Here is a 61112-nt window from a genome sequence, read left to right as displayed (position 1 = left end):
TCAGCCACAGATGAGCCTTTGGTGGTGGTGGTGGTTGTGTTATAGTGTTGGCAGGTATGTTTATAGTCAATACAGAACTGCCATACACCTTGTGCCAAGCCCCTACTAGTCCAGTCATTGTACCTCTGCATGAAAAACACAGGCCTAATTTCATCTTCTTGGAGGACAATACTCCAGCTCATTGAGGTCACATCATTAGGGAACGGCTGCTGGAGACTGAGGAACCTTAAGTGGAGTGACCTGCTCTTCCTCCAGACCTGAATCCCATAGAAATCCCATAGAAACAGTAACTCCACTTGTGAACAGCTTGAGACGTTGTTGTCAAGCTGTAATTGATGCTCAGGGCCAGATGACAAGTTATTGAGACAGTGACAGTTGGAGTATACCCACGGCTTTTGTTTCAATAAATTGTTTGGTATGAGGCAATCACCATTGGATGCTTATACTTAAATGCCCGACTTTAACGATAAAAGATCACTGTAGTTTTCCATAAATTTCTCCCGAAAGCCAAATATCCCTAACTTTTTGTGAGTATTGTATAATTGATATCTCTCTGCACAACAAAATTAGAGTATTTTATTTTGGGGACTAAATATTAGCAAATATATCAGTTTCGAAGTAGTGTATCACAATTTTGCTCTTGATAGCATATGCTTGGGATAGGACATCAATATCAGATCGGTGGGGGGTCTGACACTCGGGACCCCTACCGATCGCCTGCTGAACCGTGCGCCATCTGGTGGCCGGATATTGCAGCTCAGCTCCTATTCACTTCAGTAGGAGCACTGTGTACAGAGGATAGCCCCTCCATATTGAAGTAGTGGACAATAGAATTCTGTCAAGTCCATTTGTAAATAAGAAAAAAACGCGTGAATCTGAAAAATGTGGAATGTAGAATGCAAAAAAAAAGTCTTTACTATACAGCTTTCCAGCAAATGTGTCAATTGTTTCTGGTTATGAAGGCAACAAACGCTCAATACTGAATATCTTTGTATCGCTTGAACTAATATAGAATTAAAGGGTTGAACATTTTGATAAAAAAAAAATTGCATTGCTGCCTGAGAGATGTTCATTTTTCATTAACTGAGCAACGCCTGTAAATGATAAAATTCTAGTTACCAGTAGCCTCCACTAGGGAGAGCCTGGGAGCTCACTGAATATCATTGTCTCCCCCTGGTGGCGTCTGCTGGGGGTCCGAATTGGTGTTTTTAATTCGGGTGCAGGGTGTCCATGTCAGGATCCCTTCCACTTTTTGCTACCTTTTTTTTAAATAAATAATACGTTACAGACGGGTAATCTCAGTTATATACTTATTTATTAATATTAGCTGTATTGGAGGTGTATATACTTCCCACCAAACATCTTTTTACAGGCCATCCCTGCCCGCTGGTGAAAATGTAGGGTCTATAAGGATTTTGGGTAGGGTGGGGGTCACACAGGACAGCGGTGCGTATGAGGTAAAGCTCTTTGGCTCAGATTGTGCTTGCAGAGATGTCTCTTGATTCTGCTGTCTGGTCAAGTCCGTCTTGTCTTCAACTTTGGTAACACTTTTGGGTAACGAGAAGCAAGTTTCGAGGGGCTGATACAGGGATAGGAAATAGGGAGGTAGGTGAAACTATATCAAGAGCTTTGTTCCCGTTAAGCGCCATTACCGCTGCCACTACCATCCAGATCAAGTTGGATACTTCTCTTGCGCAAAGCTCTTCTCACCCGTCTTGTCTTCTCAACACTATGAGGGTCCTGAAAACATATCTCTGGATACCCCGATGACTCCTCCTGGGCGTGGTCTAGCTCTGCTGGGGTGGAGCCTTGCTGTGCAGCATCAGCGCCCTCTTCTGGTGGAGTGAAGCAGAAGCACTGCTCGGACATTGTTACAAATGAGTTCTTCCAGATGGTGTCGCACATTTTTTCTCCTGAGCCAAATTTCTGGAAGAGAATTTTAACAAGTTTGTTAGGGCACATTCACAGAACTTTATGACGGCCGGATTTTCTTTTAAAAATGAGTTTTCAAAATCCCAAATTCTTTGGTGTTGTGTATATATATATATATATATATATATATATATATATATATATATATACAGCTCTGGCCAAAATTAAGAGACCACTGCAAAATTTTCATTTTCTCAGACTTTTCTCTTTATAGGTATATTTTTGAGTAAAATGTACATTGTGGTTTTATTCTATAAACTACTGACACGATGTCTCCGAAATTCAAAGCTAAAAATGTTGTATTTATTTGCAGCAAATGAGAAATCGTCAAAATAATAAAAAAGAAACAGAGAAGCCGTGCTTTCAGACCTCAAATAATGCAAAGAAAACAAGTTCTTATTCATTTAGAAACAGCAATCCTCATGTTTTATCTCAGGGAGAGTTCAGAAATCAATATTTGGTGGAATAACCATGATTGTTAATCCCAGCTTTCATGCGTCTTGGCTGCTTTCCACCAGTCTTTCACGCTGCTTTTGGGTGACCTTACGCCACTCCTGGCACAATAATATAAGCAGTTCTTCTTTGTTTGACGGCTTGTGACGATCCATCTTCCTCTTGATTACATTCCAGAGGTTTTCAATGGGGTTCAGGTCTGGAGATTGGGCGGCCATGACAGGGTCTTGATGTGGTGCTCCTTCATCCACACATTGATTGACCTAGCTGTGTGGCATGGGGCATTGTCCTGCTGGAAAAACCAGTCCTCAGAGTTGGGGAACATTGCCTGAGCAAAAGGAAGCAAGTGTTTTCAAGGATAACCTTGTATGTGGCTTGATTCATACGTCCTTCGCAAAGATTAACCTGCCCAATTCCAGCCTTGCTGAAGCATCCCCAGATCATCACCGATCCTCCACCAAATTTCACAATGGGTGTAAGACACTGTGGCATGTGCCTCTCTAGGTCTCCGTCTAACCATTAGACAACCAGGTGTTGGGCAAAGCTGAAAATTAGACTCATCAGAGAAGATTACCTTACTCCAGTCCTTTATGGTACAATCCTTATGGTCTTCAGCACACTTCAGCCTGGCTCTCCTTTGCTTCTCATTGATGAAAGGCTTTTTTCTAGCTTTACATGACTTGAGGCCTCTAGGAGCCTGTTACCAACTGTTCTTGCCATGCACTTCACCTCAGCTGCCATTTGCCATTCCTTTTGTCAGTCACTTGATGTCATCCTGCGGTTGCTGAGTGACATTGGAATAAGATGACGGTCATCCCGGTCATTACATAAGATTTGGTTCAGGTGATCACCTAATCAGAAGTACATTACGTAGAATGAGGTGGACTGTGGTGGGAATTCAACTGACACTGGAATGGAATGGCTGTCAGACATGGAGAGATGGGGATTTTTAGAAAACTTGAGCAGTGGTCTCTTAATTATTGCCAGAGCTGTATATGTGTATATATATATATTTTTATTTTACAGATTTTCTGACAGCTCAAAATCTTCTACATGGACATAGGTAAAAATAGATTGCGCTGACTGCCTGCAGCCACCACTAGAGGGAGCATGGGAGCCTCTTATTGAGTTCACGGTGAGCTCCCTCTAGTGGTGGCTGGCGGCAAACAACTTATTTATCTAGGTCTAAATGGGTTTTCTCAACTCTGTTCCGTGTTATAAAAGCCCTATTGGAAAAGATGATTGTTTTGTGTTGTACCTAACGCCTAGGCCCTCATGGCAAACTGGGAGCAGTGTCTCCTATTCCGGTCAAATATGCAAGTACCTGAATAGCTGATCGGTCAGGGGGCCGGGCATCAGACCACATTAATCTGAGATGCGTTACCTTCTCAATATCAAAGTAGTGGCGATCCATTTAAAGGGAATCCATAGGATCCGTTCCCTACTGTCCAGAAGGTAAGGTGTGTGGTGACCTTCCATGATGGGATAGGAAGGGGTTTTGCCGAAAATTCCAACATAGTAAGAGGATCAGTGGTCCAGGTCACACCCCACTAAAGGATAAGTGCTAAAGGATAAGTGCCACTCACAGATGGGATTGCATCAGGATAATGGGATAATTTGGTCCTGTCATTCAGAGGGATCAGGATTATTGTAAAAATTCCTATGGATGTGATGAGCAAGCAACCTTCACACAAGCGTTCACAGCAGAATGCTGAGATGGGAAATCAGAGAGTGCGAGTGGAATAGGAATACATCTGTAGGTGAGGTACATGCACTCACCTGCTTGTATGTGATGCAGCCTTTGCTGCAATTTCTTTTAAGGTATGTAGTTTGTGAACATATTAAATCTTGTTTGCAAGCGTCAAACCTGTCAAGAGAATAGAGGTTATCCTACTTAAGAAGATGGTTACACAGTCATCTAATGTATCCTTAAAAGAATCTACTTATTCCATAAAAACAACTTTCAGGGTTTCTGAGAGATAACACTCCTCTACTCTATCATACTCCTGTGTTGTAAAGTAATATAACTTCTACAATACTGCCTCTGATGTACAAGAATATAACTACAAAAGTACTGCGCCTATGTACAAGAATATAACTACTATAATACTGCTCCTATGTACAAGAATATAACTACTATAATACTGTCCCTATGTACAAGAATATAACTACTATAATACTGCCCCTATGTACAAGAATATAACTACTATAATACTGCCCCTATGTACAAGAATATAACTACTATAATACTGCCCCCTATGTACAAGAATATAACTACTATAATACTGCCCCCTATGTATAAGAATATAACTACTATAATACTGCCCCCTATGTACAAGAATATAACTACTATAATACTGCCCCTATGTACAAGAATATAACTACTATAATACTGCTGCTATGTACAAGAATATAACTACTATAATACTGCCCACTATGTACAAGAATATAACTACTATAATACTGCCCACTATGTACAAGAATATAACTACTATAATACTGCTCCTATGTACAAGAATATAACTACTATAATACTGCTCCTATGTACAAGAATATAACTACTATAATACTGCTCCTATGTACAAGAATATAACTACTATAATACTGCTCCTATGTACAAGAATATAACTACTATAATACTGCCCCCTATGTATAAGAATATAACTACTATAATACTGCCCCCTATGTACAAGAATATAACTACTATAATACTGCCCCTATGTACAAGAATATAACTACTATAATACTGCTGCTATGTACAAGAATATAACTACTATAATACTGCCCACTATGTACAAGAATATAACTACTATAATACTGCTCCCTATGTACAAGAATATAACTACTATAATACTGCCCACTATGTACAAGAATATAACTACTATAATACTGCCCACTATGTACAAGAATATAACTACTATAATACTGCCCCCTATGTACAAGAATATAACTACTATAATACTGCCCACTATGTACAAGAATATAACTACTATAATACTGCCCCTATGTACAAGAATATAACTACTATAATACTGCTCCTATGTACAAGAATATAACTACTATAATACTGCTCCTATGTACAAGAATATAACTACTATAATACTGCTCCTATATACAAGAATATAACTACTATAATGCTGCCCCCTATGTACAAGTATATAACTACTATAATACTGCTCCCTATGTACAAGAATATAACTACTATAATACTGCTCCTATGTACAAGAATATAACTACTATAATACTGCCTCCTATGTACAAGAATATACCTACTATAATACTGCCTCTATGTACAAGAATATAACTACTATAATACTGCCCCCTATGTACAAGAATAAACCTGCAAACAAAGTACTGTCAGCCATGGAACTGAAACATACCCCATTAAGGACTTTATCACCTGCACAAGTACAGGAGTAATATATGGTCTGACATGCCCTTGCCAAAAGATGTATGTAGGGCGTACTAAAAGACCTATGAATGTCAGAATAAACGAACATCTAAGGAACATAAAAAATAAATATAAGGAACACCCGCTCTCCAAGCATTACATGGAAAAACATAATGGATGCATAAATGGGACCCAAATCACAGGTATCCAGATTGTACCAACACACTGGAGATCTGGTAATTTTATTAAAACTATGTCCAGAACAGAAAGTAAGTGGATATTTCAACTAAACACCCTTAAACCCAAAGGGTTAAACAGTGACATCGAACTGTTTGCATTTAATGACTGACAGACCTGTGTGTGTTCAGAAAACATACACATGACTGACAGGCAGTCATCAAGACCACTCCTGACTAGAGTATATAAGGGCACTGATGCTGGGTAGGACTATCCCTGAGGAAGAAAGACGAATCTTTCGAAACGCGTAGGACCCGCCCTATCCCAGCTCACTAGCGCTAAGAGACCGCTGCATCCTGTGTGTCACGTGTCAGCGCGTCACACAAGTCTCGCGTGCTTTCTGCAGGAAGCGCGCGCTCTCCCTATCCGAGATCACGCGAGGAGCGGAAGTCTCCGGCCGGGACTCCGCTCTCGCTCCGGATACAGTCACGGTACCTGCCGACAGGACGCCCCCGTCCCTGGGACAACTGTCTGACTCAGATCCACGCAGACCTCCCCAACTAACCAGGGCTATCTATACGTTAAGACTACCCCTACCAATATTTCTCCTATCTGGCACCGACCGGCTCTAGGACCTAGGGGAACCACCGTGCTACAAACTTCCCTGACAAGGTACAATTATCACACCACCAGGACGTATAGGGTCACCACTGTAATAGACCCACCGGACTTCCCTGGACTGCTACAGGTGACCTAATGGAACACACCTGCATCATCAGGTAGACTAAAAATACAACCTAGGACACCAGGTTTCCAGGAAGCCTAGGCCCCTGGACCTCTTCTTACCCGAAACTAATATCCGCCCGGATTACATCCTGTAGATTCTCCCACCATGGAATAAGAGTACCTACCTAACAGATAGTCCCTGATACTTATTTACCAATAAGAACAAGGACCCTACTACAGGTTCTTACACCTCTGGACCACACTAAGGACCATCTTCTATCAAAATAATACGTTACTCCTATTCTCTAGACACACTGACCTTGGTCAGAGACTTTATCACTTTTAACTGGTTTTAAACACCTTTTATCTATTTATTCAAATAAAGCTTAATTTATTTTATCCAATCTACGACTAGTCCTTAGTTACGCCCCCACGTTGGTAACTCCCCAATTTCCCTCTACCCACTACCCAAGTGCGAATTATACCCCTATTTGTATTGGTACTACCCCATTGACACATTGTGGTTTGTGTCCCTTGATTCGCTGCTTATCAGTGACCAGCCTACCAGCGCCTCCTACCTTTTATTTGGATAATTGGATCATGTCTTTTAACCACCTTAGAAGGCTGCTTAGCTGCTCGCCTACCTCACCCACTCTTTCCCCCCCCCTCTTTCTCTTCCTAATTTACTCATAGATACTTATCCCCAGGCACTATGGGGGACCTCTGGTACGACAGGAGGGAACGTATTGAGAATATTCAACTATTCTTCCACAACTCCCAAAAAAAACCATCCAAAATTAATCCGGAAATAATTAAAGCCGCAAGGGACTCACTAAAAACGTTAGAACAATTACTCCTAAAAGAGATGAGAGACTTGTGGGAAGTGGCCACTTTAGAACACTATCTAGCCCATGATATCATACCCTCTGGCCTAACAGTTTCAAAAGCCCTATCAGGGGACATCGGCGATCCCACCACCCTGTCTGAATGGGAAACTATGTTTAAAGATTTTTCAAAACAAGCAGTTCAGTTTATAATCAACAAAAGAAAAAGACAACTCATGGAAAATAAAAATAAGATCAATATTCTATTTAATGAAATTAAGCCTCAACAAAATCACCCTGATATTGTGAGCTTAAGCAACAGTATAAAAAATAGAATTAACCAGAAGGAACAGGAAATAATAACAAGAAAAAGGAATAAGTTCGGGAGAGATGCCGTACCTCTACCCGAACAACGTAGTGAGGATCGGAACTTCTTTGAAATCCTGGATGAAGTAGTGGGGAGTCCCACTAACTCCAGATCTTCATTAGATGAAATTTCCATCCATCCCACCTCTGATAATGGATCCCCCCCAGGATGTGACCAAAACTATGGTCAGACCTCAGACCACCCAAACCCCTCTCAACAAGAAATCCAGACCCCAATTACGGTACAGAACCATTTTCAATTATTAAGTAATATATCGGAAGAGCCCGAAAACCCTCCAATGGTTCCACTCACAGGGAACCCCCCTACTCCTGCTAACGAAACCTCACCTCCGCGAATACAACGAACACCACCTGGTACTTCCATTTCGTTCCCCTCGATAAGAAAACATACCAGTAAGGTTGATTTTTTTCAGAAGGCCACCAAAAAAAACGCAAAAGGGGATGCAGGGGAGGGAAACTCGCCCAAAAGAAAAAGAACAACTCAAAAAAAGTGACCAGCAATGACTCCATATTCAACTTAAGTAAATATAAACTAACAGCTAGCGACACCACCCTACTAAAAAAAGGCCTCAAATATGCACCCTCAACTAAATTCGACAAATTCCAGGCCTTCATAGGTATAAAGAAATTTATAAGAAAACTAGCACTAAAAAAATATTTTGTCAAAAGAGAAGGGGAAATTAGAACCACTACATTAACCAATTCACCAACTAACCCAGCAACTTTACATACCTCCTTAAAAAACAAATCAAACTTTCACCCTATCCAGGAACATTCAGAGGCCATTAATACATTTGAAAAAAATGTCACGGACGACATCCGCCGGCTCAGTGACAAGAAGTGCTTAAAATTCAGTACCAATCTCACTAAATCAGAAATAACTGCCATAAAGAATCTACAAAAAAATAAAGATATAGTCATCCGCCCGGCCGATAAGGGAGGCGGCATAGTTATTTTAGACCATGACTACTATCACAAAGAGTCACTTAGACTTCTGAGTGACTCACGCACATATCGAATTATCCCTTCAAACCCAACTACTATTTATCTACAGGAACTAAAAACATTAACCAGAAAGGGATTAGAGGCAGGTTTTCTCACTAAAAATGAATATGACTATGTGAATATTCCATACCCTAGACTAGCCGTATTTTACCATTTACCCAAAATACATAAAGACCAAAGAGAACCCCCAGGGAGACCAATTATTTCAGGGATACAATGTCTTACAGCCAATCTTTCTAGATTAGTAGACCACCACCTTCAAGACCTAATACCAGTATTACCATCTCATCTGAAGGATAGCAAGCATGCAATACAAATATTAAATAATATCACCTGGCAGAGTAACTATATCCTGGGGACCTTAGACATTACCTCTTTGTATACCAACATTCAACACCAAAAAGGATGTGAGTCCTCCCGCCACTTTTTACAACAAAAAATGTCCATAGAACAGAGCCAGTTCATCACAGAATGTATGACATTCATACTTACTCATAATTATTTTGCATATGAGGAGAACTACTACTCCCAGCAATGGGGCACTGCCATGGGAACCAGGTTCGCCCCCAGCTACGCTAATTTGTATGTGGGAGAGTGGGAATCTCTAACCATACACCCGGGGGGTACCCTACACCCAAACCTGGTCCTGTGGCGGAGATTTATTGACGACATATTATTCATATGGTCAGGCGATCATTCTTCCCTTGAGAAGTTCCTACAGGATATAAATAACAATAACTACTTCCTACAGTTCACATCTACCACCAGCACCAAAACCATTAACTTTTTGGATTTAAATATTTATATTGAAGACAATCATATCCGGACACGTACCTATTATAAACCCACAGACGCAAACGGATATATACCACTGGACAGTTGTCACCTACCAAACTGGCTACTCAATGTACCTCGTAGCCAGTACATACGAATACACAGAAATTGCTCGACAAATCCCGATTTCAGAAAAGAGGCTGATCAACTGACAAGAAAGTTCCTTGAGAAAGGTTATGATGCTAAATTTCTTAATGAAATAGTAGATTCCGTAGCTCAAATACCACGGGAAACCCTTTTGAACCCATCCAGAAAAACCAATAAAAAATCACAGTATGATAGGGAACAACTTAACATTCCGATCATCACACCATATTGTTCCAATATCCATCTATTCAGGAAAATTGTGGGGAAACATTGGCACATACTCAGGGATGACAAAATAATTGGAGATCAGATACATGTCAATCCCCAATTTATATATAAAAAGGCACGGAATTTAAGAAACATATTAGCACCAACAACAAATAATTTTTCAGTAAGCAATCAAATATGTACCCCCTTTAAACAAAAAATTAAAGGTTTTTTTCCATGTAAAAAATGTAAAATGTGCAGAATGGTTAAAACCTGCAAACAAAGTACTGTCAGCCATGGAACTGAAACATACCCCATTAAGGACTTTATCACCTGCACAAGTACAGGAGTAATATATGGTCTGACATGCCCTTGCCAAAAGATGTATGTAGGGCGTACTAAAAGACCTATGAATGTCAGAATAAACGAACATCTAAGGAACATAAAAAATAAATATAAGGAACACCCGCTCTCCAAGCATTACATGGAAAAACATAATGGATGCATAAATGGGACCCAAATCACAGGTATCCAGATTGTACCAACACACTGGAGATCTGGTAATTTTATTAAAACTATGTCCAGAACAGAAAGTAAGTGGATATTTCAACTAAACACCCTTAAACCCAAAGGGTTAAACAGTGACATCGAACTGTTTGCATTTAATGACTGACAGACCTGTGTGTGCTCAGAAAACATACACATGACTGACAGGCAGTCATCAAGACCACTCCTGACTAGAGTATATAAGGGCACTGATGCTGGGTAGGACTATCCCTGAGGAAGAAAGACGAATCTTTCGAAACGCGTAGGACCCGCCCTATCCCAGCTCACTAGCGCTAAGAGACCGCTGCATCCTGTGTGTCACGTGTCAGCGCGTCACACAAGTCTCGCGTGCTTTCTGCAGGAAGCGCGCGCTCTCCCTATCCGAGATCACGCGAGGAGCGGAAGTCTCCGGCCGGGACTCCGCTCTCGCTCCGGATACAGTCACGGTACCTGCCGACAGGACGCCCCCGTCCCTGGGACAACTGTCTGACTCAGATCCACGCAGACCTCCCCAACTAACCAGGCCTATCTATACGTTAAGACTACCCCTACCAATATTTCTCCTATCTGGCACCGACCGGCTCTAGGACCTAGGGGAACCACCGTGCTACAAACTTCCCTGACAAGGTACAATTATCACACCACCAGGACGTATAGGGTCACCACTGTAATAGACCCACCGGACTTCCCTGGACTGCTACAGGTGACCTAATGGAACACACCTGCATCATCAGGTAGACTAAAAATACAACCTAGGACACCAGGTTTCCAGGAAGCCTAGGCCCCTGGACCTCTTCTTACCCGAAACTAATATCCGCCCGGATTACATCCTGTAGATTCTCCCACCATGGAATAAGAGTACCTACCTAACAGATAGTCCCTGATACTTATTTACCAATAAGAACAAGGACCCTACTACAGGTTCTTACACCTCTGGACCACACTAAGGACCATCTTCTATCAAAATAATACGTTACTCCTATTCTCTAGACACACTGACCTTGGTCAGAGACTTTATCACTTTTAACTGGTTTTAAACACCTTTTATCTATTTATTCAAATAAAGCTTAATTTATTTTATCCAATCTACGACTAGTCCTTAGTTACGCCCCCACGTTGGTAACTCCCCAATTTCCCTCTACCCACTACCCAAGTGCGAATTATACCCCTATTTGTATTGGTACTACCCCATTGACACATTGTGGTTTGTGTCCCTAGATTCGCTGCTTATCAGTGACCAGCCTACCAGCGCCTCCTACCTTTTATTTGGATATATGTACAAGAATATAACTACTATAATACTGCTCCTATGTACAAGAATATAACTACTATAATACTACCCCTATGTACAAGAATATAACTACTATAATACTGCTCCTATGTACAAGAATATAACTACTATAATACTGCCCCTATGTACAAGAATATAACTACTATAATACTGCTCCTATGTACAAGAATATAACTACTATAATACTGCTCCTATGTACAAGAATATAACTACTATAATACTGCCCCCTATGTACAAGAATATAACTACTATAATACTGCCCCCTATGTACAAGAATATAACTACTATAATACTGCTCCTATGTACAAGAATATAACTACTATAATACTGCTCCTATGTACAAGAATATAACTACTATAATACTGCCCCCTATGTACAAGAATATAACTACTATAATACTGCCCCCTATGTACAAGAATATAACTACTATAATACTGCTCCTATGTACAAGAATATAACTACTATAATACTGCCCCTATGTACAAGAATATAACTACTATAATACTGCTCCTATGTACAAGAATATAACTACTATAATACTGTCCCCTATGTACAAGAATATAACTACTATAATACTGCCCCCTATGTACAAGAATATAGCTACTATAATACTGCCCCCTATGTACAAGAATATAACTACTATAATACTGCCCCTATGTACAAGAATATAACTACTATAATACTGCTCCCATGTACAAGAATATAACTACTATAATACTGCCCCCTATGTACAAGAATATAACTCCTATAATACTGCCCCTATGTACAAGAATATAACTACTATAATACTGCTCCTATGTACAAGAATATAACTACTATAATACTGCCCCTATGTACAAGAATATAACAACTATAATACTGCTCCTATGTACAAGAATATAACTACTATAATACTGCCCCCTATGTACAAGAATATAACTACTATAATACTGCCCCTATGTACAAGAATATAACTACTATAATACTGCTCCTATGTACAAGAATATAACTACTATAATACTGCCCCTATGTACAAGAATATAACTACTATAATACTGCCCCCTATGTACAAGAATATAACTACTATAATACTGCCCCTATGTACAAGAATATAACTACTATAATACTGCTCCTATGTACAAGAATATAACTACTATAATACTGCCCCCTATGTACAAGAATATAACTACTATAATACTGCCCCCTATGTACAAGAATATAACTACTATAATACTGCCCCTATGTACAAGAATATAACTACTATAATGCTGCCCCTATGTACAAGAATATAACTGCTATAATACTGCTCCTATGTACAAGAATATAACTACTATAATACTGCTCCAATGTACAAGAATATAACTGCTATAATACTGCCTCTATGTACAAGAATATAACTACTATAATACTGCTCCTATGTACAAGAATATAACTACTATAATACTGCCCCTTATGTACAAGAATATAACTACTATAATACTGACTCTATGTACAAGAATATAACTTCTATAATACTGCCCCCTATGTACAAGAATATAACTACTATAATACTGCCCCCTATGTACAAGAATATAACTACTATAATACTGACTCTATGTACAAGAATATAACTACTATAATACTGCCCCTATGTACAAGAATATAACTACTATAATACTGCTCCCTATGTACAAGAATATAACTACTATAATACTGTCCCCTATGTACAAGAATATAACTACTATAACACTGTGCCCTATGTACAAGAATATAACTACTATAATACTGCCCCCTATGTACAAGAATATAACTACTATAATACTGCCCCCTATGTACAAGAATATAACTACTATAATACTGCTCCTATGTACAAGAATATAACTACTATAATACTGCCCCCTATGTACAAGAATATAAGTACTATAATACGGCTCCTATGTACAAGAATATAACTACTATAATACTGCCCCTATGTACAAGAATATAACTACTATAATACTGCTCCTATGTACAAGAATATAACTACTATAATACTGCCCCCTATGTACAAGAATATAACTACTATAGCACTGTGCCCTATGTACAAGAATATAACTACTATAATACTGCCCCCTATGTACAAGAATATAACTACTATAATACTGCCCCCTATGTACAAGAATATAACTACTATAATACTGCTCCTATGTACAAGAATATAACTACTATAATACTGCCCCCTATGTACAAGAATATAACTACTATAATACGGCTCCTATGTACAAGAATATAACTACTATAATACTGCCCCTATGTACAAGAATATAACTACTATAATACTGCTCCTATGTACAAGAATATAACTACTATAATACTGCCCCCTATGTACAAGAATATAACTACTATAATACTGCCCCCTATGTACAGGAATATAACTACTATAATACTGCCCCCTATGTACAAGAATATAACTACTATAATACTGCCCCCTATGTACAAGAATATAACTACTGTAATACTGCCCCCTATGTAAAAGAATATAACTACTATAATACTGCTCCCTATGTACAAGAATATAACTACTATAATACTGCCCCCTATGTAAAAGAATATAACTACTATAATACTGCCCCCTATGTACAAGAATATAACTACTATAATACTGCCCCCTATGTACAAGAATATAACTACTATAATACTGCCCCCTATGTACAAGAATATAACTACTATTATACTGCTCCTATGTACAAGAATATATCTACTATATTACCTCCTATGTACAGGAATATAACTACTATAATACTGTCCCTCTGTACAAGAATATAACTACTATAATACTGCTCCTATGTACAAGAATATAACTACTATAATACTGCCCCCTATATACAAGAATATAACTACTATAATACTGCCCCTTATGTACAAGAATATAACTACTATAATACTGCTCCTATGTACAAGAATATAACTACTATAATACTGTCCCCTGTGTACAAGAATATAACTACTATAATACTGCCCCCTATGTGCAAGAATATAACTACTATAATACTGCCCCCTATGTACAAGAATATAACTACTATTATACTGCTCCTATGTACAAGAATATATCTACTATAATATTACCCCTTATGTACAGGAATATAACTACTATAATACTGTCCCTCTGTACAAGAATATAACTACTATAATACTGCTCCTATGTACAAGAATATAACTACTATAATACTGCCCCCTATATACAGGAATATAACTACTATAATACTGCCCCTTATGTACAAGAATATAACTACTATAATACTGCTCCTATGTACAAGAATATAACTACTATAATACTGTCCCCTGTGTAAAAGAATATAACTACTATAATACTGCCCCCCTATGTACAAGAATATAACTACTATAATACTGCTCCTATGTACAAGAATATAACTACTATAATACTGTCCCCTGTGTACAAGAATATAACTACTATAATACTGCCCCCCTATGTACAAGAATATAACTACTATAATACTGCCCCCTATGTACAAGAATATAACTACTATAATACTGCCCCCTATGTACAAGAATATAACTACTATTATACTGCTCCTATGTACAAGAATATATCTACTATAGTATTACCCCCTATGTACAGGAATATAACTACTATAATACTGCTCCTATATACAAGAATATAACTACTATAATACTGCCCCCTATGTACAAGAATATAACTACTATAATACTGCTCCTATGTACAAGAATATAACTACTATAATACTGCCCCCTATGTACAAGAATATAACTACTATAATACGGCTCCTATGTACAAGAATATAACTACTATAATACTGCCCCTATGTACAAGAATATAACTACTATAATACTGCTCCTATGTACAAGAATATAACTACTATAATACTGCCCCCTATGTACAAGAATATAACTACTATAGCACTGTGCCTTATGTACAAGAATATAACTACAATAATACTGCCCCCTATGTACAAGAATATAACTACTATAATACTGCCCCCTATGTACAAGAATATAACTACTATAATACTGCTCCTATGTACAAGAATATAACTACTATAATACTGCCCCCTATGTACAAGAATATAACTACTATAATACGGCTCCTATGTACAAGAATATAACTACTATAATACTGCCCCTATGTACAAGAATATAACTACTATAATACTGTCCCCTGTGTACAAGAATATAACTACTATAATACTGCCCCCTATGTGCAAGAATATAACTACTATAATACTGCCCCCTATGTACAAGAATATAACTACTATTATACTGCTCCTATGTACAAGAATATATCTACTATAATATTACCCCTTATGTACAGGAATATAACTACTATAATACTGTCCCTCTGTACAAGAATATAACTACTATAATACTGCTCCTATGTACAAGAATATAACTACTATAATACTGCCCCCTATATACAAGAATATAACTACTATAATACTGCCCCTTATGTACAAGAATATAACTACTATAATACTGCTCCTATGTACAAGAATATAACTACTATAATACTGTCCCCTGTGTAAAAGAATATAACTACTATAATACTGCCCCCCTATGTACAAGAATATAACTACTATAATACTGCTCCTATGTACAAGAATATAACTACTATAATACTGTCCCCTGTGTACAAGAATATAACTACTATAATACTGCCCCCCTATGTACAAGAATATAACTACTATAATACTGCCCCCTATGTACAAGAATATAACTACTATAATACTGCCCCCTATGTACAAGAATATAACTACTATTATACTGCTCCTATGTACAAGAATATATCTACTATAGTATTACCCCCTATGTACAGGAATATAACTACTATAATACTGCTCCTATATACAAGAATATAACTACTATAATACTGCCCCCTATGTACAAGAATATAACTACTATAATACTGCTCCTATGTACAAGAATATAACTACTATAATACTGCCCCCTATGTACAAGAATATAACTACTATAATACGGCTCCTATGTACAAGAATATAACTACTATAATACTGCCCCTATGTACAAGAATATAACTACTATAATACTGCTCCTATGTACAAGAATATAACTACTATAATACTGCCCCCTATGTACAAGAATATAACTACTATAGCACTGTGCCTTATGTACAAGAATATAACTACAATAATACTGCCCCCTATGTACAAGAATATAACTACTATAATACTGCCCCCTATGTACAAGAATATAACTACTATAATACTGCTCCTATGTACAAGAATATAACTACTATAATACTGCCCCCTATGTACAAGAATATAACTACTATAATACGGCTCCTATGTACAAGAATATAACTACTATAATACTGCCCCTATGTACAAGAATATAACTACTATAATACTGTCCCCTGTGTACAAGAATATAACTACTATAATACTGCCCCCTATGTGCAAGAATATAACTACTATAATACTGCCCCCTATGTACAAGAATATAACTACTATTATACTGCTCCTATGTACAAGAATATATCTACTATAATATTACCCCTTATGTACAGGAATATAACTACTATAATACTGTCCCTCTGTACAAGAATATAACTACTATAATACTGCTCCTATGTACAAGAATATAACTACTATAATACTGCCCCCTATATACAAGAATATAACTACTATAATACTGCCCCTTATGTACAAGAATATAACTACTATAATACTGCTCCTATGTACAAGAATATAACTACTATAATACTGTCCCCTGTGTAAAAGAATATAACTACTATAATACTGCCCCCCTATGTACAAGAATATAACTACTATAATACTGCTCCTATGTACAAGAATATAACTACTATAATACTGTCCCCTGTGTACAAGAATATAACTACTATAATACTGCCCCCCTATGTACAAGAATATAACTACTATAATACTGCCCCCTATGTACAAGAATATAACTACTATAATACTGCCCCCTATGTACAAGAATATAACTACTATTATACTGCTCCTATGTACAAGAATATATCTACTATAGTATTACCCCCTATGTACAGGAATATAACTACTATAATACTGCTCCTATATACAAGAATATAACTACTATAATACTGCCCCCTATGTACAAGAATATAACTACTATAATACTGCTCCTATGTACAAGAATATAACTACTATAATACAGCCCCCTATGTACAAGAATATAACTACTATAATACGGCTCCTATGTACAAGAATATAACTACTATAATACTGCCCCTATGTACAAGAATATAACTACTATAATACTGCTCCTATGTACAAGAATATAACTACTATAATACTGCCCCCTATGTACAAGAATATAACTACTATAGCACTGTGCCTTATGTACAAGAATATAACTACAATAATACTGCCCCCTATGTACAAGAATATAACTACTATAATACTGCCCCCTATGTACAAGAATATAACTACTATAATACTGCTCCTATGTACAAGAATATAACTACTATAATACTGCCCCCTATGTACAAGAATATAACTACTATAATACGGCTCCTATGTACAAGAATATAACTACTATAATACTGCCCCTATGTACAAGAATATAACTACTATAATACTGCTCCTATGTACAAGAATATAACTACTATAATACTGCCCCCTATGTACAAGAATATAACTACTATAATACTGCCCCCTATGTACAGGAATATAACTACTATAATACTGCCCCCTATGTACAAGAATATAACTACTATAATACTGCCCCCTATGTACAAGAATATAACTACTATAATACTGCCCACTATGTAAAAGAATATAACTACTATAATACTGCTCCCTATGTACAAGAATATAACTACTATAATACTGCCCCCTATGTAAAAGAATATAACTACTATAATACTGCCCCCTATGTACAAGAATATAACTACTATAATACTGCCCCCTATGTACAAGAATATAACTACTATAATACTGCCCCCTATGTACAAGAATATAACTACTATTATACTGCTCCAATGTACAAGAATATATCTACTATATTACCTCCTATGTACAGGAATATAACTACTATAATACTGTCCCTCTGTACAAGAATATAACTACTATAATACTGCTCCTATGTACAAGAATATAACTACTATAATACTGCCCCCTATATACAAGAATATAACTACTATAATACTGCCCCTTATGTACAAGAATATAACTACTATAATACTGCCCCCTATATACAAGAATATAACTACTATAATACTGCCCCTTATGTACAAGAATATAACTACTATAATACTGCTCCTATGTACAAGAATATAACTACTATAATACTGTCCCCTGTGTACAAGAATATAACTACTATAATACTGCCCCCTATGTGCAAGAATATAACTACTATAATACTGCCCCCTATGTACAAGAATATAACTACTATTATACTGCTCCTATGTACAAGAATATATCTACTATAATATTACCCCTTATGTACAGGAATATAACTACTATAATACTGTCCCTCTGTACAAGAATATAACTACTATAATACTGCTCCTATGTACAAGAATATAACTACTATAATACTGCCCCCTATATACAAGAATATAACTACTATAATACTGCCCCTTATGTACAAGAATATAACTACTATAATACTGCTCCTATGTACAAGAATATAACTACTATAATACTGTCCCCTGTGTACAAGAATATAACTACTATAATACTGCCCCCCTATGTACAAGAATATAACTACTATAATACTGCTCCTATGTACAAGAATATAACTACTATAATACTGTCCCCTGTGTACAAGAATATAACTACTATAATACTGCCCCCCTATGTACAAGAATATAACTACTATAATACTGCCCCCTATGTACAAGAATATAACTACTATAATACTGCCCCCTATGTACAAGAATATAACTACTATTATACTGCTCCTATGTACAAGAATATATCTACTATAGTATTACCCCCTATGTACAGGAATATAACTACTATAATACTGCTCCTATATACAAGAATATAACTATTATAATACTGCCCCCTATGTACAAGAATATAACTACTATAATACTGCTCCTATGTACAAGAATATAACTACTATAATACTGCCCCCTATGTACAAGAATATAACTACTATAGCACTGTGCCCTATGTACAAGAATATAACTACTATAATACTGCCCCCTATGTACAAGAATATAACTACTATAATACTGCCCCCTATGTACAAGAATATAACTACTATAATACTGCTCCTATGTACAAGAATATAACTACTATAATACTGCCCCCTATGTACAAGAATATAACTACTATAATACGGCTCCTATGTACAAGAATATAACTACTATAATACTGCCCCCTATGTACAAGAATATAACTACTATAATACTGCCCCCTATGTACAGGAATATAACTACTATAATACTGCCCCCTATGTACAAGAATATAACTACTATAATACTGCCCCCTATGTACAAGAATATAACTACTATAATACTGCCCCCTATGTAAAAGAATATAACTACTATAATACTGCTCCCTATGTACAAGAATATAACTACTATAATACTGCCCCCTATGTAAAAGAATATAACTACTATAATACTGTCCCCTGTGTACAAGAATATAACTACTATAATACTGCCCCCTATGTGCAAGAATATAACTACTATAATACTGCCCCCTATGTACAAGAATATAACTACTATTATACTGCTCCTATGTACAAGAATATATCTACTATAATATTACCCCTTATGTACAGGAATATAACTACTATAATACTGTCCCTCTGTACAAGAATATAACTACTATAATACTGCTCCTATGTACAAGAATATAACTACTATAATACTGCCCCCTATATACAAGAATATAACTACTATAATACTGCCCCTTATGTACAAGAATATAACTACTATAATACTGCTCCTATGTACAAGAATATAACTACTATAATACTGTCCCCTGTGTAAAAGAATATAACTACTATAATACTGCCCCCCTATGTACAAGAATATAACTACTATAATACTGCTCCTATGTACAAGAATATAACTACTATAATACTGTCCCCTGTGTACAAGAATATAACTACTATAATACTGCCCCCCTATGTACAAGAATATAACTACTATAATACTGCCCCCTACGTACAAGAATATAACTACTATAATACTGCCCCCTATGTACAAGAATATAACTACTATTATACTGCTCCTATGTACAAGAATATATCTACTATAGTATTACCCCCTATGTACAGGAATATAACTACTATAATACTGCTCCTATATACAAGAATATAACTACTATAATACTGCCCCCTATGTACAAGAATATAACTACTATAATACTGCTCCTATGTACAAGAATATAACTACTATAATACTGCCCCCTATGTACAAGAATATAACTACTATAATACGGCTCCTATGTACAAGAATATAACTACTATAATACTGCCCCTATGTACAAGAATATAACTACTATAATACTGCTCCTATGTACAAGAATATAACTACTATAATACTGCCCCCTATGTACAAGAATATAACTACTATAGCACTGTGCCTTATGTACAAGAATATAACTACAATAATACTGCCCCCTATGTACAAGAATATAACTACTATAATACTGCCCCCTATGTACAAGAATATAACTACTATAATACTGCTCCTATGTACAAGAATATAACTACTATAATACTGCCCCCTATGTACAAGAATATAACTACTATAATACGGCTCCTATGTACAAGAATATAACTACTATAATACTGCCCCTATGTACAAGAATATAACTACTATAATACTGCTCCTATGTACAAGAATATAACTACTATAATACTGCCCCCTATGTACAAGAATATAACTACTATAATACTGCCCCCTATATACAGGAATATAACTACTATAATACTGCCCCCTATGTACAAGAATATAACTACTATAATACTGCCCCCTATGTACAAGAATATAACTACTATAATACTGCCCCCTATGTAAAAGAATATAACTACTATAATACTGCTCCCTATGTACAAGAATATAACTACTATAATACTGCCCCCTATGTAAAAGAATATAACTACTATAATACTGCCCCCTATGTACAAGAATATAACTACTATAATACTGCCCCCTATGTACAAGAATATAACTACTATAATACTGCCCCCTATGTACAAGAATATAACTACTATTATACTGCTCCTATGTACAAGAATATATCTACTATATTACCTCCTATGTACAGGAATATAACTACTATAATACTGTCCCTCTGTACAAGAATATAACTACTATAATACTGCTCCTATGTACAAGAATATAACTACTATAATACTGCCCCCTATATACAAGAATATAACTACTATAATACTGCCCCTTATGTACAAGAATATAACTACTATAATACTGCCCCCTATATACAAGAATATAACTACTATAATACTGCCCCTTATGTACAAGAATATAACTACTATAATACTGCTCCTATGTACAAGAATATAACTACTATAATACTGTCCCCTGTGTACAAGAATATAACTACTATAATACTGCCCCCTATGTGCAAGAATATAACTACTATAATACTGCCCCCTATGTACAAGAATATAACTACTATTATACTGCTCCTATGTACAAGAATATATCTACTATAATATTACCCCTTATGTACAGGAATATAACTACTATAATACTGTCCCTCTGTACAAGAATATAACTACTATAATACTGCTCCTATGTACAAGAATATAACTACTATAATACTGCCCCCTATATACAAGAATATAACTACTATAATACTGCCCCTTATGTACAAGAATATAACTACTATAATACTGCTCCTATGTACAAGAATATAACTACTATAATACTGTCCCCTGTGTACAAGAATATAACTACTATAATACTGCCCCCCTATGTACAAGAATATAACTACTATAATACTGCTCCTATGTACAAGAATATAACTACTATAATACTGTCCCCTGTGTACAAGAATATAACTACTATAATACTGCCCCCCTATGTACAAGAATATAACTACTATAATACTGCCCCCTATGTACAAGAATATAACTACTATAATACTGCCCCCTATGTACAAGAATATAACTACTATTATACTGCTCCTATGTACAAGAATATATCTACTATAGTATTACCCCCTATGTACAGGAATATAACTACTATAATACTGCTCCTATATACAAGAATATAACTACTATAATACTGCCCCCTATGTACAAGAATATAACTACTATAATACTGCTCCTATGTACAAGAATATAACTACTATAATACTGTCCCTCTGTACAAGAATATAACTACTATAATACTGCTCCTATGTACAAGAATATAACTACTATAATACTGCTCCTATGTGCAAGAATATAACTACTATAATATTGCCCCTATGTACAAGAATATAACTACTATAATACTGCTCCTATGTACAAGAATATAACTACTATAATACTGCTCCAATGTACAAGAATATAACTACTATAATACTGCCCCCTATGTACAAGAATATAACTACTATAATACTGCCTCCTATGTACAAGAATATAACTACTATAATACTGCTCCAATGTACAAGAATATAACTACTATAATACTGTCTCCTATGTACAAGAATATAACTACTATAATACTGTCCCCTGTGTACAAGAATATAACTACTATAATACTGCCCCCCTATGTACAAGAATATAACTACTATAATACTGCCCCTATGTACAAGAATATAACTACTATAATACTTCCCCCTATGTACAAGAATATAACTACTATTATACTGCTCCTATGTACAAGAATATATCTACTATAATACTGCTCCCTATGTACAAGAATATAACTACTATAATACTGCTCCCTATGTACAAGAATATAACTACTATAATACTGCCCCCTATGTACAATAATATAACTACTATAATACTGCCCCTATGTACAAGAATATAACTACTATAATACTGCTCCTATGTACAAGAATATAACTACTATAATATTACCCCCTATGTACAGGAATATAACTTGTGTAATACTGCTCCTATGTACAAGAATATAACTACTATAATATTACCCCCTATGTACAAGAATATAACTACTATAATACTGCCCCCTATGTACAAGAATATAACTACTATTATACTGCTCCTATGTACAAGAATATATCTACTATAATATTACCCCCTATGTACAGGAATATAACTACTATAATACAGCTCCTATGTACAATAATATAACTACTATAATACTGTCCCTCTGTACAAGAATATAACTACTATAATACTCTCCCTCTGTACAAGAATATAACTACTATATTATTACCCCCTATGTACAAGAATATAACTACTATAATACTGCCCCCTATGTACAAGAATATAACTACTATTATACTGCTCCTATGTACAAGAATATAACTACTATAATACTGTCCCTCTGTACAAGAATATAACTACTATAATACTGTCCCTCTGTACAAGAATATAACTACTATAATACTGCTCCTATGTACAAGAATATAACTACTATAATACTGCTCCTATGTACAAGAATATAACTACTATAATACTGCCCCTATGTACAAGAATATAACTACTATAATACTGCTCCCTATATACAAGAATATAACTACTATAATACTGCCCCCTATGTACAAGAATATAACTACTATAATACTGCTCCTATGTACAAGAATATAACTACTATAATACTGCTCCTATGTACAAGAATATAACTACTATAATACTGCTCCTATGTACAAGAATATAACTACTATAATACTGCCCCTATGTACAAGAATATAACTACTATAATACTGCCCCTATGTACAAGAATATAACTACTATAATACTGCCCCTATGTACAAGAATATAACTACTATAATACTGCTCCTATGTACAAGAATATAACTACTATAATACCGCTCCTATGTACAAGAATATAACTACTATAATACTGCTCCAATGTAGAAGAATATAACTACTATAATACAGCCCCCTATGTACAAGAATATAACTACTATAATACTGCCTCCTATGTACAAGAATATAACTACTATAATACTGCTCCAATGTACAAGAATATAACTACTACAATACTGTCTCCTATGTACAAGAATATAACTACTATAATACTGTCCCCTGTGTACAAGAATATAACTACTATAATACTGCTCCTATGTACAAGAATATAACTACTATAATACTGCTCCTATGTACAAGAATATAACTACTATAATACTGCTCCAATGTACAAGAATATAACTACTATAATACTGCCCCCTATGTACAAGAATATAACTACTATAATACTGCCTCCTATGTACAAGAATATAACTACTATAATACTGCTCCAATGTACAAGAATATAACTACTATAATACTGTCTCCTATGTACAAGAATATAACTACTATAATACTGTCCCCTGTGTACAAGAATATAACTACTATAATACTGCCCCCCTATGTACAAGAATATAACTACTATAATACTGCCCCTATGTACAAGAATATAACTACTATAATACTTCCCCCTATGTACAAGAATATAACTACTATTATACTGCTCCTATGTACAAGAATATATCTACTATAATACTGCTCCCTATGTACAAGAATATAACTACTATAATACTGCTCCCTATGTACAAGAATATAACTACTATAATACTGCCCCCTATGTACAATAATATAACTACTATAATACTGCCCCTATGTACAAGAATATAACTACTATAATACTGCTCCTATGTACAAGAATATAACTACTATAATATTACCCCCTATGTACAGGAATATAACTTGTGTAATACTGCTCCTATGTACAAGAATATAACTACTATAATATTACCCCCTATGTACAAGAATATAACTACTATAATACTGCCCCCTATGTACAAGAATATAACTACTATTATACTGCTCCTATGTACAAGAATATATCTACTATAATATTACCCCCTATGTACAGGAATATAACTACTATAATACAGCTCCTATGTACAATAATATAACTACTATAATACTGTCCCTCTGTACAAGAATATAACTACTATAATACTCTCCCTCTGTACAAGAATATAACTACTATATTATTACCCCCTATGTACAAGAATATAACTACTATAATACTGCCCCCTATGTACAAGAATATAACTACTATTATACTGCTCCTATGTACAAGAATATAACTACTATAATACTGTCCCTCTGTACAAGAATATAACTACTATAATACTGTCCCTCTGTACAAGAATATAACTACTATAATACTGCTCCTATGTACAAGAATATAACTACTATAATACTGCTCCTATGTACAAGAATATAACTACTATAATACTGCCCCTATGTACAAGAATATAACTACTATAATACTGCTCCCTATATACAAGAATATAACTACTATAATACTGCCCCCTATGTACAAGAATATAACTACTATAATACTGCTCCTATGTACAAGAATATAACTACTATAATACTGCTCCTATGTACAAGAATATAACTACTATAATACTGCTCCTATGTACAAGAATATAACTACTATAATACTGCCCCTATGTACAAGAATATAACTACTATAATACTGCCCCTATGTACAAGAATATAACTACTATAATACTGCCCCTATGTACAAGAATATAACTACTATAATACTGCTCCTATGTACAAGAATATAACTACTATAATACCGCTCCTATGTACAAGAATATAACTACTATAATACTGCTCCAATGTAGAAGAATATAACTACTATAATACAGCCCCCTATGTACAAGAATATAACTACTATAATACTGCCTCCTATGTACAAGAATATAACTACTATAATACTGCTCCAATGTACAAGAATATAACTACTACAATACTGTCTCCTATGTACAAGAATATAACTACTATAATACTGTCCCCTGTGTACAAGAATATAACTACTATAATACTGCTCCTATGTACAAGAATATAACTACTATAATACTGCCCCTATGTAGAAGAATATAACTACTATAATACTGCCCCTATATACAAGAATATAACTATTATAATGCTCCTGTGTACAAGAATATAACTACTATAATACTGCCCCCTATGTACAAGAATATAACTACTATAATACTGCTCCTATGTACAAGAATATAACTACTATAATACTGCCCCCTATGTACAAGAATATAACTACTATAATACTGCCCCCTATGTACAAGAATATAACTACTATAATACTGCCCCCTATGTACAAGAATATAACTACTATAATACTGTCCCCTATGTACAAGAATATAACTACTATAATACTGCCTCCTATGTACAAGAATATAACTACTATAATACTGCTCCCTATGTACAAGAATATAACTACTATAATACTGTCCCCTATGTACAAGAATATAACTACTATAATACTGCCTCCTATGTACAAGAATATAACTACTATAATACTGCCCCCTATGTACAAGAATATAACTACTATAATACTGCCCCTATGTACAAGAATATAACTACTATAATACTGCCCCCTATATACAAGAATATAACTACTATAATACTGCTCCCTATGTACAAGAATATAACTACTATAATACTGCCCCTATGTACAGGAATATAATTACTATAATACTGCTCCTATGTACAAGAATATAACTACTATAATACTGCCCCTATGTACAAGAATATAACTACTATTATACTGCTCCTATGTACAAGAATATATCTACTATAATACTGCTCCCTATGTACAAGAATATAACTACTATAATACTGCCCCCTATGTATAAGAATATAACTACTGTAGTCCTGGCTAGGCTATGTGAGAGGAGTGTGTAGAAGGTTTTTATCACATATGGGTAGACACTGTAGTCTTACCATTCACTGCAGAATTTGTCACATAGGGGGAGCACGTGGATTCCAGCAACAGAGCCAGGGAGAATCCACCTTGAGATGCCCGGGGAGCAGAGATACATACATTGGACTCTGCTGACGTATTCCTCACACCTGAGAGACATAACCAGTCAGTAACATAGTAAATGATGCCACTAGTCATAAGAAACGGCAAGAATGTATCGTTACCTGGGACTGTGGGATCCACACCCGGCCCACGGGAAGGGGACAGAGGAAGCAGCATCTATGAGATCCTGAGAACAGCATGAATCTGAGAGGAAGAATAGACAATGGTCACTATGGAGATATTTAGAGCTGGTGGAGCCCTAGGTTCTCTGTAGTGTTGATGCTCATGGCGGGAAAAAAGGTAAGTCAATAAAAAAAAATGCAGAAGATGAATCGGGGACAATGATTTTAGCAAGACTGGTCAACGTGAAAATAGCAAGGTAAGGGTGTTGCCTTAGAGAACCGTGAGGGCTGAGGATGAAGGACCGACATCGATATCCTCTTCTAACGTCTTAAAAATGCTTGAAATCCTTTGGAGTTCTCTCTGATTCCTGGACTGTACTCCCTTGAAGGGTTATTATCCCCACAGTGTCCATCACAGCTCAGCGGCTTAAAATCTTCTAATAATTCAAGTTGTCAAACGCAATCAATTTTCAAAAGTGCCTGAAAACCTATGTGCTAGAGACTTTTGCCTACCTAGGTACCTCCTGTAGTTCTCTTAACTGAGTGCTGAGCTCTGTATAACCCCACCCACACCCCTGATTGGCAGATTTCTGTGTACACTGTGCATAGGCAGAAGACTGTCAATCGGTGGGGGCGGGGCTGGACTACCTGGTAGCAGGTTTACTAGTCCTCTAATGATAATCTCCTGCTGATAAAACACTGATTTTATCAAAACTACAGCAAGCAGCCAAATAAATGACACATCGCAGGAATCAGGGTCTCTGCCCCTGCTCTTACATTAGGTAACAAAAAGCTGGTGACAGATCACCTTTAATCTAAATGAAGTTGTCAGGGCCCCTCCAGCCGCACTTTAGACTACTATGTGCAAACTGAGTCTTTTTGCTGAGGTTTCGATGCAGAAACTGAGCGGAAATTCAACATTGAGGAGTTTTGAGATTTGAAGAGTTTCTGCTCCAAAAACTCAGTGTGCACATAGTAAAATGGAGATCAGTAGAGCCTAAGGAGGGAACACAAAACTTTTAAAGCAAAATTGCATTATTTCCAATTCAATCCCCGTGATGCTGTTCTTCTTTATCCTGTTACCATCAGTTGGATATAACTAGTTCTATATTGGCCCCTTCTTGGCTTATTAAATCCATTCATCTTACATGGAAGAATAGATAGCAGCTCTTAGGGATAAAGCTCTACAGATGATGTATAGGGCTCATAAAGGTTTTCACAGGTAATTTCTGACAACTGCACATGACAGGATAATGGAGATCTGCAGTTATCACCCAGTGCAAGCAACTAAGGAGCTAAGAGCCCCAGCAAACTCCTGCAGATCTCTGGAAGATGGTCCTTCTACATGTCCACATCATCTTCCAAGAAGGTAGAAGACCACACAGCAAATTTACAGTTATATAAAAAAGTTTGGGCACCCCTATTAATCTTAAGCTTAATGTTTTATAAAAATTGGTGTTTTTGCAACAGCTATTTCAGTTTGATATATGTAATAACTGTTGGACACAGTAATGTTTCTGCCTTGAAATGAGGTTTATTGTACTAACAGAAAATGTGCAATCTGCATTGAAACAAAATTTGACAGGTGCATAAGTATGGGCACCCTTATCATTTTCATGTTTTAAATACTCCTACCTACTTTTTACTGACTTACTAAAGCCCTTTTTTTGGTTTTGTAACCTCATTGAGCTTTGAACTTCATAGCCAGGTGTATGCAATCATGAGAAAAGCTACTTAAAGTGGCCACTTGCAAGTTGTTCTCCTGTTTGAATCTCCTCTGAAGAGTGGCATCATGGGCTCCTCAAAACAACTGTCAAATGATCTGAAAACAAAGATTATTCAACATAGTTGTTCAGGGGAAGGATACAAAAAGCTGTCTCAGAGATTTAACCTGTCAGTTTCCACTGTGAGGAACATAGTAAGGAAATGGAAGAACACAGGGACAGTTCTTGTTAAGGCCAGAAGTGGCAGGCCAAGAAAAACATCAGAAAGGCAGAGAAGAAGAATGGTGAGATCAGTCAAGGACAATCCTCAGACCACCTCCAGAGAGCTGCAGCATCAACTTGCTGCAGATGGTGTCACTGTGCATCGGTCAACCATACAACGCACTTTGCACAAGGAAAAGCTGTATGGGAGAGTGATGCGAATGAAGCCGTTTCTGCAAGCACGCCACAAACAGAGTCGGCTGAGGTATGCAAAAGCACATTTGGAGAAGCCAATTTCTTTTAGGAAGAAGGTCCTGTGGACTGATGAAACCAAGATTGAGTTGTTTGGTCATACAAAAAGGCGTTATGCATGGCAGCAAAAAAACACAGCATTCCAAGAAAAACACTTGCTACCCACAGTAAAATTTGGTGGAGGTTCCATCATGCTTTGGGGCTGTGTGGCCAATGCCGGCACCGGGAATCTTGTTAAAGTTGAGGGACGCATGGATTCCACTCAGTATCAGCAGATTCTTGACAATAATGTTCAAGAATCAGTGATAAAGTTGAAGTTACGCAGGGGATGGATCTTTCAGGAAGACAATGATCCAAAACACCGCTCCAAATCTACTCAGTCATTCATGCAGAGGAACAATTACAATGTTCTGGAATGGCCATCCCAGTCCCCAGACCTGAATATCATTGAACATCTGTGGGATCATTTGAAGAGTGCTGTCCATGCTCGGCGACCATCAAACTTAACTGAACTGGAATTGTTTTGTAAAGAGGAATGGTCAAAAATACCTTCATCCAGGATCCAGGAACTCATTAAAAGCTACAGGAAGCGACTAGAGGCTGTTATTTTTGCAAAAGGAGGATCTACTAAATATTAATGTCACTTTTCTGGTGAGGTGCCCATACTTATGCACCTGTCACATTTTGTTTGAATGCAGATTGCACATTTTCTGTTAGTACAATAAACCTCATTTCAAGGCAGAAACATTACTGTGTCCAACAGTTATTACATATATCAAACTGAAATAGCTGCTGCAAAAACACCAATTTTTATAAAAGATTAAGATTAATAGGGGTGCCCAAACTTTTTCATATAACTGTATATAGATCAAGGTAATTATTCTGGACACACAAGATCTTAATCAATGGGAAAGACATAAATCATGCAAATAGCAAAAGACTGACCGTCACTTCCAAACAGAAAACAGGTGTGTACAGGTGCTAACTAAGAGTAGACATCTCCATATATAACTACTAACAAATAAAGTAGAACTCTGTAGTCTTTGATATTTGTATATATAAAGCTTTTTGACTGAGCTCTCCACCCATCAGCCTAAGCCAGTTTTAATCACAGCAGGATCCTACCTACGCATATGTTACACGCACTTCGCTAGGTTCAGATAGGGGCGAGGCAGGTTAAATGAATTCTTTGGAATCCTGGGGGAACCGTTACTCAGGGCGACCATAGACCATGTGCTGCAGCTTCTCTCAGGCACACAGGGGTATTGACCCTCAGGCACAGACACGTAGGTTGTTTCACTTGCTGACCAGGCACACTTGACAAGTGTCCTCATAAACGGTAGAACAGTAGCATTTAATAAGAAGCTGCACAGCCAGTGCAAGTTAAGTCTTATGAGCAACAGGCTCCAGTGACAAACAGTACAGTTTCCTTAGCAGCACAGCAGTTCACAGTCTTCCCAGTAGCACAGGACAGCACAGTTCTATTGCAAAGGCACATTAATGAACACAGCATTCTTTACAGCACAGTGAGATGGAGGAGGGGGAAGGGTTTGCTGAGGGAGATGATCCCTGTGACACCATTTCTTACAGTCCTTATCTTTCTGCTTGACAATACTCTGCACTGATAGTTCAGGAACTCTGTCTGACCTGTGCTTAGCTTCACTCCTGACTTAAATCCTTTTCACTTGCAGGGGCGCTTCTGTGAGATACAGAACACACACACCACCTTTCTCTTTGGCTCCAGCCAGACAGTAAACAACTTCCCCACAATCCCCCTGGGGCTCAGCTAAAACACTCCCCTTCTCCTGTGACTGTGTTAACCCCTCTAGTTGCTGGATGCTTCTGGAGCACAACACTTCCTGTCTCCTGTGCTTGTGTTACTTCTAATGGTGGCTGAATGCTTTTAAAGCAACAGCACTAGTTTTGAATGTCATACATATAAATGTAGGATATCAGCCCAGAAGAGGAATCACATTAGGATAGGTTCCCAGCAAAGAGGATTGCCTTGTGGTGGCTTCTGGGCATACACGAATTGGCCAATTTATGCGCCAAGTATATTTGTTTTTTCCTATTTTCTAGAGCAGTATATTTCTTGTTTACGGGCTATAGTGCTGCTTTATTTATAAATCCTGCAAAGGCCTGAATAGTGCAGGAGGATGACCAGTAACAAGACTGGTGGAAGCACTTATAAAAGTGAACAAGACCTGGAGGAGCTTAAAGGGAATCTGTCAACAGGTTTTTGCTATGTAATCTGAGAGCAGCATGATGTAGGGGCTGAGACCCCGAATCCAGCGGTGTGTCACTTACTACCTTGTGTGTTGCTGTTTTAATAAAATCTGAGTTTTATTGGCAGGAGATTATCACTAGAGGACTAGGTGTCTCGTGCCTCCTGGTCCAGCCACACCCCCACCACTAATTGGCAGCTTTCTGCCTATGCACAGTGTACACCGAAAGAGGCCAATCAGTAGTGTAGGCTGAGTTGTACAGAGATCTTCAGCAGAAAAAACTGTGAGTGTATCAAAAAGACATCATGCAGATCAGCTAGTGACTCATCACTGGAATCAGGGTCTCAGCCCCTACATCGTGCTGCTCTTAGATTACATAGCAAAAGCCTGGTGACAGATTCCCTTTAAAGGTCAAACAGATAAAATATTCTGGGAGGCTTCTATAAAACCATTAAGGTGGTCACGCTTGAGTAGACATCCCCTCTAAATATTGAGCATTTGTTCAGGATGTTGATGAGAATTCAGGGTCACCAGTAATGTGACTTTTGAAATGTCTTCACTAATTAATGGCTGCACGTCACCGTGTGCTGTACGACGGGAAGCAGCGTTGTCACTTAAGGACGTGCATCATGTCAATAATCCAAAGGCTCTCATCAATATATCTCTCCATGGCCCATCTGAAAGCAGCTCCAGGACTGCATACACGGGAAATGTCAGTGTAGGCTTCAGACTGTAAGAAATTAGAGTAGGGGGTCACCAAGTGATCTCCCACTGAATGCCCCGTACTCCTGCTGCAATTATTAGGGGAGAAACTTGTCCAATTTGGTCAAACCAGGTAGAAGCATTGCCCCCCCCGCAGCCCATAGGTCGCAGTTGTACTCACGGCTTGAGTACTGCTGGCACTTGGTCAGTCCGGGCTCGGGGCTGGCGGTCAACTTCTGCTTCTTGTGTTCTAAACAAACGTCTGGAGATCCTGTGGACTGGGAGAATATAAGAACAGAGGAGACGAGGCAGAGGAACAATGGAGACATTCTTTCCTGAGGGAAGATAAAGTGAATAGCAAAAATTGATACATTAACACCATAGACTGAGTAACAATATATCTGCAGTAATGTGTTATCATGACCAGGATACTCGTCCTATTACTACCCCTACAACCACTGATAAGGCTGAGCTTTGTATGACACCATTAATACCCTAAAAACTTGTATGACAGTAATCCGGCTCCTGTGCCTATTTTTCCCCTTTCGTCCCTTTCACCAGTTTGGACAATAACACAATATCAAGCTCATTAGGACCAAGATGAGTTTAACGGTTTTTCTTATTTCCACAACGCGTTTCAGTGCTGGACCTGCGTCTTTTACAAGTGGAGAAGACAATCGCAATTGGAATTAGAAGATGCACTTGGTTTTTTCACTTGTAAAAGACGCTAGTGCAGCACTGAAACGCGTTGTGGAAATAAAGGGCATTCAATTGATCTTAGTCCTCAGGAGCCTGATACCGTGTTATCAACTATCCTGGAGGAGACAAGGCAGCAGCTGATATCTTCAGGTCTCCTTACGAGTGGTGCCTGCGCACAACCTGCTGAGGAGAGCACCTTCCTTTTAGTTTCCTTGTACCTAAACATGTATCACCCGATGGTCTTGTGCACTTTTCTTCTCCTGCATAATTTTCTTCCATTATTACCCGTTAACATTTAATATATGTAAACATGCTCCTTAAGCCACGATCACAGTATTTGGTCAGAATTTTACATCAGTATTTGTAAGCCAAAACGAGGAGTGGTGAAAAATGCAGAAATGGTGACGAGTTTCTATTATACTTTTCCTCTGATTGTTCCTCACCTGGTTTTGGCACAAATAATTATGTAAAACACTGACCAAACACTGGCCCCTGAGCATCTTTGAGTATCTTGTGAAATCTAACTATAATAAAAAATAGCCTCTTATTATAATTGTGTATTAACAGTAACCAGGCTCCTGATCCTCTTATTACCCTGTACCCTCTTATTACAGTAACCCGGCTCCTGATCCTCTTATTACCCTGTAACTTCTTATTACAGTAACCCGGCTCCTGATCCTCTTATTACCCTGTAACCTCTTATTACAGTAACCCAGCTCCTGATCCTCTTATTACCCTGTAACCTCTTATTACAGTAACCCGGCTCCTAATCCTCTTATTACCCCTGTAACCTCTTATTACAGTAACCCGGCTCCTGATCCTCTTATTACCCTGTAACCTCTTATTACAGTAACCCAGCTCCTGATCCTCTTATTACCCTGTAACCTCTTATTACAGTAACCCGGCTCCTGATCCTCTTATTACCCTGTAACCTCTTATTACAGTAACCCGGCTCCTGATCCTCTTATTACCCTGTAACCACTTATTACAGTAACCCGGCTCCTAATCCTCTTATTACCCCTGTAACCTCTTATTACAGTAACCCGGCTCCTGATCCTCTTATTACCCTGTAACCTCTTATTACAGTAACCCAGCTCCTGATCCTCTTATTACCCTGTAACCTCTTATTACAGTAACCCGGCTCCTAATCCTCTTATTACCCCTGTAACCTCTTATTACAGTAACCAGGCTCCTGATCCTCTTATTACCCTGTAACCTCTTATTACAGTAACCCAGCTCCTGATCCTCTTATTACCCTGTAACCTCTTATTACAGTAACCCGGCTCCTAATCCTCTTATTACCCCTGTAACCTCTTATTACAGTAACCCGGCTCCTGATCCTCTTATTACCCTGTAACCTCTTATTACAGTAACCCAGCTCCTGATACTCTTATTACCCTGTAACCTCTTATTACAGTAACTCGGCTCCTGATCCTCTTATTACCCCTGTAACCTCTTCTTACAGTAACCCGGCTCCTGATCCTCTTATTACCCTGTAACCTCTTATTACAGTAACCCGGCTCCTGATCCTCTTATTACCCTGTAACCTCTTATTACAGTAACCAGGCTCCTGATCCTCTTATTACCCTGTAACCTCTTATTACAGTAACCCAGCTCCTGATCCTCTTATTACCCTGTAACCTCTTATTACAGTAACCCGGCTCCTAATCCTCTTATTACCCCTGTAACCTCTTATTACAGTAACCAGGCTCCTGATCCTCTTATTACCCTGTAACCTCTTATTACAGTAACCCAGCTCCTGATCCTCTTATTACCCTGTAACCTCTTATTACAGTAACCCGGCTCCTAATCCTCTTATTACCCCTGTAACCTCTTATTACAGTAACCCGGCTCCTGATCCTCTTATTACCCTGTAACCTCTTATTACAGTAACCCAGCTCCTGATCCTCTTATTACACTGTAACCTCTTATTACAGTAACCCGGCTCCTAATCCTCTTATTACCCTGTAACCTCTTATTACAGTAACCCGGCTCCTAATCCTCTTATTACCCCTGTAACCTCTTATTACAGTAACCAGGCTCCTGATCCTCTTATTACCCTGTAACCTCTTATTACAGTAACCCAGCTCCTGATCCTCTTATTACCCTGTAACCTCTTATTACAGTAACCCGGCTCCTAATCCTCTTATTACCCCTGTAACCTCTTATTACAGTAACCCGGCTCCTGATCCTCTTATTACCCTGTAACCTCTTATTACAGTAACCCAGCTCCTGATCCTCTTATTACCCCTGTAACCTATTATTACAGTAACCCGGCTCCTGATCCTCTTATTACCCTGTAACCTCTTATTACAGTAACCCGGCTCCTAATCCTCTTATTACCCCTGTAACCTCTTATTACAGTAACCAGGCTCCTGATCCTCTTATTACCCTGTAACCTCTTATTACAGTAACCCAGCTCCTGATCCTCTTATTACCCTGTAACCTCTTATTACAGTAACCCGGCTCCTAATCCTCTTATTACCCCTGTAACCTCTTATTACAGTAACTCGGCTCCTGATCCTCTTATTACCCTGTAACCTCTTATTACAGTAACCCAGCTCCTGATCCTCTTATTACCCTGTAACCTCTTATTACAGTAACCCGGCTCCTAATCCTCTTATTACCCCTGTAACCTATTATTACAGTAACCCGGCTCCTGATCCTCTTATTACCCTGTAACCTCTTATTACAGTAACCCGGCTCCTGATCCTCTTATTACCCTGTAACCTCTTATTACAGTAACCCGGCTCCTGATCCTCTTATTACCCTGTAACCTCTTATTACAGTAACCCAGCTCCTGATCCTCTTATTACCCTGTAACCTCTTATTACAGTAACCCGGCTCCTAATCCTCTTATTACCCCTGTAACCTCTTATTACAGTAACCCGGCTCCTGATCCTCTTATTACCCTGTAACCTCTTATTACAGTAACCCAGCTCCTGATCCTCTTATTACCCTGTAACCTCTTATTACAGTAACCCGGCTCCTAATCCTCTTATTACCCCTGTAACCTATTATTACAGTAACCCGGCTCCTGATCCTCTTATTACCCTGTAACCTCTTATTACAGTAACCCGGCTCCTGATCCTCTTATTACCCTGTAACCTCTTATTACAGTAACCCGGCTCCTGATCCTCTTATTATTCTGTAACCTCTTATTACAGTAACCCGGCTCCTCATCCTCTTATTACCCCTGTAACCTCTAACTACAGTAACTCGGTACCTCAGCCTCTTATTACCCTGTAACGTCTTATCACAGTAACCCGGCTCCTGATCCTCTGATTACCCTGTAACCTCTTATTACAGTAACCCGGCTCCTGATCCTCTTATTACCCCTGTATCCTATAATTACAGTAACCCGGCTCCTCAGCCTCTTATTACCCTGTAACCTCTTATTACAGTAACCCGGCTCCTGATCCTGTTATTACCCCTGTAACCTCTTATTACAGTAACCCGGCTCCTGACCCTGTTATTACCCCTGTAACCTCTTATTACAGTAATCCGGCTCCTGATCCTTTTATTACCCTGTAACCTCTATTTACAATAACACAGCTCCTAATTCTCTTATTACCTTGTAACCTTTTATTACAGTAACCCGGCTCCTGATCCACTTATTACCCTGTAACGTCTTATTACAGTAACCCGGCTCCTGATCCTCTTATTACTGTGTAATCTCTTATTACAGTAACCCGGCTCCTGATCCTCTCATTACTCTGTAACCTCTTATTACAGTAACCCGACTCCTGATCCTGTTATTACCCCTGTAACCTATTATTACAGTAACCCGGCTCCTGATCCTCTTATTACTCTGTAACCTCTTATTACAGTAACCCGGCTCCTGATCCTCTTATTACCCCTGTAACCTGTCATTACAGTAACCCTGCTCCTGATCCTGTTATTACCCTTGTAACCTCTTATTACAGTAACCCGGCTCCTGATCCTCTTATTACCCCTGTAACCTGTTACTACAGTAACCCGGCTCCTGATCCTCTTATTACTCCTGTAACCTCTTATTACAGTATCCCGGCTCCTGATCCTCTTATTACTCTGTAACCTCTTATTACAGTAACCCGGCTCCTGATCCTCTTATTACTCTGTAACCTCTAATTACAGTAACCCGGTTCACAGCCTCTTATTACCCTGTAACCTCTTATCACAGTAACCCGGCTCCTGATCCTCTGATTACCCTGTAACCTCTTATTACAGTAATCCGGCTCCTGATCCTGTTATTACCCCTGTAACCTCTTATTACAGTAACCCGGCTCCTGATCCTCTTATTACCCCTGTAACCTCTTATTACAGTAACCCGGCTCCTGATCCTCTTATTACCCCTGTAACCTCTAAATACAGTAACCCGGCTCCTGATCCTCTTATTACCCCTGTAACCTCTTAGTACAGTAACCTGGCTCCTGATCCTCTTATTACCCCTGTAACCTCTTATTACAGTAACCTGGCTCCTGATTCTCTTATTACCCCTGTAACCTCTTAGTACAGTAACCCGGCTCCTGATCCTTTTATTACCCTGTAACCTCTAATTACAATAACACAGCTCCTAATTCTCTTATTACCTTGTAACCTTTTATTACAGTAACCCGGCTCCTGATCCACTTATTACCCTGTAAAGTCTTATTACAGTAACCCGGCTCCTGATCCTCTTATTACTGTGTAATCTCTTATTACAGTAACCCGGCTCCTGATCCTCTTATTACTCTGTAACCTCTTATTACAGTAACCCAGCTCCTAATTCTGTTATTACCCCTGTAACCTATTATTACAGTAACCTGGCTCCTGATCCTCTTATTACTCTGTAACCTCTTATTACAGTAACCCGGCTCCTGATCCTCTTATTACCCCTGTAACCTGTTATTACAGTAACCCGGCTCCTGATCCTGTTATTACCCTTGTAACCTCTTATTACAGTAACCCGGCTCCTGATCCTCTTATTACCCCTGCAACCTGTTACTACAGTAACCCGGCTCCTGATCCTCTTATTACTCCTGTAACCTCTTATTACAGTATCCCGGCTCCTGATCCTCTTATTACCCCTGTAACCTCTTATTACAGTAACCCGGCTCCTGATCCTCTTATTACCCCTGTAACCTCTTATTACAGTAACCCGGCTCCTGATCCTCTTATTACTCTGTAACCTCTTATTACAGTAACCCGGCTCCTGATCCTCTTATTACTCTGTAACCTCTAATTACAGTAACCCGGTTCACAGCCTCTTATTACCCTGTAACCTCTTATCACAGTAACCCGGCTCCTGATCCTCTGATTACCCTGTAACCTCTTATTACAGTAATCCGGCTCCTGATCCTGTTATTACCCCTGTAACCTCTTATTACAGTAACCCGGCTCCTGATCCTCTTATTACCCCTGTAACCTCTTATTACAGTAACCCGGCTCCTGATCCTCTTATTACCCCTGTAACCTCTAATTACAGTAACCCGGCTCCTGATCCTCTTATTACCCGTGTAATCTCTTAGTACAGTAACCTGGCTCCTGATCCTCTTATTACCCCTGTAACCTCTTTTTACAGTAACCTGGCTCCTGATTCTCTTATTACCCCTGTAACCTCTTAGTACAGTAACCTGGCTCCTGATCCTCTTATTACCCCTGTAACCTCTTATTAGAGTAACTCGGCTCCTGATCCTCTTATTACCCTGTAACCTCTTATTACAGTAATCCGGCTCCTGATCCTGTTATTACCCCTGTAACCTCTTATTACAGTAACCCGGCTCCTGATCCTCTTATTACCCCTGTAACCTCTTATTACAGTAACCCGGCTCCTGATCCTCTTATTACCCCTGTAACCTCTAATTACAGTAACCCGGCTCCTGATCCTCTTATTACCCCTGTAACCTCTTAGTACAGTAACCTGGCTCCTGATCCTCTTATTACCCCTGTAACCTCTTAGTACAGTAACCCGGCTCCTGATCCTCTTATTACCCCTGTAACCTCTTAGTACAGTAACCTGGCTCCTGATCCTCTTATTACTCTGTAACCTCTTATTACAGTAACCCAGCTCCTAATTCTGTTATTACCCCTGTAACCTATTATTACAGTAACCTGGCTCCTGATCCTCTTATTACTCTGTAACCTCTTATTACAGTAACCCGGCTCCTGATCCTCTTATTACCCCTGTAACCTGTTATTACAGTAACCCGGCTCCTGATCCTGTTATTACCCTTGTAACCTCTTATTACAGTAACCCGGCTCCTGATCCTCTTATTACCCCTGCAACCTGTTACTACAGTAACCCGGCTCCTGATCCTCTTATTACTCCTGTAACCTCTTATTACAGTATCCCGGCTCCTGATCCTCTTATTACTCTGTAACCTCTTATTACAGTAACCCGGCTCCTGATCCTCTTATTACTCTGTAACCTCTAATTACAGTAACCCGGTTCACAGCCTCTTATTACCCTGTAACCTCTTATCACAGTAACCCGGCTCCTGATCCTCTGATTACCCTGTAACCTCTTATTACAGTAATCCGGCTCCTGATCCTGTTATTACCCCTGTAACCTCTTATTACAGTAACCCGGCTCCTGATCCTCTTATTACCCCTGTAACCTCTTATTACAGTAACCCGGCTCCTGATCCTCTTATTACCCCTGTAACCTCTAATTACAGTAACCCGGCTCCTGATCCTCTTATTACCCGTGTAATCTCTTAGTACAGTAACCTGGCTCCTGATCCTCTTATTACCCCTGTAACCTCTTTTTACAGTAACCTGGCTCCTGATTCTCTTATTACCCCTGTAACCTCTTAGTACAGTAACCTGGCTCCTGATCCTCTTATTACCCCTGTAACCTCTTATTAGAGTAACTCGGCTCCTGATCCTCTTATTACCCTGTAACCTCTTATTACAGTAATCCGGCTCCTGATCCTGTTATTACCCCTGTAACCTCTTATTACAGTAACCCGGCTCCTGATCCTCTTATTACCCCTGTAACCTCTTATTACAGTAACCCGGCTCCTGATCCTCTTATTACCCCTGTAACCTCTAATTACAGTAACCCGGCTCCTGATCCTCTTATTACCCCTGTAACCTCTTAGTACAGTAACCTGGCTCCTGATCCTCTTATTACCCCTGTAACCTCTTATTACAGTAACCTGGCTCCTGATTCTCTTATTACCCCTGTAACCTCTTAGTACAGTAACCTGGCTCCTGATCCTCTTATTACCCTGTAACCTCTTATTAGAGTAACCCGGCTCCTGATCCTCTTATTACCCCTGTAACTTATTTTAATGGTGCCCCAGCTCCTGATCTTCCATGTATCATCTTATTACAGTAATCCACGTCTCCTTAACCTTTTTCCTTGTAGTAGCCCAGCTCCCGATCCTATATTTGCACTTATAAAGTGTTTTTTACATCAACTCTCTTCCGGTTAAACTATACCTTATATTTCCATAGCGTTATCACTCCTGTAACCTGGTATAATAGTGACCCGGCTCTGGAAGGTCTTGCGAAGTGTCACTGTGCGTAATTCCCTGAGTCACATATGACATCACTAATGCCGAACTCCGTCGATATCATCCCCTCAGGCTGTAAACACTTTGTCCTACAGATTAACCCTGGGATTTATTTATACACAACCTTCCTGCCCTGCGCACATTGCACAGTACCTGTCCTTCAGTTGCACCCAATATGAGTCAAAACACCCGCATATGGCGGTGAATTGATGATTTGGGTATCATGGTATAGCAGTATGTCAGTCAATCACCTGTTGCTCTGATCCCCCCATATGCAGTTACTGATCTTCCTGCATATTCAGAATATTCTTATATGCTGCCCACTGACTACTTTCTAGAATCCCTATTCTACAGATATTTTTGTCAGCACTCCCATCATCCCCAGTACCGTTCTGTACCCGGCTCTCACCTTGATGCTGTGTTGCTGGGCTGCAGGCTGGTACCTGGCGCAGTCACTGTTCTGTGTCTTCCCTATGCAGTGATTCTGCCTCCTGTATCTAAAGATTTCCTGCAACCTCCCCCCTCCCTACATCATATCCCCTTATCTCCTCCTCCTCCTCCCCTACTGCCACTTGATGTCACCTGCTCCACAGGGACTCGTCTATCCATGTCTCTTGTCAGAGGATCGCCCAAATATTCAATATTCTCCACATGCACTGTATATATATATATTGCTCAAAAAAAATTATGGGAACACAAATCACACATGGGATTTTGATGAAAAAAATAATTAAGATATATATATATTTTCTTATATAAATTGTGTTCTTCAATAGTAGCAAAGAAAAAAACACAAAGTGATCTGGGGTTTATGTTGGTATACATGCTACATATAAATGCATGTTCACACTGGCCATTAAACAAATAAAACCTAAAAGAAGCAAAAATGAGAATATCCCCTGATGTAATTAAATAAGCAAAAAGCATAGGGCACTTAGTAACCGCCTCGATTAGTGTCACCTTGTCGCTGGTGGGGCGGCTTTTATGCTTTTTTTTATCAATAGCAGTTTACTAAGAACCCTATGTTATTTAAATGCAACTTTGCTTTTTACTTATTTAGAGCAGGGTGTATGCTCATTTTGTTTCTTTTAGGTTTTGTTAATTAGTAGCAGTCAATGGAAACCAAAATTGTCAACCAATTGAGGTCTGGATTCAAAATTAGCCCTAAATTCAAAGTAAAAACTTGAAATCACAGGCGGATCCAATTAGCTTATATTTCATGACGGCATCTTATAATCTGACCAGTAGTGATGTGTGGCCCCACACGGACAATGTCTGGGCATGCTCCCGATGAGATGACACATGGTGTCCTGGGGGATCTCCTCCCAGACCTGGATCTGGTCATCAGTGATCTTCTGGACAGTCTCTGGCGCTACTTTGTGATGTTGGATGCACTGGTTCTCAATTAGATTCAGGTCAAGGGATTGTGAGGACCAGTTACTGGCATCACGGCCTTCATCATCTAGGAACTGTCTACCCTCTATTGTCATATGATGCCAGGCATTGTCCTGCACCAGGAGAAACCCAGGGCACACTGCACCAGGAGAAGCCCAGGGCACACTGCACCAGGAGAAGCCCAGGGCACACTGCACCAGGGTGAGGGTTGAGAATGGCTCTGAGAATTTCACCCTGGTACTTAATGAGGACCTGTCACTTGCTCCAAAAAATTAAGGGGGACTATTTTTTTAAACAATGTGCCTAAGAACTAATATCAGGCATCTGTCTGTTGTGCCCAGTACCCATCTTCATTGGCATACAGCGGACACAGACTGCTCCTGCCGGTGATTTGGCAGCTTTTGTTGACGTCACGTTGACAGAGCAGTGGCTTTTCATCTACTCTGCTCTGTTGACGAGGCGCAACTTCCAACATCATGCTGATTGACAGCCAGCTCCCTGCTGCCTAACTGCTGGAAGCCGGTGGTCAATCATCATGACGTCAGCAGTCACAGAACAACTCGTAAGAGGAAGAGCTGTTCTGTTGACGTGGAGCAGCTGAATGGCCGGCAGGAATGGTCAGTCACCACTATGTGCCGGCGCCGGGTACAACAGGCAGGTCGTTACCTCTATTAGCAATGACCTGCCTGTTAGTTTTTAGGCCCATAGTATAAGAAAAAAATGTCCTGGACAACTTCTTTAACTACCTTGTAAAAATCCCTGTGCTTCTCTGATTTTACCGCTCTTTTCCATTTAGCGCCACGTTGCTCCATTGCAGATATATTCACATTTGTTGCTTCTGGAGTGCAGTATGTGAAATCTCTGCTTGCAGACCTACTGGGTGTTTTTTCAGAGTCTTTTCTGGGGATGTGTGCTTTCACCCTCTATCCCTTACACTGCCAATCACAGCTTGGAAGTCAATCTAGCAGTCTCAGAAGCTGCCAAGCTGTGATTGTCAGTGTCTTGGTGAGAGGTGTGAAAGCTCACAACCCCAGAGAAGACTCTGAGGAAACATCTAGTTGGACTGCTAGTAGAAATCAACAAATGTGAATACCTCTACAATGGAGCAACACAGCCCAAAACAGAAAAGGGAAGCAGAATCAGGAGATTTTTACAAGATTTTAAACTCAATTTTTTTTGGGAAGTGACAATTCCTCTTTAACAGCAGTCAGACTATTGGCTATTACTCGCAGGCTCTGTTTTGGGGTCTATATTAGTTTAGTGTGGCTCTAGTCTGGCGTCCGTATTAGTTTACTGGGGCTGTAAGGAGGTGGACATGCTGCCCATTTTCCCCTTTGAAGACACATTGGTTGTTGTCATGTGTATTGTGACAAGTGTTCTTAGTGACGGTGTTGTACTTTGCTTTGTTAGGGTTAATGATTGGAACTAGCCCAGAGTGGGAGGGGCTAAACTGAAGGGACAGAGACAGTTTCCTGTCAGGAGAACAGATAGGGCCCAGCCTGCAGCAGAAGCAGACCTATGGTCTTATAAGTAAGCAGAGTTGCATGACGTATGTGTCCCTGAAGTGAGAGGAAACTGAGGAAAAGGATAGCAAGAACCAGAAAGGAGGCAAGAGAAGGTGACAGAAGGTGTAAGTGATTCTCTAGAAATGGGATCTGGGGTGGGAAACCTAGCAACGCATTACCGAGCTTACAAGTCCAGACGGTAACTACACGTAATAGAGCAAGGTACGTGAGACGAAGAGAGTGCCCCGGGTGATAGTTCAAAGGCATCGGCCAGCAGAGAAGCTGAGTAACAGCAATAGTGGCCAAGTAGCTCCCCTAAGTGGAAAAGGTGTCACGGGTGTATCAAGTGTGAGAGACAGTCGCTCTGGATCCGGCTGTAAAGGGTCTCTGCGCTTGTCATTGCAGATGCCTTCTTGATACTCTCATCTCTGTAGTGTAGTGGTATCCTTTTTCCTTTACGACCCAGCAGTGGCCTCCTCTGTCTGCTGCTAATTGACATACCCTTGCTTAAAGACTCTCAGTGTCTCCAGAGACTCGCCGGTGATAGTTCTATGCTCCTCTGTCCATGCCTGGAGTACTAGTAGTTGGCTAGTTTCTTCTTGGACTTCCCTTGGAGGACAGTTGGCGTTATCTCTCTGGTGTCTTCTCAAGTTAAGTGTATCCCGTTTGTTTGTTTACCTTGTTGTTTTTAGTTACAGTGGGGCCTGACTAGTTTACACCCCGTCCCCTCCCTACCTAGGGCCTAGCTCTAGGGACATTTAGGGATTAGGTTTCCTGCTCGGCGATAGGTGCAGACCCTATATAGAGACAGGGTAGTCAGGGTGATATTAGATCTGCCTAGGGGTCTCCACTCCCCCCTTTTTTCTAGTGGTTGGGCTCCCATCCCCCTCTTCCCGTTGTTGTACACTTGTTCCCTCCAACACCTTGCGTGACATTATCACCGGCCATACATAAAAAAAAAACTGACACATGTTGTTTTTTTTTGTATATTTTTTGGTGTGTTTTTTTTTTCCTTTTCCCTCTCCCTTGGTTCATGGATCCCGTTTCTGTGCTGGCAGAGCAGCTGCACAGGCTGTCTCTGGAGGTGACTGACCTTCACTCTGAGGTTCAGCAGCAACGGTAGCGGCTGCAGACTCCTAATGTTTGAAACTCTGCGGGTAGACCTGTCCAGCCTGATCCCAAAATTGCCCTCCCGGACCGGTTTTCAGGAGGTAGGGACAAGTTTTTTGTATTCAAAGAAGCTTGAAAATTATATTTTAAACTTTGTCCTTACTCCTCAGGAGATGAGGAGCAGCGAGTGGGGATTGTGATCTCACTGTTGCAAGGAGATCCTCAATCCTTGGCTTTCCCTTTGCCACGGGGTTCTGTTTTTCTCCAGTCAGTGGAGGGGTTTTTCTGGGCTCTGGCCCTCATCTATGACGATCCTGACCAAATCTCCTTGGCTGAGTCCAGGCTGCATTGCGTTCAGCAGGGGAATTGGTCAGTGAAGACATATAGCTCCGAATTCCGTAGATGGGCAACAATGGAATGACCCGGTTCTTACAAACCAATTTTGTCAGGGCCTTACTGAAAGGTTGAAAGATGCCTTGGCAGTGTATGAAACCTCAGAGTCCTCGGAGGCTGCCATGTCATTAGCTATACATGTTCATAGTCGCCTTCGGGATAGGTGGGTGAGACCACCTTCTCCGGAGCCCTCTTTTAGGGGTAATGCCCCTTTGCTGGAGGGGCGGTCTGGCGGTGAACCAGTACTTGTGGAGTTGGATGAGCCCATGCAGTTTGGGGGTGCCTCTGCATCATATGTTTCCCCTGAAATCTGGAAGAAAAAGGGTGTGTTTTTTTTTGTGGAAAAAAGGGACCCTTTTATTGGAGCCTGTCCCTCAATTCCTAAGCAAAAAGAAAACCGATTAACCCTTGGTAGTCTGGAGTTGGATAATCAGGGGGTGTGTTTGTTGCCAACCTGCAGCTCCCGCTTTGTCCTGACAGCAGAAGTGGTGCTAGAGAGCAGGACTGAGAACATTTCTGTGTTTGTAGACAGTGGAGCTGGAGTCAGCATGGTGGATGCTGAGCTTGTGAGAACTCATGGACTTGCTTGCTGTACTTTAGATAAACCCATTCCTATTTATGCCATCGATGCAGCGCCACTTGGACAGAGAGCTCTGACTCAGATTGTACATAATGTGAGACTGAGGGTGGGATCTTTTCATTATGAGATAATTCCTTGTTATATTCTGGAGGGCCTTCCCACTCCAATTGTATTGGTTATACCCTGGTTGGTGAAATATAATCCATTAGTGGATTGGCAATCCGAGAGATTGTTGAATGGGGAGATTACTGCCATGAGAACTGCTTAAACATTTCCCTTTCTGCAGTCTCTTTGGAGACCTTACCTGCCTTCTTGTCTGGTTTTGAGGATGTTTTTTCTGAGAGGGGGTGTCAGGATTTGCCTCCTCATCGTGCATATGGCTGTCCTATTAACCTGACCCCCGGAGCTAATCTACCAAAGCACAGACTGTACAATCTTTCTGGTCCTGAGAGACAAGCCATGAAGGATTTCATTGCGGAGAGTCTGGAGAAGGGACATATCAGACCCTCATCTACGCCCGTGGTGGCAGGGTTTTTCTTTGTGAAGAAAAAAGATGGTGGTCTCCGTCCCTTTTTAGATTTCTGGGAATTGAATCAAATTACCATCCGAGATCCATAACCATGGCATACAAAGCCATCTGCAACCTGTCTCCTCCATACATCTGTGACCTAGTCTCCCGGTACATACCTGCACGCAACCTCCGATCCTCACAAGATCTCCTCTTCCCACAATCGCATACAAGATTTCCCCCTACTCTGGAACTCTTTACCCCAACATATCAGACTCTCTCCTACCTTGGAAACCTTCAAAAGGAACCTGAAGACCCACCTCTTCCGACAAGCCTACAACCTGCAGTAACCACCGCTCCACCATACCGCTGCACGACCAGCTCTGCCCTCTCCTACAGTATCCTCACCCATCCCTTGTAGACTGTGAGCCCTCGCGGGCAGGGACCTCTCTTCTCCTGTGCCAGTCGCTGACTTTTATTATTTAAGATTATTGTACTTGTTTTTTATTATGTATACCCGTTTTCACATGTAAAGCACCATAGAAAAAATGGCGCTATAAAAATAACAATACTATGATGGTCCAACTCACAGCGCCCTATATAGTGTAATGGCCCCCACAGCCCCCCAAAAATAAAAAAATCCCTATACTCACATAATCCAGACACCTCATCCTCCGCAGCAACTGTCTCTTCTATCCATTCTCACAGTGGATGCTGACGGCGTGATGCAGTGACCGCTGATGTCTCCTGCTCGGTGCTGGCCTCCGGCAGGTTGCAAACAGACGGGACGCCCATGGCCTGCTGGGGTAAGTGATGGAGCCAGTGACTTTGTGCTCCGTCACAACTTTTAACAATATGGGCGTCTTGAGGATGCAGATTCTGATAACAATGTAGCAGACATGGTGGCCCACGACCAGACAGGCCCTTCTGCCATTTGCCAGAATTGCCAGATGGCCATTCCGGCCCTACTTCTGAACTCTGAAATTTCGAATTCAAATACACAGTCTCAAAAACATGCAGATCATGAATGCTGAGTCTGTTGGTTTTCTAAGAATCTACTGCACCAACTGGTAAATTGATTGATATGTGGTAATATAATTTGTACCAAAAACAGTGATTAATCTGGTTAGTCATATTGGACTGCTATTATTTTGAACACTACTGTAGCATGCCGGGGTGTGAAAGACGAGTACCTCGCCCACGGCTATCGTCCCGCGCCATGTAATAGGGCTCTGGTCTCTGGTCTGCATTCGTCTTGTGAGGCTCTGCTCTGGGGTCTGTATTAGTGTAGTGGGGCTCTGGTCTGGGGTCTCTATTACTGTAGTGGGGCTCTGGTCTGAGGTCTGTATTCGTTCTGTGAGGCTCTGGTCTGGGGTCTGTATTAGTGTAGTGGAGCTCTGGTCTGGGGTCTCTATTACTATAGTGGGGCTCTGGTCTGGGGTCTGTATTAGTGTAGTGGGGCTCTGGTCTGGGGTCTTTAATAGCCTAGTGGGGCTCTGGTCTGGGGTCTGTATTAGTGTAGTTGGGCTCTGGTCTGGGGTCTGTAGTAGTGTAGTGGGGCTCTGATCTGGGGTCTGTATTAGTGTAGTGGGGCTCTAGCCTGGGGTCTGTATTAGTGTAGTGGGGCTCTGGTCTGGGGTCTGTATTAGTGTAGTGGGGCTCTGGTCTGGGATCTGTATTAGTGTAGTGGGGCTCTGGTCTAGGGGCTGTATAAGTGTAGTGGGGCTCTGGTCTGGGGTCTCTAATAGCGTAGTGGGGCTCTAGTGTGGGGTCTGTATTAGTGGAGTGGGGCTCTGGTCTGGGGTCTGTATTAGTGTAGTGGGGCCCTGGTCTGGGGTCTGTATTAGTGTAGTGGGGCCCTGGTCTGGGGTCTGTATTAGTGTAGTGGGGCTCTGGTCTGCGGTCTGTATTAGTGTAGTGGGGCTCTGGTTTGGGGTCTGTATTAGTGTAGGGGGGTTCTGGTTTGGGGTCTGTATTAGTGTAGTGGGGCTCTGGTCTGGGGTCTGTATTAGTGTATTCGGGCTCTGGCCTGGGTTCTGTCATAGTGTAGTGGAGCTCTGGCCTGGAGTCTCTACTTGTGTAGTGGGGCTCTGGTCTGGGGTCTGTATTACTGTAGTGGGGCTCTGGTCTGGGGTCTGTATTAGTGTAGTGGGGCTCTAAGCTGGGGTCTGTATAAGTGTAGTGGGGCTCTAAGCTGGGGTCTGTGTTAGTGTAGTGGGGCTCTGGTCAGGGGTCTGTATTAGTGTAGTGGGGCCCTGGTCTGGGGTCTGTATTAGTGTAGTGGGGCTCTGGTCTGGGGTCTGTATTAGTGTAGTGGGGCTCTGGTCTGGGGTCTGTATTAGTGTACTGGAGCTCTGGTCTGGGGTCTGTATTAGTGTAGTGGAGCTCTAGCCTGGGGTCTGTATTAGTGTAGTGGGGCTCTGGTCTGGGGTCTGTATTAGTGTAGTGGGGCTCTGGTCTGGGGTCTGTATTAGTGTAGTGGGGATCTGGTCTGGGGTCTGTATTAGTGTAGTGGGGCTCTAGCCTGGGGTCTGTAGTAGTGTAGTGGGGCCCTGGTCTGGGGTCTGTATTAGTGTAGTGGGGCCCTGGTCTGGGGTCTGTGTTAGTGTAGTGGGGCTCTGGTCTGTGGTCTGTATTAGTGTAGTGGGGCTCTGGTTTGGGGTCTGTATTAGTGTAGGAGGGTTCTGGTTTGGGGTCTGTATTAGTGTAGTGGGGATCTGGTCTGGGGTCTGTATTAGTGTAGTGGGGCTCTGGCCTGGGGTCTGTATTAGTGTAGTGGAGCTCTGGCCTGGAGTCTCTATTTGTGTAGTGGGGCTCTAGTCTGGGGTCTTTATTAGTGGAGTGGGGCTCTGGTCTGGGGTCTGTATTACTGTAGTGGGGCTCTGGTCTGGGGTCTGTATTAGTGTAGTGGGGCTCTAATCTGGGGTCTGTATTAGTGTACTGGAGCTCTGGTCTGGGGTCTGTATTAGTGTAGTGGAGCTCTAGCCTGGGGTCTGTATTAGTGGAGTGGGGCTCTGGTCTGGGGTCTGCATTAGTGGAGTGGAGCTCTAGCCTGGGGTCTGCATTAGTGTAGTGGAGCTCTAGCCTGGGGTCTGTAGTAGTGTAGTGGGGCTCTGGTCTGGGGTCTGTATTAGTGTAGTGGGGCTCTGGTCTGGGGTCTGTATTAGTGTAGTGGGGCTCTAGCCTGGGAGACGTATTAGTGTAGTGGGGCTCTGGTCTGGGGTCTTTAAAAGTGTATTGGGGCTCTCGTCTGGGGTCTGTATTAGTGTAGGGGGGTTCTGGTTGGGGTCTGTATTAGTGTAGTGGGGCTCTGGTCTGGGGTCTGTATTAGTGTAGTGGGGCTCTGGCCTGGGGTCTGTGTTAGTATAGTGAGGCTCTGGTCTGGGGTCTCTAATAGTGTAGTGGGGCTCTGGTCTGGGGTCTGTGTTAGTATAGTGGGGCTCTGGTCTGGGGTCTGTAGTAGTGGAGTGGGGCTCTGGTCTGGGATCTGTATTAGTGTAGTGGGGCTCTGGTCTGGGGTCGGTAGTAGTGTAGTGGAGCTCTGGTCTGGGGTCTCTATTACTATAGTGGGGCTCTGGTCTGGGGTCTGTATTAGTGTAGTGGGGCTCTGGTCTGGGGTCTGTGTTAGTATAGTGGGGCTCTGGTCTGGGATCTTTAATAGCCTAGTGGGGCTCTGGTCTGGGGTCTGTATTAGTGTAGTTTGGCTCTGGTCTGGGGTCTGTAGTAGTGTAGTGGTGCTCTGATCTGGGGTCTGTATTAATGTAGTGGGGCTCTAGCCTGGGGTCTGCATTAGTGTAGTGGGGCTCTGGTCTGCGGTCTGTATTAGTGTAGTTGGGCTCTGGTCTGGGGTCTGTATTAGTGTAGTGGGGCTCTGGTCTGGGGTCTGTATTAGTGTAGTGGGGCTCTGGTCTAGGGTCTGTATTAGTGTAGTGTGGCTCTGGTCTAGGGTCTGTGTTAGTGTAGTGGGGCTCTGGCCTGGGGTCTGTGTTAGTGTAGTGAGGCTCTGGTCTGGGGTCTCTAATAGTGTAGTGGGGCTCTGGTCTGGGATCGGTGTTAGTATAGTGGGGCTCTGGTCTGGGGTCTGTAGTAGTGGAGTGGGGCTCTGGTCTGGGATCTGTATTAGTGTAGTGGGGCTCTGGTCTGGGGTCGGTAGTAGTGTAGTGGAGCTCTGGTCTGGGGTCTGCATTAGTGTAGCGGAGCTCTGGTCTGGGGTCTCTATTACTATAGTGGGGCTCTGGTCTGGGGTCTGTATTAGTGTAGTGGGGCTCTGGTCTGGGGTCTGTGTTAGTATAGTGGGGCTCTGGTCTGGGGTCTTTAATAGCCTAGTGGGGCTCTGGTCTGGGGTCTGTATTAGTGTAGTTGGGCTCTGGTCTGGGGTCTGTAGTAGTGTAGTGGGGCTCTGATCTGGGGTCTGTATTAATGTAGTGGGGCTCTAGCCTGGGGTCTGTATTAGTGTAGTGGGGCTCTGGTCTGGGGTCTGTATTAGTGTAGTGGGGCTCTGGTCTGGGGTCTGTATTAGTGTAGTGGGGCTCTGGTCTAGGGTCTGTATTAGTGTAGTGGGGCTCTGGCCTGGGGTCTGTGTTAGTGTAGTGAGGCTCTGGTCTGGGGTCTCTAATAGTGTAGTGGGGCTCTGGTCTGGGATCGGTGTTAGTATAGTGGGGCTCTGGTCTGGGGTCGGTAGTAGTGTAGTGGAGCTCTGTTCTGGGGTCTGCATTAGTGTAGCGGAGCTCTGGTCTGGGGTCTCTATTACTATAGTGGGGCTCTGGTCTGGGGTCTGTATTAGTGTAGTGGGGCTCTGGTCTGGGGTCTGTGTTAGTATAGTGGGGCTCTGGTCTGGGGTCTTTAATAGCCTAGTGGGGCTCTGGTCTGGGGTCTGTATTAGTGTAGTTGGGCTCTGGTCTGGGGTCTGTAGTAGTGTAGTGGGGCTCTGATCTGGGGTCTGTATTAATGTAGTGGGGCTCTAGCCTGGGGTCTGTATTAGTGTAGTGGGGCTCTGGTCTGGGGTCTGTATTAGTGTAGTGGGGCTCTGGTCTGGGGTCTGTATTAGTGTAGTGGGGCTCTGGTCTAGGGTCTGTATTAGTGTAGTGGGGCTCTGGTCTGGGTCTGTATTAGTGTATTGGGGCTCTGGTCTGGGGGCTGTATAAGTGTAGTGGGGCTCTGGTCTGGGGTCTCTAATAGCGTAGTGGGGCTCTAGTATGGGGTCTGTATTAGTGGAGTGGGGCTCTGGTTTGGGGTCTGTATTAGTGTAGGGGGGTTCTGGTCTGGGGTCTCTAATAGTGTAGTGGGGCTCTGGTCTGGGGTCTGTATTAGTGTAGTGGGGCTCTGGTCTGGGGTCTGTATTAGTGTAGTGGGGCTCTGGTCTGGGATCTGTATTAGTGTAGTGGGGCTCTGGTCTGGGGTCTGTATTAGTGTAGTGGGGCTCTGGTCTGGGGTCTCTAATAGTGTAGTGGGGCTCTGGTCTGGGGTCTCTAATAGTGTAGTGGGGCTCTGGTCTGGGGTCTGTGTTAGTATAGTGGGGCTCTGGTCTGGGGTCTGTAGTAGTGGAGTGGGGCTCTGGTCTGGGATCTGTATTAGTGTAGTGGGGCTCTGGTCTGGGGTCGGTAGTAGTGTAGTGGAGCTCTGGTCTGGGGTCTGTATTAGTGTAGTTGGGCTCTGGTCTGGGGTCTGTAGTAGTGTAGTGGGGCTCTGATCTGGGGTCTGTATTAATGTAGTGGGGCTGTAGCCTGGGGTCTGTATTAGTGTAGTGGGGCTCTGGTCTGGGGTCTGTATTAGTGTAGTGGGGCTCTGGTCTGGGGTCTGTATTAGTGTAGTGGGGCTCTGGTCTAGGGTCTGTATTAGTGTAGTGGGGCTCTGGTCTGGGTCTGTATTAGTGTATTGGGGCTCTGGTCTGGGGGCTGTATAAGTGTAGTGGGGCTCTGGTCTGGGGTCTCTAATAGCGTAGTGGGGCTCTAGTATGGGGTCTGTATTAGTGGAGTTGGGCTCTGGTCTGGGGTCTGTATTAGTGTAGTGGGGCCCTGGTCTGGGGTCTGTATTAGTGTAGTGGGGCCCTGGTCTGGGGTCTGTGTTAGTGTAGTGGGGCTCTGGTTTGGGGTCTGTATTAGTGTAGGGGGGTTCTGGTTTGGGGTCTGTATTAGTGTAGTGGGGCTCTGGTCTGGGGTCTGTATTAGTGTAGTGGGGCTCTGGTTTGGGGTCTGTATTAGTGTAGGGGGGTTCTGGTTTGGGGTCTGTATTAGTGTAGTGGGGCTCTGGTCTGGGTCTGTATTAGTGTAGTGGGGCTCTGGCCTGGGGTCTGTATTAGTGTAGTGGGGCTCTAAGCTGTGGTCTGTATTAGTGTACTGGAGCTCTGGTCTAGGGTCTGTATTAGTGGAGTGGGGCTCTGGTCTGGGGTCTGTATTAGTGTAGTGGGGCTCTGGTCTGGGGTCTGTATTAGTGTAGTGGGGATCTGGTCTGGGGTCTGTATTAGTGTAGTGGGGATCTGGTCTGGGGTCTGTATTAGTGTAGTGGGGCTCTAGCCTGGGGTCTGTAGTATTGTAGTGGGGCCCTGGTCTGGGGTCTGTATTAGTGTAGTGGGGCCCTGGTCTGGGGTCTGTATTAGTGTAGTGGGGATCTGCTCTGGGGTCTGTATTAGTGTAGTGGGGCTCTAGCCTTGGGTCTGTAGTATTGTAGTGGGGCCCTGGTCTGGGGTCTGTGTTAGTGTAGTGGGGCTCTGGTCTGCGGTCTGTATTAGTGTAGTGGGGCTCTGGTTTGAGGTCTGTATTAGTGTAGGGGGGTTCTGGTTTGGGGTCTCTATTAGTGTAGTGGGGCTCTGGTCTGGGGTCTGTATTAGTGTAGGGGGGTTCTGGTTTGGGGTCTGTATTAGTGTAGTTGGGCTCTGGTCTGGGGTCTGTATTAGTGTAGTGGAGCTCTGGCCTGGAGTCTCTATTTGTGTAGTGGGGCTCTAGTCTGGGGTCTTTATTAGTGGAGTGGGGCTCTGGTCTGGGGTCTCTATTACTGCAGTGAGGTTCTGGTCTGGGGTCTGTATTACTGTAGTGGGGCTCTGGTCTGGGGTCTGTATTAGTGTAGTGGGGCTCTAATCTGGGGTCTGTATTAGTGTACTGGAGCTCTGGTCTGGGGTCTGTATTAGTGTAGTGGAGCTCTAGCCTGGGGTCTGTATTAGTGGAGTGGGGCTCTGGTCTGGGGTCTGTATTAGTGTAGTGGGGCTCTGGCCTGGGGTCTGTGTTAGTATAGTGAGGCTCTGGTCTGGGGTCTCTAATACTGTAGTGGGGCTCTGGTCTGGGGTCTGTGTTAGTATAGTGGGGCTCTGGTCTGGGGTCTGTAGTAGTGGAGTGGGGCTCTGGTCTGGGGTCTGTAGTAGTGGAGTGGGGCTCTGGTCTGGGATCTGTATTAGTGTAGTGGGGCTCTGGTCTGGGGTCTGTAGTAGTGTAGTGGAGCTCTGGTCTGGGGTCTGTATTAGTGGAGTGGGGCTCTAGCCTGGGGTCTGTATTAGTGGAGTGGGGCTCTAGCCTGGGGTCTGTGTTAGTGGAGTGTGGCTCTGGTCTGCGGTCTGTATTAGTGGAGTGGGGCTCTGGTCTGGGGTCTGTTTTAGAGTAGTGGGGATCTGGTCTGGGGTCTGTATTAGTGTAGTGGGGCTCTAGCCTGGTGTCTGTATTAGTGTAGTGGGGCTCTAGTCTGGGGTCTGTATTAGTGTAGTGGGGCTCTGGTCTGGGGTCTGTATTAGTGTAGTGGGGCTCTAGCCTGGGGTCTGTATTAGTGTAGTGGGGCTCTGGTCTGGGGTCTGTATTAGTGTAGTGGGGCTCTAGCCTGGGGTCTGTATTAGTGTAGTGGGGCTCTGGTCTGGGGTCTTTATTAGTGTATTGGGGCTCTGGTCTGGGGTCTGTATTAGTGTAGTGGGGCTCTGGTTTGGGGTCTGTGTTAATTTAGGGGTCTAGTAGGCAGGGCCGGCGTCAGCACCCGGTGTACCCGGGCAAGTGCCGGGCCCCTGGAAAATCAGAGGGGCCCACCCAGGGTCGGTGTCAGTACCGGGGCAAGTGCCGTGGCCCTGGAAAATCAGAGGGGCCCACCGCCCACTCACTGTCGGGGCCCGCCGCCCACTCACTGTCGGGGCCCTGGCCACTTCCTCGGCACCTGTTCAGTGACGCAGGCGCTGCTTGATTGCAGGCACTCCCCCAGTCCCAGACATGGCCGCGCGCTGTGCGGCTGTGTCTGCTAGTAATGACACGGAAGGGTCGACGGCACTGCACCTTTAATTGTGCTTGTGTCGCCCCTGCCGCGTCATTACTAGCAGACACAGCCACACAGCGCGCAGCCATGTCTGGGGGAGTGCCGGCAATCAAGCACCGTCGGAGGTCCTGCACAGATCGGGGGGAGCGGCCCGGACCCGACCGCAAGTGGGCCCCTCTGATGGTCCAGGGCCATGATGTCTGTGACACGCCGGGGGCCCTGCACTGCCCCATACCTGAGGAGCTGCTGGACAGGACACTGGACCGGGGACAGGTGAGTGAGGCTTCCCCAATCCCCATATTAAAAATATTTGTAATGGGTCTGTGTGAGTGCATGTATGTGAATGTCAGTGTGTATAACTGTGTATAAATATTTGTCTGTTTTATATATGTTTTTAAGAATTTGTGTAAAAATGTGTGTATGTCTGTAGGTGTACATATCTGCGTACCGTGTGTGTGCGTGCATATGTCTGTTTACCCTGTGTGTGCGTGCATATGTCTGTTTACCGTGTGTGAGCGTGCATATGTCTGCGTACCGTGTGTGAGCGTGCATATGTCTGTTTACCCTGTGTGTGCGCATGTCTGCATATGTCTGTTTACCCTGTGTGTGCGTGCATATGTCTGCGTACCGTGTGTGAGCGTGCATATGTCTGCGTACCGTGTGTGAGCGTGCATATGTCTGTTTACCCTGTGTGTGCGCATGTCTGCATATGTCTGTTTACCCTGTGTGTGCGTGCATATGTCTGTTTACCGTGTGTGAGCGTGCATATGTCTGCGTACCGTGTGTGTGCGTGCATGTGTCTGCGTACCGTGTGTGAGCGTGCATATGTCTGCGTACCGTGTGTGAGCGTGCATGTGTCTGCGTACCGTGTGTGTGCGCATGTCTGCATATGTGAAGGATGAGGTGGCAGGCTGGGCCCTGTGTACTATATATATATATATATATATCTCTGCGGTATCTGTGCATCATGAAGCGTGTATGTGTTAAAAGGGGCCACTGAGACTCTTCTGCCCAGGGCCCAAAAAACCCGGAGCCTGCCCTGCTAGTAGGTGATTGTGCCTAAGTTGCAGTTGACTGTATTTTAATTACTATGCAAGATATTTTTTATTTTTGCTTTGCCGGAAAATCATGAGACATTAGTCACCATGTCGTCGACCTCAGGCTACGGCCTACACACCAGGCCTTGTGAAGATGTTATCCATAGCAACCAATCAGATCACTGCTTTTATTTTCTAACCTCTGCTAGAAAAATGAAAGCTTGACTCTGATTGGTTGCTATGGACACTACTTTATCGCTTGCTGCTGTTATAATTGCCAGCTGCCAGCCATATTTATAAGGGGCCTCTCCTGTGGCGGGGGCTCGGGCTCTCTGTCATGGTAGGTGATGTTTATTGTGTACATACAACTCCGGAGTAGCCCTTAAGCACCGCGCCATGTATTGATTTCAGCCACGTGACACCCAGCTTAAATGGGTTTTCTGAACAAAAAAATGTAAATTAAGAATTTATTTCAGGACAGTCACAAGATCACTAGCTCTGAGGAAGCTGTGGCTATATAGAAGCTCAAGGTCTTGTATATGGATCAATTCTGCCATCTGGTGTTTATGTGTAGAATTGCAGGCTCAGGGCTATGCTGCGGGCCATCTAACTGTAAGGCCGAATTCACACATCCCTATTTTGTGGCCCATACTCAATATACTGACCCCCACGGTTCTCCAGACAGGCTCCTTTATGGGAGAAGACGCAGTGACCAGTCACCAAAAAAGTTTATTTTTTTTTGTTTTTAAGGCATTTACCTAATGGTTTAATTAATTTTAGATTTTGATGGATTGGACTTTTATGGACACTGCAATACCGAATATTTTTTTTTATATTTCTTTATTTTTGAACTAGGAAAAGGGTGGTCATTCAAAGTTTTACATATTTTTAAAAACAGTTATTTATTCTTTATTTTTACTATATTTTTCAGTTTTCGAAGGTGGACTTGAACCTGTGATCAATCAATCACTTGTTCTATGTACTACAGCATTGCAGTATACAGTACAAATCAGGGTCTCCTATGCCATGGCAACCCAGCATTACATCGGGACCGCGTTCCAAAAGGAGGTATCACCGAGTGCTGCTTCAATGATACAATCACTCCACTTAAAGGGGTTGTCCAGTCCAAACCGATAAGTCTGCAGTCAATCTGTGTGACTGCAGACTTATGAATCCCCCCAGCACACGGACTTTATTTGGTAATTGATGACCGTGCACACAAGAGACAAAGTTTGGTTGCATTTGAATGTCAGTATACAACTGACTTGCATCCACATGTACTCTATGTATTTGTGCAACTTATGTTTAAAGATATATTAAAGAAGTTGTCCACTACTTGGAAAACCCCTTCTCATCCCCCACACTTGGCCCCAATAAAATAAAAAAGCTCATACTCGCCTCCCGTGCTGGCGCCGTTCCAGCGGTGTTGGCACTCGCTCTCCCGGGCACGCCGGTTTCTGAGCTATTGTAGAATTTACAATAGATATCACTCATGTAATGTAAGAAGTGAAATCTTTGGCATTGTACTATACCTATATTTCTTATCTGTGCATCATGAATCGTGGTATGTGTTAAAGGGGCCCACTGAGACAGGAAGACCTGTAGCCGGCTCTGTCTGACACTAATCTGAACTTTCGGCCCAGCAAGTAGTACTTCAAAGTGTCAATCACCCATTTGATGACCAAGCATTCTTTCTCCATGATGGCATAATTTTTCTCACAGGAGGAAAGTTTCTTACTTAAGTAAAGGATTGGATGTTCCTCCCCATTTATTTCATCTGACAACACGACTCCCAACCCAACCTCTGAAGCATCAATCTGGACCACGAACACCTTTGTGAAGTCTGGTGCAACCAAGACCGGCTGTTTACACAGGGCTTGCTTCAACCCCTGGAAAGCCGTTTCCACTTCAGGAGTCCATTTAACCATCGATGACTTTGTGCCTTTAAGGAGGTCAGTCAGGGGTGCAGCTCTCATGACAAAATTCAGGATGAACCGCCGATAGTATCCCACAATTCCTAGGAACACCCTAACCTGTTTCTTGGAGACTGGTTGTGACCAATTTTGGATTGCCTCCACCTTGTTCTCCTGCTTGATTTTGCCCCTACCGACGATATAGCCTAGGTATTTGGCCTGCTGTTTCCCCATGGCGCACTTCTTTGGGTTAATGGTAAACCCCGCCTTCCTCAGTGCGTTCAGTACCGCCTGGACCTTCTGCAGATGACTTTCCCAATTCGTGCTGAAGATCACAATATTGTCTACACAACCTGCGGCGTATTTCTTGGGAAGAGTTAGGACCCAGTCCATGGCCCTCTGGAAGTTGGCTGGGGCTACTTGCAGACCAAAAGGCATCCAGGTGTATTGGAAACACACATCAGGTGTAGTGAAGGCCATCTCCTCTTTGGCCGTTTGGGACATGGGAATTTGCTGGTACCCTTTCGTTAGGTCCAGGGTGGTTATGTATCTTGCTGACCCCAACCTCTCAATGAGCTCATCAATCCGGGGCATCGGATACGCATCAAACTTGGACACCTCATTCAGCTTACGATAATCATTACAAAACCACCATTCTCCATTTGGCTTCGGTACAAGGACAATGGGACTGGACCAGCCGCTTTTCGACTCTTCGATGACGCCCAGGCTGAACATTCATCTGACCTCCTTCGAAATCACCTCGCGGTAGGCTTCAGGGATTTGATATGGCTTAAGGGTTACCCACACGTACGGTTCCGTCAGAACTTCATGTTCCACGGTCTGAGTACATCCTGGCAACTCTGGAGGTCTCGGTTTTGCTGGAGCAGTTCTCGGCACCGTTGTTTCTGGCCCACCTCGACATCCTCGACATTGTCTCTGGGGTTAGCCCCCCAGACAGGGAGCTTTCCCTGCTTCTCTATCATGTGATGGCTTGATGTGGTAGACCTGATAGGGTTTTCTTCTACATAGCTGGTGGATATTATAGTTAACTTCACTCAGTTTTTCTACCACTTCGTATGGCCATTGCCACTTAGCCAGAAATTTACTTTCCACCATGGGAATCAGCACTACAACTCGTTCTCCAGGGCTAAACTGTCTCACCTTTGCCAACCAATTGTAGACCCTTGACTGAGCCTCTTGTGCCTGGAGGACATTCTCTTTGACAATCGGCAATACCTCTGCAATTCTGTCTTACATCCGGGCCACATGCTCGATGATGCTTCGGTGGGGTGTACCTTCTGCTTCCCTGGTCTCCTTTGCAATATCCAGGAGACCTCGAGGGTGCCAGCCATACAACAGTTCAAATAGAGAGAACCCCGTAGAGTCTTGTGGAACTTCCCTGATGGAAAACAGCAGATACTGGAGTAGCCAATCCCAGTCTTGACCATCCTTCTCTACGACCTTCTTGAGCATGGCCTTTAGAGTCTTATGAAACCTCTCCACCAGGCCGTCCTTTTGTGGATGGTATACTGACGTCCTGAGTTGCGTAATCTGGAGGGTCTTATACAACTCTCTCATCACTTTGGACATGAACGGAGTTCTTTGGTCCATCAGGATCTCCTTTGGCAGGCTGGTTTGGGAAAAGATATGGACCAGTTCTTGGGCTATACTTCTGGGTGAGGAGTTTTTTAGGGGTACCACCTCCAGGTACCGTGTTGCATAGTCCATGACCTCCAGGATATATTGATGCCCTCGGGCTGACTTTACCAAAGGTCTGACTAGATCCATGGCAATGCGGTCAAACAGGACATCTATAATGGGTAGCGGCACTAGGGGATTCCAGAAGTGAGAGACTGGGGCGGTTAGTTGGCAAGTGGGACAGAGCCTACAATAGTTCAAAATCTCTTGGCGACATCCAGGCCAGTAGAACTTTTGAAGAATCCACTCTTGGGTCTTGTCCACCCTCAGATGCCCACCCAAGACATGAGAATGGGTCAGGTCTAACACCCTACACCTATAGGGCCCTGGTACCCTGGTACTAGCAGTTCCAATACCGCTCCCCCTAGCTTAATCACCCTATATAGCAAATCCACATTTACTGCAAAGTGTGGAAACCTGGTGTCGGCCCCCGGCTCTTGGGCAACTTTGTTTAACACGGTGACATTATCAAACACCCCTTTTAGCATAAGGTTTTTCACTTGAGCAGTCCCAAAGTTCTCCCCAAAAGCCCCCAACTCAGGAATATCGGTCTCAGGGGTAACTGTCTCGTCCTCATTGCCATCAAACACACACAGGGGAAACCCATCCGCCTCCAGCTATGATGAGGGTTTTTTAAGGGCGACCCTGCTCTTATCTGAGTCATTTGGCACCTCCCCTTTCCGCCATAAGTCCCAGAATAAGGTACAGTCCCGCCCTATTATAATCGGGTGTATCAGGTCCTTAACCACTCCGAACTCATAGGACTCAGTGCCGCATTTCGTTTCTATGGTTACTCGAGCAACAAGGTAGTCTTTAGCGTCCCTGTGTATACAGCAAACACCCACAATCCTTCCGGGGATCAACTGGTGAGGGAGTGTGGCCCTTAGGAGGGTCACTAGGCTCTCTATATCCAAGAGTCCCAACACCAGTACTCCATTTATCGTCACGGGAAATGTCTGCTGCCCCTTTCTGGGTTGACAGTCCGCTCTGCAGACCGGATAAGTATAATGCAAACCGCGCCGCCCTAGGCTGCAGTGCATCGGTTCAGGGGAATGTGACAACAAGCGGCTATGTGCCCTGGACCCTGAAACCTCCAACAAATTAAGTCCTTAACCCCTACCTTCGGCAACCCCTCAGTGGGTCCTTGAGACCATGAACACCCCCCATTTCTGGCTCTAGTACCACTTTTTTGGGAGTCAGTCTCCTTATGGGTACCCCAGTACGGCGGAGTGATGGTACCTTGTTTTCCCTAATGACTTCTCGACCACTTGGTACGTTTCCACTAGACCAACCAGGTTGTCCGCATTCTGATGATCTCCTTGGGCAACCCAGTTCTGCAGTGGTCTAGGTAGGGTGGGAATAAATGTGTCCATTACAAGCGTCCGACCATCTGGGCTGGGGTTAAGGATTCCGGCTACAACCACTTCTGAACCAGATGTAGCAAGACATCCCCAGTCAGGAGTTCCATCTGTTGTTGCTGCTGTTGTATCTGTTATATCAGGAGTTTATTTGCCTCCTGCTGGGCTTGCTGCTGCTGGTGCTGCTGCTGGCTTTGGACCCGGTGCTTGATCAGC

The 61112-nt window shown here is 41.8% G+C and overlaps 1 protein-coding gene across 1 annotated transcript; it reads right to left on the bottom strand.

Moving 5' to 3' along the window:
- Positions 1–1298: 1298 nt before the first annotated feature.
- Positions 1299–41721, bottom strand: LOC141165364 (riboflavin-binding protein-like). The gene is made up of 6 exons (XM_073650960.1): positions 41589–41721; positions 33181–33334; positions 27896–27977; positions 27692–27820; positions 4165–4252; positions 1299–1926 (listed from the first exon to the last, which is right to left on the bottom strand). Exons 2-6 carry the CDS (start codon positions 33326–33328, stop codon positions 1639–1641), a joined length of 735 nt encoding a protein of 244 aa, XP_073507061.1. The 5' UTR covers positions 33329–33334; positions 41589–41721; the 3' UTR covers positions 1299–1638.
- Positions 41722–61112: the final 19391 nt, after the last annotated feature.

Source organism: Phyllobates terribilis, unplaced genomic scaffold (assembly GCF_046119375.1).
Source record: "Phyllobates terribilis strain yellow unplaced genomic scaffold, ASM4611937v1 Scaffold_11__3_contigs__length_659146591, whole genome shotgun sequence".
NCBI classification, from domain to species: domain Eukaryota; kingdom Metazoa; phylum Chordata; class Amphibia; order Anura; family Dendrobatidae; genus Phyllobates; species Phyllobates terribilis.
Note: the sequence above shows the minus strand (reverse complement) of the source record. Positions and strands in the feature narration are given on the sequence as shown.

Coding starts and splice junctions, on each gene's coding strand:
- LOC141165364 (XM_073650960.1), bottom strand. CDS start 33,328: ATGTCTCCATTGTTCCTCTGCCTCGTCTCCTCTGTTCTTATATTCTCC. Junction 27,978..33,180: donor GTGCCAGCAGTACTCAAGCC/GTGAGTACAACT, acceptor TCTTCCTCTCAG/ATTCATGCTGTTCTCAGGAT. Junction 1,927..4,164: donor GCTGCATCACATACAAGCAG/GTGAGTGCATGT, acceptor ATTCTCTTCCAG/AAATTTGGCTCAGGAGAAAA.